This window comes from Colias croceus, chromosome 7, assembly GCF_905220415.1.
Source record: "Colias croceus chromosome 7, ilColCroc2.1".
NCBI classification, from domain to species: Eukaryota; Metazoa; Arthropoda; class Insecta; order Lepidoptera; family Pieridae; genus Colias; species Colias croceus.
Window position 1 is genome coordinate 11873681 of NC_059543.1, and position 66754 is coordinate 11940434.

The 66754-nt window shown below is 36.9% G+C and overlaps 4 protein-coding genes and 2 long non-coding RNA genes across 7 annotated transcripts; 2 read left to right on the top strand and 4 right to left on the bottom strand.

Moving 5' to 3' along the window:
- Positions 1-814: 814 nt before the first annotated feature.
- Positions 815-2625, top strand: LOC123693314. Of its 2 annotated transcripts, none has more exons than XM_045638354.1 (2): positions 815-2086; positions 2513-2625. In XM_045638354.1, exon 1 carries the CDS (start codon positions 1215-1217, stop codon positions 2040-2042), a length of 828 nt encoding a protein of 275 aa, XP_045494310.1. In that variant the 5' UTR covers positions 815-1214; the 3' UTR covers positions 2043-2086; positions 2513-2625. The 2 variants fall into 2 exon arrangements, with proteins under 2 accessions (XP_045494310.1, XP_045494311.1); XM_045638355.1 differs by having other exon boundaries at positions 815-2081.
- Positions 2626-33987: 31362 nt separating this feature from the next.
- LOC123693267 (protein ST7 homolog) lies at positions 33988-39158 on the bottom strand. Its single transcript, XM_045638275.1, has 6 exons — positions 38838-39158; positions 36434-36607; positions 36010-36195; positions 35508-35759; positions 34546-34653; positions 33988-34392 (listed from the first exon to the last, which is right to left on the bottom strand). Exons 1-6 carry the CDS (start codon positions 38979-38981, stop codon positions 33988-33990), a joined length of 1269 nt encoding a protein of 422 aa, XP_045494231.1. The 5' UTR covers positions 38982-39158.
- Positions 39159-40661: 1503 nt separating this feature from the next.
- LOC123693166 lies at positions 40662-41420 on the bottom strand. The gene is made up of 2 exons (XR_006751662.1): positions 41242-41420; positions 40662-41069 (listed from the first exon to the last, which is right to left on the bottom strand). It is a non-coding gene; the product is annotated as an uncharacterized LOC123693166 (long non-coding RNA).
- A 2902-nt stretch (positions 41421-44322) lies between these two features.
- LOC123693117 lies at positions 44323-44703 on the top strand. Its single transcript, XM_045638076.1, has one exon. It carries the CDS (start codon positions 44465-44467, stop codon positions 44636-44638), a length of 174 nt encoding a protein of 57 aa, XP_045494032.1. The 5' UTR covers positions 44323-44464; the 3' UTR covers positions 44639-44703.
- Positions 44704-45846: 1143 nt separating this feature from the next.
- On the bottom strand, positions 45847-52475 carry LOC123693456 (proteoglycan Cow). The gene is made up of 11 exons (XM_045638570.1): positions 52001-52475; positions 51038-51086; positions 49900-50002; positions 49483-49614; positions 48846-49134; positions 48517-48592; positions 48177-48275; positions 47816-47914; positions 47303-47596; positions 46906-47012; positions 45847-46617 (listed from the first exon to the last, which is right to left on the bottom strand). Exons 1-10 carry the CDS (start codon positions 52088-52090, stop codon positions 46930-46932), a joined length of 1314 nt encoding a protein of 437 aa, XP_045494526.1. The 5' UTR covers positions 52091-52475; the 3' UTR covers positions 45847-46617; positions 46906-46929.
- Positions 52476-53449: 974 nt separating this feature from the next.
- On the bottom strand, positions 53450-54132 carry LOC123693458. Its single transcript, XR_006751689.1, has 2 exons — positions 53857-54132; positions 53450-53482 (listed from the first exon to the last, which is right to left on the bottom strand). It is a non-coding gene; the product is annotated as an uncharacterized LOC123693458 (long non-coding RNA).
- Between the last annotated feature and the right edge of the window lie 12622 nt (positions 54133-66754).

The window sequence follows — 66754 nt, forward strand, 5'->3', positions numbered from 1 at the left end:
CTACAACAAACGCCGTGCATAATTTCTTAGGCGCATAACACCAGTTATGATGCAAACTTTTGTAATATGTTATTATGTTTCATAAGTAATTTGTTTTTATAAGATTGTGGAAATAAAGAACCCATGCTAGTATTTCAGACTATAAACGCAAATTATTTCTGTTGCTTCTTTTTTAATAAAAAAATGTTTGAAATAATAAATTAAAGAATGTTTGCAGATAAAACCCTTTTATATCATCAAAATCAAAAAACAATCATTATACCACTGATTTTGCAACTCCACCATAACTATTATGGCTAGCACATATAACTTAATTAATGACATAGACAGTACTAATTTTCATTTAAGCACTAAATACAGCAGCGCACAGAAGTGCTTGCAAGGTCTTGGCGACCCAAATACACAGCTAACGATCATATGCCAAAATATTCGCAGCATCGTTAAGAATTTTGATAATTTTACTGTTTTCCTACACCAACTGAACTTTTTACCGGATATCATTATACTTACAGAATGCCACCTTAGTGATAACATACCACCCATGAAATTACCTAATTATGAATGTCACTACTCTAATAATTATATCAATCAAAATGATGGTATCGCTGTCTTCTACAAAACTTCTCTACAGATTGTAATAGAGGAACCACCTTTTAATGACGCAAACTGTTTACTTATTTATATTGGTAAGGAATACCTTATCTGTGCTATTTACAGATCCCCATCTTTTTATGATTTAAACAATTTTACCATCTCCCTAGAAAACGTTATGCAATCATGCAAAGTAGTGTAGTGTGTGTTATTATTCACAGTAATCAAATATCGTCAATTCAGCGGTTTGTGACGCGGCGAATGGCGACACTCCTGCGAGAGCCAGTCGCCTGCCACTCGCCTATCTAAGTTAACGTGTAATAAATTATAAATTTATAAATGTAATAAAGTAGTTCAGCATATACAGTATTTTATTGGAAGACCCCAGCCTCTGTACACTAAACTGGTGACCCCGACGAAGAACTCTCGAAGAAAGTTTGTAGTGAAGGGAATCGGCGTAATTAGTGACATTGGCTGTGGGGTAAGTTTTGTTCGAGATCAAATTCCACGCGGCACGGCGACAGGAAGTTAGCGTGACGCAATCGAAGAGCGCGCGTGGCACGTGGCGACTACAGCGGCAGGCGGCTCACAAGCTCATCGGCTAGTAACTCATCGGCTTAATAATGAATAAAGCAGCAGCTTCAGACACGCAGATCAAGGAAGAGGCGTCAGGCGCGGCGTTGGCATCGATAAGCGTGTCCACCAAGCTACCAGAATTTTGGACAGACTTGCCAAGGTTATGGTTCGCACAGTTCGAGTCTGTGATGGCCCCACAGAAGCAGGGGGAAGAGACCAAATTCAACCTGGTCATATCGAAACTCGGAAAAGAGGCCATTCAGCAGGTCAGCGACCTCGTGATGTCACCACCCGCCCAGGACAGGTATACGGCGCTTAAGGAGAGGCTGCTGCAGGTTTATGAAGAGAGTGCCGAAAGACAAATGCAGAAGTTGGTGTCGGAGCTGGAATTGGGTTCGCAAAGACCCTCCCAGTTTTTAAGGCGCATGAAGGATCTGGGTCGCAGCGCACAAATTGCGGACAACACACTCAAGAGCCTGTGGTTGTCGAAAATGCCGTCATCAGTTCGAGCAGTCATGGCGGTTTGTGAAGATCAGTCTCTGGACAAGCTGGCGGCCATGGCAGACAAGATTACCGAATACACCAACGTCGGGGATGTGGCAGCCGTGTCATGCAAGAAGGAAACAGATGAGCAGCCGGACGAGAAGATGAGCAGATTGGAGCTGGAGGTTGCAGCGCTCCGCGCCGAACTGAGGGGTCGCGAGCGCTCTAGGAGCAACGACAGACGGACCGACTTCAGGAGAAGATCGACATCGCGGCCGAGAAGAGCACCTGGAGACCCGGACTGGCTGTGCCGTTTTCACTTTCGGTACAGATCGAGAGCTAACCGCTGCGAGCAACCCTGCGCGTGGCGAGCCAAGCAGTCGGGAAACTAGACGGAGTACATGCGGGCGCGGTGGACGGATGTACTCAAGGTCAGGTAACCAAAAGCCATCGTTTATTAATTAGAGATAATTTAACGAAATATAGTTTTTTGATCGATACAGGCGCTAACATTTCCGTCATTCCAAAGTGGTGTGTTAGAAAGCCTATCGAAAAAGTCGATCTAAAGTTGTATGCTGCAAATGACAGCGAAATTAAATGTTATGGAATATGTAATTTAGAGTTATCGTTGGGCCTAAGACGGTCATTTAAATGGCCTTTTGTCGTATGTGATGTAAAACAGCCAATAATAGGTGCCGATTTTTTGAAGAATTTTAAATTAAATGTAGATTTGTATAATAATAAGTTAATCGATTCAGTTACCAGTTTAAATGTCTGTGGAATTAAAAGTACACATTTTTTCGGCACTATTAAAAGTATAAATAGCAACCATCCTTACGCGGATTTACTGGAACAATTTCAGGACATCACGCGCCCGCCAGCCTTCAAGGATGTCCCAGAGCATTCCGTGTATCATCACATCGAGACTACTGGACCACCTGTGCACGCGCGTGCCAGGAGGTTACCGGCCGACAGGTACGATAGGGTTAAAAAGGAATTCCAATTGATGCAAGAGCTAGGCATATGTAGACCTTCAAATAGTGAGTGGGCCAGTCCTTTACATATTGTACCTAAAAAGGATGGTGGTATCCGACCCTGTGGGGACTACAGGATGTTAAACGCAATTACAAAGCCAGATCGTTATCCGATACCTAGGGTACAAGATTTTACGTATGGGTTACATAATAAGAATTTTTTTTCAAAGTTAGATATTTGTAGAGCGTATCATTTTATAGGTATTAATCCAGACGACATTAAAAAAACAGCCATTATTACGCCGTTTGGGCTTTTCGAATTTCCAAGAATGACGTTTGGCCTGCGTAACGCGGCACAAACATTTCAAAGATTTATCAATAATACAGTTTTATCAGGCATAGAACAATTGAATTATGGCAGCGACTGTACAGGGGGCAAAGGTCAGTCAGTCGTGTTCGGTTACATAGATGACGTCATCATAGGATCGGATAACCCCGATATACATAGAGAACATTTACGATTAATATTTGAGAGGTTGAGTAAATATAAAATGTCTATTAATTTAAGTAAATGTGTTTTTGGACAGTCCTCTATAGAATTTTTAGGCTATTTAGTTTCAGAAAAGGGCATAAGTCCGATGCCGGAAAAAGTTAAAGCTATCGAGTCATATCCGAAACCGGAGACAGTAGAACAATTACGTAGATTTTTGGGCATGTTAAATTTCTACAGAAATCATATTCCTAACGCTGCTCGAGTTCAGGGAGTTTTAGATAGGTATTTACACGGGACTAAAAAACGAGATAAGACGCGTATAGATTGGACAGACGAGGCGAATAGTGCATTTGAAGTGTGTAAAGAAAATTTAAAAAATGCCGTTACTATTGCGCATCCAATATCTAGTGCCAAATTAGGGTTAATGACCGACGCGTCAGATTTTAGTATAGGGGCAGTGTTAAATCAGTGGGAAGGAAATTCTTGGAAACCTTTAGGATATTTTTCAAAAAGATTATCGGAATCGCAAAAGAAGTACTCCACATATGACAAGGAGCTTCTAGCGATTTATTCAGGAATAGTTTACTTTAGGGATTTAATCGAAGGCAGAAATTTAACAGTTTACACGGACCATAAACCTCTCACTTTTGCTTTAAGTAAATTAAGTTCTAATAAAGAGTTACCTAGGCGAGCGCGTCAATTGTTGTATATTAGCGAATTTACAAGCGACATACAACATATTCAAGGCACTGAAAATCAAGTGGCCGACGCTTTATCGAGAATCGAGAGTATCGTATGTCCTAGTTCGAGTGAATACGTGGAGGTTGCGAGAGCACAAGCGACAGACGCTGAGCTCGCAGATTTGATGAAAACAAATGATAAATTGCAATGGAAACAGTTAGCGCTCGATAATAATGACAATATTAAAATATATTGTGAAACATCAGCTCAGAATATTAGGCCGTATATACCAGCACAGTTTAGGAAAAGTATTTTTAATAAATTTCATGACGTTTCCCATCCCGGAGTTAGAGCATCGCGTGCGTTAGTTAGTAAAAAAGTTTTTTGGCCAGGCATGAATAAGGACGTGGGGACCTGGACCAGGACGTGCGTTAGGTGTCAGAAAAGTAAGGTTATTAGGCACACTGTTTCAAAACTTAGCGATTTTAACAATAGCGAGCGTTTTGAACATTTGCACGTGGATCTGATAGGACCTTTACCGGAAACCGAGCACGGTTTCCGTTATTGCGTCACTATGATCGATAGGTTAACGCGGTGGCCTGAGATTTGCCCTGTGAAGGACATGACTGCGGAGTCGGTAGCTAGAGCAGTTTATGAAGGATGGATTTGTCGTTTCGGTTGTCCTAAAGTTATTACCACCGATCAAGGTAGACAGTTTGAAAGCGAATTGTTTACAGATTTAATGAAATTATTAGGTATTCAAAAAACGAGAACTACCCCGTACCACCCGCAGTGTAATGGTAAGTTAGAAAGGTGGCATAGGTCCTTGAAGTCGGCTCTGGTGGCTAGATTGAACAATAATCTAGCATGGTTAGTAGAACTACCTACGGTCATGTTAGGATTGAGAGCAGCTTGTCAAGCAGACACTGATAATATCAGCGCGGCGGAATTTGCTCTGGGTCATTGTTTAAGGTTGCCGGGAGAATTTTGTTCGGATAAAAGTACGAAAATTGATAATCCACATTCGTTTATAAGTAAGTTAAGAGACACTTTGAATAAAATTAAGCCCATAAAAAGGGCATGTAAAAATAGTAATAGTACGTTTGTGCATGCTGATCTAAATTCCTGTTCACATGTTTTTCTAAGAGTGGACGCGGTACGGAGACCGCTAACGCCTCCGTACAGCGGACCATATAAAGTTTTAGAAAGAAATAGTAAAGTTTTTAAAATATTAATTGATAATAGAGAATGTAATGTGTCGATTGATAGACTTAAGCCTGCGTATATTTTAGAAGAAAATGAAGTTAGACATGACAGTAGATTAGATCAGCATAGTGAGGCTAGTGTGTGCACGCCTTTAAAGAAATCACGTAGTGGCAGAATAATTAAAAGACCTGTAAGATTTTTGGACTGTAATTAGGTTAATGGTGCATTGGCATTTTTGTTAGAAGTAGGCACGCGAAGGTTGCGTAATGTCATCTCAGCACATATTAATGTTATAAGTAAATGTTAGGAATATTTGTATTCATTTTATTTCAAATCTCGGCTCAACCAGTTAATTATATATAATATTTTTTTTTTTATTTTTGATATTTGTCAGTTATGTAAATCATTTTTTTTTTTAGAAGGGGGTGTATGTAGTGTGTGTTATTATTCACAGTAATCAAATATCGTCAATTCAGCGGTTTGTGACGCGGCGAATGGCGACACTCCTGCGAGAGCCAGTCGCCTGCCACTCGCCTATCTAAGTTAACGTGTAATAAATTATAAATTTATAAATGTAATAAAGTAGTTCAGCATATACAGTATTTTATTGGAAGACCCCAGCCTCTGTACACTAAAGTAGCAAACTGTGTCATAACAGGAGACATAAATATTAACATCGCCACGGACACAAAAGACAAACGTGCTTCCGATTATCTGGACCTTACTGGACACTATGGTTACTATCCAGGCCATACATATCCCACCCATGATCGTATATGTCTGGATCATGTCATGATTAAATCCAAAAAATCTGCCAAAATTGTGATATGTGAGTCAGGAATCACAGACCATGACACAGTCCTCATAGGGTTTGGCAAAAATTGTTCTAATGAGTGCTTACCGCATAAAAACCAACTGAAAACTAAAATCGACTACCCGAGCTTATCTAAAACTGTTTCAGAAACGGACTGGAGCTTTATATATACACACACAGATATAAATCAAGCATTAAGTAACTTCACGAATAAACTCAGTAACATTATTCAAAATTTCACAACAAAGGAAACTATACGCAACTCAAAAAACATTAAAAAGCCTTGGATATCTAAAGGATTAATAAAATGTATACGCAAGAGAGAGCAGTGGTGGCTCAGTGGTGAGACCTCGGACTTTGAATCGATAAGTCCGGGGTTCGAGACCAGGCGAGCGCGCAGGAAATAAATTGATTTTTCAATTTATCTGCGCATGTTGTAACATCACCACTGCTCGAACGGTGAAGGAAAACATCGTGAGGAAACCAACATGTTGAAGAATTAAAAAAGTTCGGCGACATGTGTCATCCGCCAACACGCACTTGGCCAGCGTGGTGGATTATGGCCTGTACCCTCATAGGAGGCCCGTGTCCCAGCAGTGGGAACGTATATATGGGCTGATGATGATGATGATGATGATACGCAAGAGAGATGAACTACACATTGAAGCAAGAAAGAAGGAGAATAAAAACGACTTAAACATACAGAATCAATATAAAAAGTATAGAAACTATTGTAACAATCTTATAAAAAACCTGAAAAACGAATATGAAGGAAACCAGCTACGTGACGCAAACGGTGACAGCAAAAAGACCTGGAAGGCAGTAAAGAGCATATGTAACATTAAAAACAAGACCTCTAATTTTTTATTTTTATTTATTTCTTTATTTATATCAGGCAGCATTGCCCATATATTGTTAGTAGTAGGTACTTATTCTAGTGTTAGTAAAACTACATATACTTATTTTTAGATTTTAGAGTTATTAGCCATTTTTTATTGATAAAATTATGTACATTATTGAGAACTTTTAAAATACTATTATCATTTTTATTAATTCTATCCCTAATTGAAAAGATTTTTTTCCTTAATATAGCATAAAAATCATCTACTCTGTATAATACAAACATATGAGATGCACTACAAAAACGTGGCAATCCCATGAACATCCTGAATGCATTATTGTATTGTACTCTAAATGTGTTCATTGTTTTTCGTGTATGCTTCACCCACAAGCTACTTGTATAAAACGACTGACAATAGGTTGTGAACAATAGCTTTTTGACATTCCTACTACATTTTTTAAATCTTCTTATTATCATGTTTGCCCTAACTGATAGATTTCTTCTCTCCCTCTCTATATCCTCGTCATCACTCAGAGTGCTGGTAACGAAATGTCCCAAATATTTAAATTTACTTACATTAACCAACTCTGTTTCATTAAGATATATCGGAGGGACGCTGTCAGGACCCCGCCCCGACCGAAACACCAAAACATTGCTTTTTTTTTCATTATAAAGTAACCCATGCTCACTTGCATATTTCTGACAGATTCCCACCAACACTCTGAGTATAATAAATAGCACAGCACTGTTAGTTACATCTACCGACCCCGACGCAAATTTAAATAACATTATCAGCTTCTTGCGGGTGTGGGTGAGCATCTTGCTGAAAAAACACTACGCCTGTTAAATAAATCCAAAGCTGAGCTGGCTGGCATGCTTGATCCGCAGAATGACAATAATATGTCGGGTAAATCCTTTTTTGCAACGGCAACCGATGAGACTGAAGTGAAAAAGCTAATAAGCAATCTTAAGGAATGTTCAGCACCAGAGTGGGACGGAATCACCAACAAAATACTTAAGCTAACTAAAGATCATGTAGATTCACCCATTGCTTTTTTGTGTAACCTTAGCATCTCCACCGGAATGGTCCCACTTTCAATGAAAACGGCCGATGTATGTCCAATTTTCAAGTCAGGCGATAACACAATTCCCTCAAATTACCGTCCAATATCACTTCTTACTTCGGTTTCCAAAATTCTAGAAAAAATTATGAATACCAGGCTTCTAATATATCTCGAAAATAATCGATTAATATCAGACAACCAGTATGGTTTCCGTAGTCAAAGATCAACAGAAAATGCAGTAACAAATCTTATCGATTTTGTCACCTCTAAATTGGACGATGGATATAAATGTATTGGAGTGTTCCTAGATTTAGCGAAAGCTTTTGATACAGTGTCTAGACGAATTCTTTTAAAAAAGTTGGAATCTTTCGGCATCAGAGGCACTCCTTTAGCGTGGTTTCAATCCTATCTCACTGAACGTAGGCAAAGAACTTGTATAGGTCAACAGCACAGTAGCTATGACACAATCAACTTTGGCGTACCACAAGGCAGTGTGCTAGCACCGACCCTCTTCATTCTCTACATAAATAGTCTCTGTTCCTTACAGCTACCCAAATCAAAATTCTTCACTTATGCCGATGACACTGCCATCGTCTTCTACGACAAAACCTGGCAAAATGCGTACGAGGTTGCAAATACTGGTATAAAGCAAGTCTCTAATTGGCTGAATCTCAATCTCCTAACGCTTAACGCAGAAAAAACAGAGGTCATCAATTTCAGCGTTAACAAAAGCAACTCATGCAAACAGCGTCACGCCATTAAATTCCACTATGGCAACTGCTCACAAAATAACATAATATGCGACTGTCCCGCATTCGAAGAAGTTCAAAATATTCGTTATCTTGGAGTCTATGTAGATAACCATCTCAACTGTAAAAAAACAAATTGATTATGTCTCTGGTCGCCTACGTAAGCTAATATATATATTTAAAAGAATGGGCCAAGTCGCTTCGGACAAACTGCCTAAAATGATCTACTCTCATTATGCGAATCCATAATCAACTACTGCATTGTAGTATGGGGTGCTGCACATAAAACACACTTAATGAGAGTAGAGCGTTCCCAACGAGCCATACTAAAGGTATCATAATATATGAAACCCCGTCGCTACCCAACGGATATCCTCTACCGAGAGACCGGTTGTATGCAAGTACGACAACTTTACATTATGGCGGTCGCTCTTCGGTTTCACAAAACTGCACCATCAAATATGTATGTCACTTCTCGTTCCCAAAGATGTAGAAAATGGAATAGACCTAAAACTAAACTAAATTTTGGCAAAAAATCATATCTATACATAGGTCCTTTTATTTACGAAAAACTAAATTTAGCAACTAACCCCTGACCAAGAGGCAATGCAAAAAACATGTAAAAAATTTCCTTTGTTGTTTGGACTACGAACACACGGAAAACTTCCTCAGACCATAGTATTTTCTAGGGTTTGATTTTACGCGAGTATTATACATTTAGAAATTAAAGACTTTTTAACGGATTTTAAACGCGATTTAATCATTATATTATTTTCCCGACGTTTCGAACACTTTACAGCGACCGTGGTCACGGGGAGACTGAAGACTGACTGACTTCCTCAGACCATTAAAATAATTCTACAAACTCACTCAAGACATCCATCCTATCTCATTCACTCGCAGAAATTTATTCAACTAGCATATTGTATGTATTTTCGTAGTCAAGCATTTACCTCTGTATAAACTGTGTAAATAGACGTGAGCTGGAAGAGACTATTCTCCACAACACAGGGAATCCTAGTGTGGAGATTAGTGCATTGTATTATCTACCAAATGTTTATGTAACAATAAAGATTTTTCTTTTTTTTTGTATATGTTACAGGAAATGTATGTAATCCGTCATTGTATACAATTCCTAGGAAATGTATACAATTCCTAAAATCGTACGGAAATGTGTGAAATAAATTATTTTATACACATTTCCTAGGAAATCTATACATTTCCTAAATAGCTATCGGAAATGTAAAACATTTAAGATATTGATATGTCGCAGGCAAGGGTTGGACTAAAGCAAAGGGGGCGCAGGATTTAAAAAATTTTTGATGGAGTTGGTGTCATTATAACACCTATTTATTATTGTTTTATCGTAAAGATTACGCTTATATAAGCATGTTTTATAGGAACAACTTTTCTCTAAAATCAAAAATAGCCGAGATATTCGCCCTCAAAGTTAGGTTAGGTTTAGGTTATGTTAGCCGTTAGGTTAGGTTAGGTTAGGTTTGTTAAAAAAAACTACACAGAAATAGGAGCCCCGCGAAGCGGGGCTCCGTCGACGAAGATCGAACGATCGAAGATAATAATATGAACATAATATTATTACAATTTTACGGTATGACTGTTACCCGATTGTATCAATAATAATAATGATGTAATGTAATAATGATGTAATGTAATGTAATGTAACCATTATTTTTATTGTCTTTCTTTTATATCGAATTTATAAATATGAATTTATTGTAATACGCTTTAGATAACTTTAAGCTGTATCCCATTGTAGTATTGTAATTGTACACATTTTGTTGGGTTGCGATCTGCTCGTAAAATTGATGTGGCGCCTTTGGACCCGGCAAGTTCGTGGCCTGTTGAGTGTATTTAATTTGAATAAATAAATAAAATAAGAGCTATAATAAAAAAAAATAACAACGTGTTTTATTACAGAAAGCATTTACTTTACACATTTCCTAATACGATATAGGAATTGTATACAATTCCTAGGAAGATTATACATTTCCTAGGATATGCATGCATTAAATAGTTTTTTAAACAATATTTTATACATTTCCTAAATGGTATCGGAATTGTACACATTTCCTAGGAATTGTATACAATTCCTTGATTTCATACATTTCCGGTAACATATATAATAAATTCCTACTGTTTATAATGTCTCTTTTACTAAAATTAGAAACAAAATAATGTGAACAATAATAACATTAAAGTAGCAGAAAATACAACACGACAACAAACTAAAATCCGCAACATAATCCAACTATCTCATACAAAGGATTTTCTCCTCGTACATTAAAATTTAAACACGCAATGAAAATGTTAGTACAGGACATAACAGTTGAAGGCAACAGTTTAAACAAAAGTATAGTTTTGAATACCTTTTCCCTCGCGAGTAAGGGCCGCAGCCGGCAATAAACACTCGATAAACAAACCCACACACACACACACACACACACACCTGCTTCATATTTACCACTGTAACACCAATTTCAGGAATGGGCTATGACACTATGTGTACTTACTTTCTTAATTAATTTATAAAATGAATATGACTCTAATAGAACAATAAGGATGATAAAACTTTTTTAAGAACATTTTATCAAATTTATCCAACTATTATAGAAGCATAGATAATACCAACGAGACCAAAGGTTGCACCCTGCCCCCAACGCCCCACCGCCCCTGCCTGGCCCACGCAGGAGCCGTCAGAGCGACGCGGACGTGGCTTACACCCGCCAATTGTATTGTGTTGCTTGTCTAGTTAATGTTAACTGCATTAGGCCTGCCACGGGTACACAAAACTTTTGGGTAGGGATCTCGTTTCATTGCGGAATATGGGTTTTAGAAATATAGACAAGTTAAAGTGTTAGACACCTTATTACTTTGGGAGATAGATACTTTCATGTTATTATTGTGAATAACTGCATTTTACTTTATTAGGTACGTTATATTCTTTTCACATCATCATATCATCAAAATCATCATAGAAATTCCTTTCGTAATGTGAAAAACGTCAAAATGTGTTGGAAACATTAAATTTCGCCACAATAAACCAGGCAAGAGATGAACAAGTAAAATCCGCCTTATGTACTGTATCTATCCATGTACTGTATAAAGTATTATCCATTTATTGTAAATATTTTGAGCTTGGTGTGGCACAAAACTGTTAAACAAATAAATAAAAATTGCATTCTCTTTTAAGTACATGCATACATGACTCAATGTAAAAAAGGGTATCTTATCTGTTATAAGCGTATTATAAACTGTGAACGGGAGCTTTAAAAAAAACCTTTTTAAAATAAATATTTGTTGTTACAAATAAAAAAAATTACTTACCTATACCTGTATTCAAAAATAAATATACAAGTATGATAACAACTTGTGACTCTACTGAAGGTAGTGTCAGCTGATGTACGAGCGCAGAGGTCACGCGCCACGCTGCGAGCGCCAGGAATTTATATTGGCTCCCGTCACACACCCGATACATTACACCTACGCTGTACATTTATAAGACTGTTGACTGACTTGCACGCATCCACATCAGATATATTAAAGTATGAAAAAAATATCAACTAGTGTTTACGTATTCATACAAATAACTTTGTAACAAATGAAAGTTTTTCAAACTCATTGTCGGATTTTGTTTCTATCAAAACTCTTTCTATACATAATAGCTGATTTACACAGGGTCAGTAGAAGATTTTAACTGTTTACATAGACTTCAAGCCTCTGTACTGACTTCAAATCTGTTTACACAAGGTTTTTTTTCGGGTCAGCACTGATTTGCCTCGAATTTGTAGTCAGTTACAGTCACTGACCCTGTGTAAATCAGCACTTATATACATACCAAAGTAATAATTAATAGGTATTTATTTGAACACAAATCGAGATGGATATAGCCAATAATTACTTATTAATGTGCATGTTAACGGAAATGTATGTAATCCGTCATTGTATACAATTCCTAGGAATTGTATGTAATTCCTAAAATCGCACGGAAATGTGTGAAATAAATTATTTTATACACATTGCCTAGAAAATCTATACATTTCCTAAATAGCAACCGGAAATGTAAAACATCTAAGATATTGGAAGGTACGCGGGTCGATGGGGGGAGGGCTGAAAATTCGTAATCAGAATTTTTGGTTTGGATAAGGGGGTGGGTTAGGTTAGGTTCGTGTTTTTTAAAACTAGATAGAAATAGGAGCCCCCGAAGTGGGGCTCCGTCGGCTCTAGGCCTCTTTTTGTAGAATTTGGAAAAAGACGAATTTCGACGATTTTCGTAATATTATAAGGGGTTATTAAATTAATTGAGAAATCACAATAATTAAAGTATAAAGAGATCATTCCATTAGATACATGCAACCGAACCTTTGTGATGAGCATTGAGCATTATACTAATGAGCGCAGGATAATCTATACTTGCACATTACGATACAATACGTCGAAACACTCGCAAACCACCGATTGTTCAGTCGTTATCAGACTAAAATCACATTCAATCCCTGTTTTAATCATATTATTATAATTTACATCTACTACATATTGACGTCACTAACTCTGTAAAATACAAGCAAACGCTATAAAATTAAAATACAGTTTAATGTTTTAGCGTTTCATGACTATAATGAGATGTGACAACGATGACGTCCACGATGAACTACAGCTGCTATCGTCAGCTAAAATCATATTTAAGCGGCGCAGCGTTTAAATTCGATGCAATTCAATAAGTACAGTTTCAACCCTGGTTTGTCCAACATTAACGATGCTAAAGATACAAATTAGATGAATGAATTGCTAAAATTTATGTTTATGCTTATTACCCTTCAGGGTTAACAAGACTCAATTCGTGCGGAACCACACTCTCCGCAGACTAATGAATTAAGATTTATTCAATCAGATAGAGTTGAAACTCAAGATAGATCTATTATTATTAATCAAGATTATACGCTACAAAGCACTATCCAATATTGACTAGTAGTAAATATTACACAATTTACTCCTGGTTGAGTAAGATAACGCTTCTTGTGTCACAACGTGACGCGCGCGTGCCGATGGCCACAGAGCGTCACGCGTGTTGACTCTGCGGCTAACATAATTAAACAATCCGTCTTACATCTTGAATTATGTATTTAACAAACGGCTTGATTACGTCTGCATATGTCGCTCGTTACTCTCGGATAACATTACGTTCAAACTTTGAATCTTATGCTTTCTAGACTAGACTCGACTCTGTCAAGTTATATAGTATTTAGTTTTACTGTCTAATCTTCAGAAACAGTTATGGAGTAAGGGAGACAGGAAAATTTTAGACAGACAAACGCTAATCAAGTAGAATTTGATAAAATTATATACACTTGAAAATTGTGACACAACATTCAAATATATTTTCTATAGGTAACTGATAACAAATACAGTGCTTCCGCTAGTACTTCTATATAATTAAGAATGAATTGAGACAATTGTATCGTAAAAGCTCCCCCAGGGCACCGCACACATGCTGCGGCTCCATTAGTTAGCTATGGCACAATTATAATTCGATCCCGACCTGATCACGCGGCAGCCGACAGCCGCTCTGGGAAATCAGTGTCTGACACTGCGATGAGATCTACTGAAACGATTTATAATCCAAGCGACGCCTGCTAAAATTCGGAACATTCCAGATCAGCTAAAACTTTCTGACAACTTTTTGACAGTCTCAGATTTACAATTAACAAAGTTTTTTGTCACTGCATGAAAATGGATAAAAATAGCTTACAATGTATTTATTTGTACATTATTTGTTAATATTTACGTACATTACATTTATTTAATAGAAATTGTATATAGGACGTTGATCGGGTATATCATCATAGTTAATACATTAATGTTCAAACGTTTTCCTATAACGTGTTGGGCGGCCGTTGCTCTGCCCTCTGCTATCATATTTTCAGTTAACACGTTCTTAAATTAATTTCAATATGGTTATAAATTTACATATTACCGTTGCAATTATCTAAATAATGGGGTGAAATTTTTAATCAATATCGGATCATCATTTTGTTTGATTAATTATGATTTTTTAGGAACCCACATAACCTTAAATTGTGAAAAGGGAGCAGATAATATTTACGAAATTAAAAATCAAAACACAGTGGAAGAGAAGATATTCCCTCAACATATGAAATTCCGTTGACTATAACAAATATAGAAGGATGTCAAAGACCGGATTTCGCAGGAAATTGTAGAACCTAAATGTAATAATTTCTTAGGCTACATTTTTTTTACCATAATATATTATTTCCTCTATTTCTAGGATAAAAAAACATATCTAGAAATCTGTGATTTCTTTAGAGAGTGTAGATATAAGATGACATTTGTAGTGTGGGCCTGACGTTGGTCGTGCACTAAAGTGTACAGTGTAGAGTAGAGCCGCCCTTTCGCGCCGACAGCTAAATAGGCTAACGCCGCCGCACGCCACTTAAACATGTTTCTTGACATTATACAGATAAAATATAACGATAACCTATTTCACGGTTATTTATTACGTAATGATACATTAGTTTATAAAGATTGTATTGTATCACTTGATAAATTGTCAGTACTTATTGTACAATGTGAGCCGTGAGGCGTGAGTAAATAAGCTGATGATTTTTTCTTTGGGTAGTTTATTGAATTTATATAGATGGTGATGAAGAAGCGCTTAAAACATATACATATTTCCAATTTATTGTAAGATAAATTTATTGAAATGAGAAGATATTGCTCGTTCACATGATAACCACTTTACAAAATTTGCTGAAGATTTGTTAACAGTATCCTGACACATATCCACGTAAATCGGCGACGCGAATAGGATTTTGAACATGCTAACATTACAGTATGATATATTAAGAACATTAATAAAACTTAAACTTGCATCTAATTAAATATTTATCATGATTTTGTACGGATAAAACTCACAAAGATTTCACTGAGTTTTATCGAGTGGACTTCACAAAAATCGTATCATTCCTATATTTGATCGTGAATGTGTATCGCACGGCTCCGGGTTTAATCTCCGTTTGATTAAAACACGGCTCACGTACGTGGCTCGACCTGCGCTAGCGGGGCTTGACGAACTTTCCAGGTGAATTTTTTGAATATTATTTCATCGCTAATAGAAATCTTGACTTGTATAAATCTTGATAGTTCATGATACATCGCCCATTTTTGCAAGTGACTACTATCAAGCTAATTTTCCGTTTGTAGCTTTATTTTGATGAGACGCCCAATAATTTCATGTACGAAAGTCTCGATTGTGGTAGCTAACAGAGATAACAAGGATAAAATTTTTGATTTGATGGTTCTCAAATATTTATTACTAACTGAATGAATTTTTTTTTTTTTTGTTCAATCTCAAGATAATTACCTAAATTATTCGAAAAAATATTTGTCCTACAAAATCAATGGTTTGTTCAAAGAGTCCCCCTTTCCAAAGTGTATCGATAACGAGGTCATCATAAATGATTACTAACAAGCTGATTTTTTTGTTTTCACTTAGTTAATGTTTATATAATTCAACAGACATATTGTCCTACAAATTGCGTAATAAATATTTGAGAACCATCAAATCAAAAAATTTTATCCTTGTTATCTCTGTTAGCTACCACAATCGAGAGTTTCGTACACGAAATTATTCGGTGTCTCATCAAACTAAAGCTACTCACGGAAAATCAGCTTGATAGTAGTCACTTGCAAAATTGGGCGATGTATCCTGAACTATGATTTGCGCCAATAAAACGGTCATACATTACTCGTCAAGTTCTTTCTCTTCTCTAAACAAAATAGAATGTAATTTAAAAACTAGAATTTAAAAAGTATTAAGTTAGTAGATTAGTCCATTACTATTATTTCCCAGAAATATAATAGAATAAGAAATAGATCTACATTTAATATAAGAAAAGATAGTGAATAAGTTGGGATGGATGGTCCTTAAACAAAAACCGTCCGCCATCGCAGATATTGGCTTCCTATTAATAATATAAGAGGGTCACTCGGGAACATATGATGATTTGTGAACGAGGAAAAGGTTTAATATTTGACACGTGGCTCGACACGCGGCTTCGGACGGATAAGGAAAAACCACACTTATGGCTGTTTTTTCGTTTAAATGAGTTCAGCATTATGAATGTTATGTTTTTTTTTTATTGTATCTTTTTTATAATTATTCAGCAATTTAAAAATGTGTCTGTGTGAAAACACTACGCCTCAGACTGTTCACAATATTTGCTACAAAATTGTTGGGATAGGTCAATCGGTATAATCTGTCGGTCATTTGCCGCACGACTGCGTCTCATTACGGATTAACGGCCGCCCGCCTAAAAGTATATAAATTATTTTACAAAACCAATGTACAAAATAATATGCAATAGGTACATTTTAGAGCGAGGTAAACAATCTAGTTTTTCACTAACATTTAGTGATTATAATTTACGGGTAAGCGTCACCCTTATATTATAAGCAAGTTGTGAGAGTTTCTTTAACTCTCACGTCTGCAAGTAGTTCTTTTAATATTATTTCAGTTATATTTTCTGGTAACTTATTCATCAATAAATAATTTAAGTGTTTTTATGATGGTGTAGCTAATGTTTCTTGTACGCATTTGGAATGAGAATAAAACAGGTTCCATATTGTAACAGTGTCAGTACAACAATTAATGTAGTTAGGTAAATCATAATTTAAACATTATTGAATTAATGGCATCCGTTGTGGGGAGAATTCGCGTAGTTTGTCAGAAGAATTCAAAGGATTTTCAATATTATCAGCAGTGAATATTCAAAAAGTACAACCGTCTCATAGATTTTCCGAAGAAATTTCTAGAAATTTTCCAGGACATTTCAGAATACCTGGTTACCCATAACATACATCTAGCATTACTTATCTGTAGCTAGACATCCACGCTACTATGAAGAACTATGATGAATTTATAAAGAATAGAAAAAATTCGATCACGAGGCGGGACTCGAACCCGCATCCTTCGCGCCATTCCGGGGCGGATGCCTCACCAACTCAGCCACTCGTGACCCGCCCGAGCGATCGAATTCATTCTATTCTTTCAGTTTTATGTGTCTGAAGGGACACACCGCGCGCCATCTATTGAAATGATTAACAACCATTCATATTGGTTGAAATGGAAATCTATTGAAATGATTAACAACCATTCATATTGGTTGAAATGGTTGTTAATCATCTCAATAGATGGCGCGCGGTGTGTCCCTTCAGACACATAAAACTGAAAGAATAGAATAAATTCGATCGCTCGGGCGGGTCACGAGTGGCTGAGTTGGTGAGGCATCCGCCCCGGAATGGCGCGAAGGATGCGGGTTCGAGTCCCGCCTCGTGATCGAATTTTTTCTATTCTTTATAAATTTATATTTATAAAGCATTTGAATGCCATAAAACCAAAAATATAAATTGAACTATGATGAGTTGAAATTATTTTGGCTAACAAATACGTAAGAAAAATGTAAAATGTATATATTAATTAATTTAACGAGAAACGATACGTTACTTTGTTACAAAACTCTTTTATGCAGGGCAGAACGTCCCATAATCGTAACTGTCGCCTCGTAAGTACGTAACATCCGTTCATACAGGAGTCCATGCAATTAAATGCACGTACAAGCTTCGAGCCATTTCTCGAGAAATAAATGAGGACGAATAAATTCTACGCGTTAAATTGAACAAAACTGTTCGGAACATTTATCTGTAACATCATTACATTACGCTAACCGGAGATGGAAGATATCTGCTGGAATAATTTCCGGGGGGAGGAGCAGGTGGTTCGAGTCATCGATATGGCCTGTATAACTAAGCACCAATCAGCTTCATGAATCGGCGACATTTGATCTAAGTTGTGCAATTCATTTCAAAACTGTAATAGAGAGCAGTTTGTGAACTACACTTAAATCTGTAGAATAAATTTTAATAAAATATTCGTTAAAATTCTTAACCACGCATTTATAAGTTCGATTGAGTAAATACTATATGATTCGTGCGACAATTTCCGCGAGAGAAAACGCCTGAAAGCGCCGCGGTAGCGCCGCGGAGGGCTGCGGAGGGCGGGCCGCCGATACGAGCGCTTAGCAACTCCCGCGGGACGCTGATTTGCACAGATATCTTTTCCGAAACGTTACACGGAGTCTTTACGCTTAAGTATATTGTGTTTAACTCCATTCTAATATATTACAGAGTTCTTATCGCGCACTCGGAAAATTCAGAGTAAAATGGAAAAGCTTTCGAAATTATTATTGCATTTATACCAAATTTTGCATAATGTTCTACTGCGAGAAGTTTCTACCTGTAAAATGTGATGCGATAATAATGTGTATAAAGTACCTACAGTTTTTATTAAGAACTAAATACTTTTTAGTTTTAAAGTGAAACTTTTATAACATCGTCTCAAACTTTTTGGTCTGTGTAGCGCATGTCGCGTGTATCGCGTAGGTATACCTACTCGGCAGCCAACCGTCACGCGACATGCGCTACACAAAGCAGTGTTCGGAACCGTTCGAACAGTTTCACTTTTACCGTGGTTTCATAAAACCACACAACATTTTTTTTGAATTTATATTTTTTGGTTTTTATGGCATTCAAATGCTTTATAAATATAAATTTATAAAGGATAGAAAAAATTCGATCACGAGGCGGGACTTGAACCCGCATCCTTCGCGCCATTCCGGGGCGGATGCCTAACCAACTCAGCCACTCGTGACCCGCCTGAGCAATCGAATTTATTCTATCCTTTCAGTTTTATGTGTCTTAAGGGACACACCGCGCGCCATCTATTGAGATGATTTAACAACCATTTCAACCAATATGAAGCACTTTTCAGTGAATACAATATTGTAACGATGGAACACGACCTTTTCTTGAATTTATATTTTTTGGTTTTTATGGCATTCAAATGCTTTATAAATATAAATTTATAAAGGATAGAAAAAATTCGATCACGAGGCGGGACTTGAACCCGCATCCTTCGCGCCATTCCGGGGCGGATGCCTAACCAACTCAGCCACTCGTGACCCGCCTGAGCAATCGAATTTATTCTATCCTTTCAGTTTTATGTGTCTTAAGGGACACACCGCGCGCCATCTATTGAGATGATTTAACAACCATTTCAACCAATATGAACCACTTTTCAGTGAATACAATATTGTAACGATGGAACACGACCTTTTCTTGAATTTATATTTTTTGGTTTTTATGGCATTCAAATGCTTTATAAATATAAATTTATAAAGGATAGAAAAAATTCGATCACGAGGCGGGACTTGAACCCGCATCCTTCGCGCCATTCCGGGGCGGATGCCTAACCAACTCAGCCACTCGTGACCCGCCTGAGCAATCGAATTTATTCTATCCTTTCAGTTTTATGTGTCTTAAGGGACACACCGCGCGCCATCTATTGAGATGATTTAACAACCATTTCAACCAATATGAAGCACTTTTCAGTGAATACAATATTGTAACGATGGAACACGACCTTTTCTTGAATTTATATTTTTTGGTTTTTATGGCATTCAAATGCTTTATAAATATAAATTTATAAAGGATAGAAAAAATTCGATCACGAGGCGGGACTTGAACCCGCATCCTTCGCGCCATTCCGGGGCGGATGCCTAACCAACTCAGCCACTCGTGACCCGCCTGAGCAATCGAATTTATTCTATCCTTTCAGTTTTATGTGTCTTAAGGGACACACCGCGCGCCATCTATTGAGATGATTTAACAACCATTTCAACCAATATGAAGCACTTTTCAGTGAATACAATATTGTAACGATGGAACACGACCTTTTCTTGAATTTATATTTTTTGGTTTTTATGGCATTCAAATGCTTTATAAATATAAATTTATAAAGGATAGAAAAAAATTCGATCACGAGGCGGGACTTGAACCCGCATCCTTCGCGCCATTCCGGGGCGGATGCCTAACCAACTCAGCCACTCGTGACCCGCCTGAGCAATCGAATTTATTCTATCCTTTCAGTTTTATGTGTCTTAAGGGACACACCGCGCGCCATCTATTGAGATGATTTAACAACCATTTCAACCAATATGAAGCACTTTTCAGTGAATACAATATTGTAACGATGGAACACGACCTTTTCTTGAATTTATATTTTTTGGTTTTTATGGCATTCAAATGCTTTATAAATATAAATTTATAAAGGATAGAAAAAATTCGATCACGAGGCGGGACTTGAACCCGCATCCTTCGCGCCATTCCGGGGCGGATGCCTAACCAACTCAGCCACTCGTGACCCGCCTGAGCAATCGAATTTATTCTATCCTTTCAGTTTTATGTGTCTTAAGGGACACACCGCGCGCCATCTATTGAGATGATTTAACAACCATTTCAACCAATATGAAGCACTTTTCAGTGAATACAATATTGTAACGATGGAACACGACCTTTTCTTGAATTTATATTTTTTGGTTTTTATGGCATTCAAATGCTTTATAAATATAAATTTATAAAAACCAAAAAATATAAATTCAAGAAAAGGTCGTGTTCCATCGTTACAATATTGTATTCACTGAAAAGTGCTTCATATTGGTTGAAATGGTTGTTAAATCATCTCAATAGATGGCGCGCGGTGTGTCCCTTAAGACACATAAAACTGAAAGGATAGAATAAATTCGATTGCTCAGGCGGGTCACGAGTGGCTGAGTTGGTTAGGCATCCGCCCCGGAATGGCGCGAAGGATGCGGGTTCAAGTCCCGCCTCGTGATCGAATTTTTTCTATTCTTTATAAATTTATATTTATAAAGCATTTGAATGCCATAAAAACCAAAAAATATAAATTCAAGAAAAGGTCGTGTTCCATCGTTACAATATTGTATTCACTGAAAAGTGCTTCATATTGGTTGAAATGGTTGTTAAATCATCTCAATAGATGGCGCGCGGTGTGTCCCTTAAGACACATAAAACTGAAAGGATAGAATAAATTCGATTGCTCAGGCGGGTCACGAGTGGCTGAGTTGGTTAGGCATCCGCCCCGGAATGGCGCGAAGGATGCGGGTTCAAGTCCCGCCTCGTGATCGAATTTTTTCTATTCTTTATAAATTTATATTTATAAAGCATTTGAATGCCATAAAAACCAAAAAATATAAATTCAAGAAAAGGTCGTGTTCCATCGTTACAATATTGTATTCACTGAAAAGTGCTTCATATTGGTTGAAATGGTTGTTAAATCATCTCAATAGATGGCGCGCGGTGTGTCCCTTAAGACACATAAAACTGAAAGGATAGAATAAATTCGATTGCTCAGGCGGGTCACGAGTGGCTGAGTTGGTTAGGCATCCGCCCCGGAATGGCGCGAAGGATGCGGGTTCAAGTCCCGCCTCGTGATCGAATTTTTTCTATCCTTTATAAATTTATATTTATAAAGCATTTGAATGCCATAAAAACCAAAAAATATAAATTCAAGAAAAGGTCGTGTTCCATCGTTACAATATTGTATTCACTGAAAAGTGCTTCATATTGGTTGAAATGGTTGTTAAATCATCTCAATAGATGGCGCGCGGTGTGTCCCTTAAGACACATAAAACTGAAAGGATAGAATAAATTCGATTGCTCAGGCGGGTCACGAGTGGCTGAGTTGGTTAGGCATCCGCCCCGGAATGGCGCGAAGGATGCGGGTTCAAGTCCCGCCTCGTGATCGAATTTTTTCTATCCTTTATAAATTTATATTTATAAAGCATTTGAATGCCATAAAAACCAAAAAATATAAATTCAAGAAAAGGTCGTGTTCCATCGTTACAATATTGTATTCACTGAAAAGTGCTTCATATTGGTTGAAATGGTTGTTAAATCATCTCAATAGATGGCGCGCGGTGTGTCCCTTAAGACACATAAAACTGAAAGGATAGAATAAATTCGATTGCTCAGGCGGGTCACGAGTGGCTGAGTTGGTTAGGCATCCGCCCCGGAATGGCGCGAAGGATGCGGGTTCAAGTCCCGCCTCGTGATCGAATTTTTTCTATCCTTTATAAATTTATAACATTTTTTTTAATAAAATTTTTGAGGTAATTTGTATTAAATGTAATGTCATAATGGTGATCGAGGAGGAGCTGCAATAATTCGTCGGAAAGCAGGAAGGTCGGCAGTTCGCAGCTAGCAGCCCGCAGCCCGCCCGCTGGCGCGGCGCCAAACTGCGCAAACTTATCGCACATTACACTTGATTATTATGCTCTCGCAATTATTGTACTTGAGCTCGAACTCATTGGGATTATCTCTGTAGTCATAATGTGTATTCTTGAAATACGGAGGTTTATTTCAAAGATAATTAGCAAAAACTCAATTATAGTGTATTATAATTGCAAAGTGAGCGTGGATATACTTATTTCATTGACAAAAAGAATATAAATAAATATAACTTCATGAAGTTTATTTCGGGCTATAAATAAATGAACATTATACCATATAAAAATAATAGATTCATAAGTAACTGAATTAGGTACGTGACTGAAATACTTACACTATACAAGTATACAGTTGTGTCTCGTACAGATGGAGCAAAAATTATTTGATGATAATGTAGGTAAGTCTGCATTGTAACCCCATTTAAGTCACACTTAAGTCTCCATTATAATATTGTAATAGTCTTCGTGGAAAGGATCCCGCATAATTACCGCGTAATAAGCGAGCTTATGGACCCCTACAATCCTTACATTTAAATTTTTCAGTCGCAAGATAGAAAGAGCCTTTCAGAAAATGTAATGTTTCAAGCACGCTCTACTTTGCAGAACTGCAGAACTTATAGCTGTGGTATACCCGGCCTTAAAATATATCTAAGAATTTTTAATAACAATAAACCACACAATAAACATAATTTAACCATAAAACTTACCCGGGCTGGTTTCGCAACGAGCTGCAGTGGACATAGAGGTGCCGGGGAGGATGCGGCGCGTGAGCACGGCGACGTGACTAGTGGCACAGGGGCTGAGGCGGGGTGCGGGGCGGGGGGCGAGGCGGGGCTGTGCGGGCCCGCGGACGCGCTGCGCGGCGCCGGGGTGCGGCACCGCCGGGCTCCCTCATCTGTACACAATTTTAAACAACTTTAATTTTTTAATATTACTGTATTATTATTATGTTTCTCATTTCCATAATACTCGGGTACCACCAGAAGGACGGTACCCGGATCTTTGGAAGGCTTACGTGGGGACACGGATCCAACACGCAGAGGCCCTTTCGAGAATTTTAATGTGTTGTGGGACACCAGCCGTAGCCTGCCCATGACTGCACTATAGAGATATAGGTAAACCAGAATCTGATGGCAATTAGGGAAATCAAAATTTTGAGTGTGCAACCCTAGGGAAAATGGACTGAACGATCTTGATACTGCTTATTTTTTAGTTTGTTCTCAATATCATTAGTCACATTACATAAGTGGACAATACTGTACTTAATAATGAGATATCCACGTAATATTATGTAGGTACATACTTACATGTATAATATACATATTACTTTTACACAGGTAATACATATTATTATTTACACATACCTATATTTGTATGTTCATTATCATTATGCCATGTGAAAATATCGATGTTATATCGATAGAAAACTAGACTGCTTATAATTTTTTATAAAATAAAATAAAAGTAAAATAAAACTATGTTTATTTTCGTAAGTATTAATAGATACACACATTATAAAATTGACTTGGACAGTTTGGACTTGACGAATAGCCGTATTGGAAACTCCTGTAATAAGTTTTCATAAAATTATATTTCAATCAACAAACAATATTATAGTTACCTACATATAATATTTTTAATTAAAAGTATCAAAGCGGGTAAGTCCAATTTACCAATAAAATCTTCTAAATTGAAAATTGTGATGTGTTTGACCCTTCTTCATCAAATATTTTTCTATACACATTATAAACAACACCTCTTGCTTGTGATCACAGCGGCTTTTTCGACATTTTCGAAGATTTTTTAGACAAAATCCTAAAAATTATTTATCAACTGCAAAAAAGACAAATAATTTGACAACCAATTTGATAGTTGTCAAATAAGTTGCCACATGAAAATCTTTTATTTCTTAAATATAAATATGCCATCAGATTCTGGTAGACCTATACAGTCCTAGGCAGTCCGCGGCCGATGTAGGACTATTGCAGGGTATGGAAATTTAATAATTGGGCTATGGATTGGGATGCTAAATGGGCTGGTATTGGGGACTATGGGAGACTATGGCACCTGCCTTTCTACTAAAATCAAGTAAAAATATGTTGGCAGGTGGTGACTCGCCCTCTCACTGTATGGGCCCCCGAAATAAGTCGCTGCAATAGTGCGACAAGGGGGCAACATATTGTGAGCAGCTAAGGGTGGAGAGGCGTCCCTGGACTTTAAACTACGATCACGCGCTCCCTGAGGGTCCAGCATCACGTGCCCACTCGCCACTTACGCTTCGCATCCACCCTTCGAGCTAAAAGCTCTCGCGACTCCACTCTGGCCGGCCGGTTAAGGCAAGCCAGAGGTGGGGGTCCTGTCCTCGTCAGGCTTCACTCCGACCGGCCGGTGAAGGCAAGCCGGAGATGAAGACAGGGGCCTCCCCCGGGAGCGCTCGGTTCCCGCGGGGTCGCTACTCCCCGACACCCCGCCACAAGGTGTCCTGCGGGTTGACTGACTGCACGGGTGGAATATCTATTGTCACATAGACAATAGATATCCCAACCGTGGGCGATGGGGTCGTCACATCCCTACGCCATTATTATTATTATTATTATTTTATAAAATTTTTTGAATGGGATAACTTACATATAAGTAAAACATAAACTAGTAGCTGTAGGTACAATTAATTGCAATATTTGAACAATGTCTCCTATGCTAGGAAATGTCCTGTGTTACAGGAGACATTTATACAGGAGACATTTATGTATTGAGCTAATAGCTTTCCGTCTGTGGCTTCATCCAGGTTTTCCAAGAAAAGAATCCCGTATCCCGTTCCTGTGGGATTTCCGGGATAAAACCTATCCTATGTGTTTGACCAAGTTACTCTCTGTGTGTGCCAAATTTCATTGTAATCGATTCTGTACTATTTGCGTGTACTATTCTGATAAGAATTTTCCCTATTGTTGACGAGCTTACCGTGAGTAGACCGGGAGTGGGGCGGTTCGGGGGTGCGCGCGCGGCGCTCCGGCGGCGTCAGCGCCAGCAGCTGGCGGTACAGCTCCAGCTCGTGGTAGAACTCCGGCGAGGGCCCGCGCTCGGGCGTGGCGCCGGCCCCCGCGCCCTGCGCCCCCGCGCCCCGCGCCCCCGCACCGCCCGCCACCTCCGCCGTCAGACCGTTCAGCACGAGGCGGCGCCCCGCCATACCGCCGCGAGCGTCGCATCCGGCCGTCACTGCGCGCGCGCCGCTACCCGCTCATTCACACACTTTACACACATTACGCCCTACAGTCTACAGTCTACACTATAATACACCAGTTACTTTGAAATTTTTAGAAAAAAACTTTATTATTTCTTCAGGATTGTCCATCAAAAATATAAAACTTTTGCGTTGTTTTCACTAGTTTGTACAAAAGTTTGTCTATTAGCTGCGCCTACGACATCGAATAGAATACATTACCTATGTTTTTTTTTTTTTTATTTAATATATACTTACCTATTTTATATTAATTCTACCTATTTCTAGTTCTACCATTTTCAACAATCAGACACAGTAGGGCTACGCTGAAAATGGAACAACGAGCTCTACCAGCAAATGGCTCAAAGGTTTCTGCTTACAAATAAAACAGTTAAAAATTTTACACTTTGTTTTATTACGATGCCATACTAAATACTTTTTACTTTTAAGTTTCTATATTAAGTTTAAATGCATACAATATAAGTTAAGATAATAAAAAAAACTGGAAAGATGTACTTTGCTTGAGTCGACATGATCACCGAGGTAATAATATTATACCCTACATAATATTATTATGTATAGGTATGTACCTGTAGGTACATAATAATATTATGGAGGTAGGTGTAAGGTTTAATTAACTTTTAACTGTATTGTGAAATATTCAAAAAACCTTATTTAAAAGTAGTTAGTTAGTAGTTTTACACAATGTAATTCTCTATTGAACCGTCCGCGTCACTAATACAAGATATTAGTTGGTAACTCTACGTGGAATTGACTCTACTTCATATAAAACTACAAAGAACAAAGTTATTTTTGTTTATAAAGCAATTGAAATGTAAATTTATCGTGGAATTAAATTGGTAATTGAAAGTTGGCAATAATTTAAAAAAGTAATAGTTCAGGATACATCGCCCATTTTTGCAAGTGACTACTATCAAGCTAATTTTCCGTTTGTAGCTTTATTTTGATGAGACGCCCAATAATTTCGTGTACGAAAGTCTCGATTGTGGTAGCTAACAGAGATAACAAGGATAAAAATTTTTGATTTGATGGTTCTCAAATATTTATTACTAACTGAATTTTTTTTTTTGTTCAATCTCAAGATAATTACCTAAATTATTCGAAAAAATATTTGTCCTTCAAAATCTATGGTTTGTTCAAAGAGTCCCCCTTTCCAAAGTGTATCGATAACGAGGTCATCATAAATGATTACTAACAAGCAGATTTTTTTGTTTTCACTTAGTTAATGTTTATATAATTCAATTTTTTTTTATATAAAAAAAAATCAACAGACTTATTGTCCTACAAATTGCGTAATAAATATTTGAGAACCATCAAATCAAAAAATTTTATCCTTGTTATCTCTGTTAGCTACCACAATCGAGAGTTTCGTACACGAAATTATTCGGTGTCTCATCAAAATAAAGCTACAAACGGAAAATCAGCTTGATAGTAGTCACTTGCAAAAATGGGCGATGTATCCTGAACTATAAATGCAGGATGAGTGAGATAGAGCACTGTTTCATTGAAATGGAAAAATATTCCAAGATTGATTGTACTTATTATACTGAATAATGAGGATCATTGCTTATAATATAAATGCAAATATTACGAATTTATTTAATAAGCTTTGTTTAGAAAAGGAAACTTACGGATGATAATAATAATCAATTGTTAAACACGTCGTAGGTACACAACAAATACGCTGCCAGCAGCATAAATCTTCTGTGGTGGGGTGGTATATACAGGGATTAATCTTATTCCAGCTTAGATTTATATTTTTACGAGGCTTCTAACTCACTCAAGATCTGGCCAAGCGCGGATCCAGGGGGGGGGTCATGGGGTCATGACCCCCCCCCTGGGCTAGGTCCACGACCTAACTGGACCACTAATTTAATATTAACTTTTTTAAATTAACAAATGAATATTGTTTAACATGATGTTTTTACTAACTTTTGAAACATAAAGGTAATATAGAACAATGAAATCAAAAGAGAATATAACAATAAAACTGGCCAAGTGCGTGTCGCGCGACCGAGGGCTCCACACAAAGTAACAAACCTACTTTTTACTATGCTGGAACGTGGCTGGAACTATAAAATGTATGTTTTAGCAATTTTTCCTTAATCTGTACTATAAGATATTGGCTTTAACCAAATTTCAAGTGTGTTCTCTCTCTGTGTTTACGGAAAGTACAATGTAGGTTTTGATTCCCTTGCGAATGAAGAAATTTGCAATAATTTGCAGCATAAAAGGCTCTTTTGATTGTGTTGGCTTATTGATTTTTTCAAAGCTTGAAGGGAACATAGATTTGAGTATTCGATAGAAATTTCACCTCCAGGATCCACGCATTCCTGCGAAAAAGGGTCTTGACAGACAGACAAAATTTAAAATTTATAAAGATACGAGCTTCCGCCCACGACTTTGTACGTGCATCCCCGTTTTTCCCCGATCCCGCAAGAATTTCGGGAAATCCTTTCTTAGGGGACGCCTACGTTATGACATCTACCTGCATGCCAAATTTCAGCCCGATACGTCCAGTGGTTTGGGCTGTGCGTTGATAGATCACTATATCAGTCACCTTTGAGTTTTATATATTATATAAGATTATGTAATTAAAAAATATTATTTTTTTGCAATTATTCCTCTATCTGTGCTATGTTGCTTTGTACCGAATTTCAAGATTCTGAGTTTACGGGAAGTACCTGTGTACCTGTCGGTTTTGAGTTTTGAATACTTTGCGAATGTCGAAATTTGAGTCTGTATCTTCTGATTTCGTTGACTTAGAAGTTTGATTTTATTACAGCTTAAAGGTATTATAGACCTGAGTTTTTGATGTGAATATTAATGAAATATATGTAAGAGTTCATGAGTAAAGGGGTTGTAAGTTTGAAATTACTAGAAATATTTTTATATTTTTATGTAATGTAATTAAAAATGTATATTTTTCGTAATTATTCCTATATCTGTACTATAAGACGTTACTTTGTACCAAATTTCAAGACTCTGTGTCCATGGAAAGTACCTACCCTGTAGGTTTTGATTTTCTTGCGAATGTCGAAATTTGCTAAAATTTTCAATATTTACGGCTGTATCTTTTGATTGCGATGTTTAGACAACTGATGATAAGTTTGATTTTTTCACAGCATAAAGGGACCTATTCCTATATCTGTATTATAAGACGTTACTTTTTACTCAATTTCAAGACTTTGTCTTAATGGTTTTGATTCCCTTGCGAATGTCGAAATTTGCGATAATTTGCAGTATAAACGGCTGCATCTTTTGATTGCGTTGGCTTATTCGTTTGATTTTTTTACAGCATCAAGGGACCGTAGATTTGAGTACTCATAAGAACTAAATTCTCAAAAAAACTTCGAACTAAAACTACTAGCACATGCATTGAAAAAGATACAGTCATTAATAGATAGGGAAGCGAAGAGGGGAATTTTCTGCAATACTCGAGCGTGGCAGTTTAAGATATGAGAGATACCTTAGACCTAATAGAACAAACTTTTTCACTATTTAGCTCTATATGTAGTGACGCGCGCCTAGGATAGACGATCAGATTAGTAAAAAAAAATCGATAGTCTGAAATACTCGAGCGCGTCAGATTAAGATATTGGGGGTTGATTTTAGTGTTTTAAGACTAAATTTAATTAATCTGACCATAAGTCCTTGACGCCGCCGAGTTATAGGGTCGCGAACTTGTAAAAAAAAAACGTTAACCCGGCATTCTCGAGCGCGATTTTTTTTATTTTTATTTTGAAGAATATAATCTAAAACTTACTAAAAACACAAAATCTGCCGGTTTCCGCATGACCGGAAGTCCGGAGGAGCCATTTCGTCTTCCGAAAAACGCGTTGCAGCATATAAATCGCGAACTTTACTTTTTCAAAAAAAAAGTTTAAATAAACAAAAAAGGTAATTTTATTTTACAAAAAAAGGTCTCTTTTCATTTTTGTCCAAAGTTTAATTTTTTTTTACTTGAAGCATCATAAAAACTGAAACTCCCGGTTTTTTGAGTATATCTCGAAAACTGAGGGTGGTAAGAAAAATTGATATGAAATAACGATGTTTAAAAAAAAGAAACCCACAAACCTTTTTCGGTCAGATTAAGAGAACCCACCAACATTTTTATCAGATTAAGAAAATATGCTTTCAGGATACCTAGATAAACCTCCCCTATGAAAATCTGACGCGCTCGAGTATTTCAAAAGGACTTTTTTTTTCTGCATTTTCAAAAATTCATCGTAACTTATCGTCATGCCGTAATCGTCAGTTTTTTTAAGGGGAGCTTTCTTGGGGCCTAATTAACACCCCTTCCGAAAATCTGACGCGCTCGAGTAAATTTTATTTTGTGAATTTTTGACGAATTTATATGCCTAGCCCCACCACGCAAACCGGCAGATTAGTATACCGTTGTTATCAGAGGCACTTGGGGCATACGTAGTATGAATATCTGACGCGCTCGAGAATGCCCAAGTCACTGTTTTTTTTTACATTTTTGAAAATCCGTACACGCCAAACCCACCGCTAAAATGGTTTTTACCATAGAAGCTTTTCTTTTCGAAATTATTTTCTCTTTCGATTTTGATAAGTCTCGACGACGCCGTTGAATTACGCCATTTAGCTACCTCGCCTCCCTATCTATAACATTTATGCTGAAAATTTACGACATTCGCAAGTGTCGCCAGGAATCAAAACCTACAGGGTATTTGTACGAAGTAACGTCTTGTAACACAGATACTGGAAAAATTGCAAAAAACATAAATTTAAAGTCAAAACATATAAAAATGTTTGTACGGAACTCTTGATACGCGAATCCGACTCGTACTTGGCCGGTTTTTTTTTCTTTTTTAATCTACTATCTACGTATCAATGAAATTTATCAAAATATAGCGTTTGTAACTTGACCACGACTATGTGACCCCCCCCTGGCACCAAAGCTGGATCCGCCCTTGGATCTGGCTTTCATTAGCAATACAAAAGATTGGAAATAAACGCGAGGAGTCGGGCTGAGCTAACCGCATGCAATTAGGGATAAAAAAGATTTTCAGTTTGTTCATTCATATAGGTTTGTATATTACGCTAAAATAAATATTCTTGAATGAATATATTAAGAACTAGCTTTCCACCCGCGGCATCGCCCGCGCAGTCAAAGAAAAACCCGCATAGCTCCCGTTCCCGTGGGATTTCCGGGATAAAACCTATCCTATGTCCTTTCTCGGGTATCAAAATATCTCTGTACCAAATTTCATGCAAATTGGTTAAGTAGTTAAGGCGTTATTGAGTAACAGACAGACAGAGTTACTTTCGCATTTATAATATTAGTATGGATTATTATTTATAACCAAGGTATTTATTTTTGTATTAATTATAAATTTATATTATGTCTGTTTGATCAATTCGACACGTATATTCGAAATTGCGTTGGTTTATTCGAAAACCGATTAATCTGTAAATAATAATATCTAATCTCTGCAATTAATGAAAAATTAATGGTAGGTATATTATTTATAATTTTATTGATACCTTTATGTCGCCAATGAGCAAAAAAGGAGAGTCAATATTATTTTTTATTTTGTTAGTAAGAAAAAAAAATAACCAAGACGTACCTACCTACAGAGCTTATGACAAAGAATAATAATAATTTATTTCGTAAATCGTACCTGTATATTTATTATATTGTTAATAAATTATACCTAATTTATGGTAAATAGGTACGCCTAAATTCAATTTTTCAAATGAGTTCTATCTCTTAGGTAAGTAATACAAAAAATTTTTTAACAATAATTCATACATGTAGTTAACTAAGTTCAATATCGAAACGAAAGCGACACTGCACAAAATTGAACCGCAACTTCGTGTGAAGTTTACAAAAGTTTACCGCGGCGAACTGGAAACTAGTACGGGGAACGTTCGCTCCCGTCAGAGCCCGGCGCCTGACTGAAACCTCAATGCGTCCTACAGGCACTTCATACTGAATACTGGAACATTACTACGTAGATATATATTGCACATATACCTACCAAAATACAAATTGCAGGAGACATTGGTGAAGCCTGTTGCTCGATAGGTATTACAATTTACAATGGCTGATAAGATGACTCGTAACAGTGTATACGTATACACTGCATAATATAAGTATTAAGTAAGTAATATTAAGCTTACATCTCTTGAGCAGAGAGAGAGAGAGATCAATGTGTAATCGGTGTTCTTTGACTCACTTTTATCTAGTTTGGGAGTCATAGACTTCAATATCTCAAAATGTTAAATCATTTGTCAATAAAGATTTATTTTTAACTAGTTATCGGATATAACACTCCAATTAATATTGTCGAATGCCTAGCGCGTTCATCGAATGATGACAGTTGCTGAGGAAACAGTTGCTTGCACTTATTTCTGTGCAAGATAAGTGCGTTCCAAAAATGTCTCCTATACATTTTTTCCACAAAGCAAAACGTGAACAAAATATGAGTGTGAATAAAAAATTAAACTATGTATAGTACATATAGGGTGAATAAAGGTTCAAAAGAAAGAAAAAGGAAAAAACAAAAATATAGCCAATAAAATTCGAAGGTTCCGCACATTTTACACCAAATATTCATCTTGTAGTTTATAACGTTGTTAATTATTTATTAATCATCTGCCTACCTTTCCTCTTATAATTTTATGGTTTCATTTTCATTTTTTAAATATCAACAATTTTAATGGTTGACTCAAAATATTATCCCACCACTCTCCCAAATGGAACTCCATTTGGGAGAGTAGTGGGATAATATTTTGAGTCAAACAATAGTGTGTGAATAGAGAATAGTTATTCTCAGTTATTTAGGACACTGGTTAATAAAACTACCCTTATCAGGCTTACGTTTAATTTATTTCTAAGATACATCATTTCCACACAGAGAATAAATAAAAAAAAATCAGACTTTCAACATACAAATACAGAGATCACAATTCACAACTAGATCAAATCATAAATAAGAATTTATTAATTACTAATGTCATACATCAGATTGTTAAGTAAAAAAAAGATAAAATATAATAATAAATCAATCGATTCTTAACATGTTCGATATTTCAAATACTGATACATTAATGTATTTCTTTTAAAATATATCACATATTTTTTTACATAGTATTATAAAAAATAATAAAATAAAAAATATTGACAAAAGGACCTCGTCCGGGTCATATTCTGATAAAAAATAAATATGTGTAGACTTCATTGCTAATGCAAAACACGGCAATATTATTTCGGAATATCTTATGCTACCTACGTATAATGCAGATTAATACTCCAATTTGTAAACATTAAATATTATAGAATACAATATTATTTTGGCCAATATTCAATAAACACGATCAATAAAATCCATAAACAATGCGAATGCGTATGTTGTGCACATTTGTATTACATATTGGTGCGGGAGGGTCACTACTTAGTACATAATACGACATGCATAAAATAACTTGACATATCTAACAGTCCTCGCAATCGTTTTAAATCCAATGTTATTAAAATATTATCAAACGTACCTAACACATTTTAATCATTCACACGCACACACATACATACACACAAACACACCCAAACGCACTCACCCACACACACAACTCACCACTCTTTAATAAGTTACTGTTTTAAATATACATATATATAATATACATATATAATAATTGTAAAACTCGTAATTGGCGTATTGTATCATAGATGTAAGTAGATTAAGTCAAACTGTAAGCTGTGTAGTTTTCGAATAAATAAATAAATAAATAAATAACTAAAGACACACGTCCACGCACCACGCAGGATAGCACGTGAATGTGTTGGAGACAAACGCGCGTACGTGCGTTCGTGCGATGAGACGCAACATGCTGCGTTATCCGTGGTTATGTGATGTGAGTAATCGCTTAAGGTACAGTTCGATTCGAATTTAATGGCGGTTCGGAAGTTTGCTGGAAGTGCGCGTAGGTACCCGTCTTTCAACGTCCCACTCATATAATATTATGTATGTAATGGTTTTCTGCGCATCGGACCGTAAGTTGTTTCGAGCCGCCAATAAGTTTGAATCGTATAGTACCTTAAGCGATCACTCACATGTAGGTGTCTCGCGTTCAGTAGACGGGCAGCAGGGCGGGGAGGGCGGGCAGGGCGGGGAGCGCGGGCAGGGCGGGCAGGGGCAGCGCGGCGAGCGCCGTGAGCGCCGTGAGCGCGGCGAGCGCGGCGGCCAGCGGCAGCAGCGGCGCGCGGCGGGCGGCGGGCGCGGGCGCGTGGTGCGGCGCCAGCAGCTCGCGGTCGGCGCGCGGCGCGGGCGCGGGCGGCGCGCTGCCGGCCCAGCCCGCGGCCAGCAGGCGGCGCGCCCCCTCGTTGTGCCGCCAGTGCCGCAGGTGCCAGAACGCGTAGGCGAGCGCCTCGCTGTCGCCGCGCCGCACCACGTGCTCGGGCGGCAGGCTCAGCGCGCGCAGCTCCAGCAGGTACGCCGGCACGTACGGGTTGAACTCGATGGCCGCGTGGATCGCCTGCGACGCGAGACGACGAGTCTTAGATGAGGGAGTCGTTTGATTTTCACAAAATTGTTTCCAATGTTATGTTTAAATTAGTTTAGTGTACGTTATAGGTGCTGAATAAGAACGATTGGCAGGTGTGTACAGGGTGCGGGGTGTGGGGGTCACCTCCAGCGCGCGGTGCTCGGGCGCGACGCGGGCACGCAGCAGCGCGGCGGTGTAGAGCGCACACGCCGACTGCGGCACGCCCATGTCCTCGCAGCGCGCCAGCACCGCCTGAACCGTTACGTTTATTTATTTATAATGCTTTATTGTACCAAAAATTACAAGTAAACCTTTTATAAATTAATAAATAAATAAATAAATAAATATTATAGGACATTATTACACAAATCGACCTAGTCCCACAGTAAGCTCAATTAAGGCTTGTGTTGTGGGTACTAGGCGACGATAAATATAATATTTAATAAATACATATATAGATAATAACACCCAGACCCAAGAACAAATAATTGAGTTCATCACACAAATATTTGCCCTGACCGGGGATCGAACCCGGGACCGTCGGCTCAGTAGGCAGTTACTTTACCACTGCGCCAACCGCGTCGTCGAATATAATAACATACAAATATTTAAAAAAAATGATTATTATAAGAGCCTTTCTTAGTCAATTTATTAAAATCTATAATAAAACACCAATATTAAAATGACTATGATATTATTAATTACTAGCTTTCCACCCGCGGCTTCGCCCGCGCAGTCAAAGAAAAACCCCCATAGTTCCCGTTCCCGTGGGATTTCCTATCCTATGTCCCGGGGTAAAAATCTTCTCGGGCATCAAAATATTTCTATACTAAATTTCATGCAAATTGGTTCAGTAGTTAAGGCGTGATTGAGTAACAGACAAACAGACAGAGTTACTTTCGCATTTATAATATTACTAGCGGTCCGCCCCGGCTTCGCCCGTGGTACGTTTTTACGTTTTCTCTCCATAAGAACCATCCTCGTACTTCAAGAAATGTAATAAAAAAAGAATTAACGAAATCGGTTCAGTTGTTCTCGAGTTATGCGCTTACCAACACATTTTGCGATTCATTTCTATATTATAGATTGTACAATAAATAGTGAACCTGCACGTCGGCGTAGGCGCGCTGCTCGAGCAGCACCTCGATGAGGTTGTCGTGTATCTGCAGCGCGTGCAGCGCGGGCGGCGCGTCGCGGCTCAGCTCGCGGAACAGGCGCGCGGCGTCGCGCAGCCGGCCCAGGCGCCGCGCGCACATGGCCGCGCGCCGCTTCACGTGCGCCAGCACGGCCGCCTCGCGCCGCGCCGCCGCCCCGCCCGCCGACAGCGCGCGCCACGCGCGCCGCAGCACGCGCTCCGCCTGACAAAACACGCCCAAAACGACCAGTATATTTCTTGAAATTAATATTTTTGGTTTCAAAACTTTCGACAAAAACAATAGAAAAAATTCGACGAGGCGGGATTCGAACTCGCGTTTTTCGTCAATCCGGGACGACGCCTCGACCGACTAGGCCACCCGTGATCCCGTCAGAGCGATCGAATTTATTAAACTCTCAGATTTATGTGATTAATGATGATTACAATACGGCGGCGGCGGCGAGCGCGCTCACCTCGGCGACGGTGGGCGCGTCCTCCTCGGCGAGCAGCAGCAGCGCGGCGGCGCAGTCGGGGCGCTGCGCCAGCGCCGCGCGCGCGCACGCCACGCGCGCCGCCGGCTCGCGCTCGCGCCACGCGCGCGACAGCGCCTCGTCCGCGCCCGAGCACCCGCCGCTGCCGCCGAACCACGCCTGGTGCTCCTGCGACGTCGCACACTCAGACTCGTTAATCGTTTTGTCAAAGTTTTCTATTACAAAATTCCGCCTTACGCTTTGAAAAGTTGCGATAGAGATTAATGAAGTTCTTTTTTATTAATTATGTCTCGCTTCAGGTCTTTGCAATCAGCAGCAGGTGAAATCTTTATTACAAAACACTAATATACAGGCTGTCCCAAGTAGTGATATACTTAAACTGGGAGGTAGAATAGGTATAATATACCTGTGCAGAAAGGTTCATATCATAATATGTGAGTGGAGCGCGTCGCGCGGCGGTCCAGAGGCGCGCGTACTCGGCGCCGCGCAGCAGCGACATGGGGTTGCGCCACACCTTGCACTCGCCTTCCGCGTCGCCCCGCGCGCCGCCCGACCACGAGCCCAAGGTCGTCAGCGACATCTGTTCCAATTCCATTGGGATATTCAAAGTCAGTTAGTCAGGTTAAATGCCACATACTGTAGCAAAAGTTAGAATCATTATAAAAATTTCATATTTTTAGTGTGTGTGTTTTAGGGTTGTTGAGGTGTTAGTGCTTATGAGGAAGAGGAGGAGGAAGAGGAATTTTCACACGCAAATTTAGGGGATGCGGATGAGGATGAGGATATTTTTTTGAGGAAGAGGATGCGGATGAGGAAGCGGAAGAGGAAGTGGATGAGGACGAGGATGATAGAAAATTATAATCAAAATTAAAAACCTTTAAAATTAAAAATTAAAACAAGACACGAAAACACTCTCCTGTCTGTACAATGTACATATTGATATTTTTACTACGTGAAATATGCCAATATTGCCCCCAAAAAAATCGTCATACTTTGGCATAATATGGCTTTACACTTAGTAATTATTATTTGGTGTAAAATGGGTAATATGTCTGACAACATTGCCTTTTGTGTGTGTCGCTTAGTTAAATCAGCATCTTGTTGTATCTCGTCGAATATCATGTGTGATTTCGCGGGCGAAAAATGGTGAAAATTTAAGTGATGGTGAAGACTCTACTCGACTAGGTTTTGTTCGTATGTAATGTTTGAAAATATCTCGACAAAAGCTAATCAATTTAGGACACTTCTTTACTGGGATAGATTAGGTTTTGTTGAGTAATATGTATAAACAAAAGCTCATCTATTAGAGTCCGACTCGTGACTCAAATAGTATACATATAATACCGTGAAATATGCCAACATTGCCCACATGCTATCTTTGCCCGAAGATCAAATCATAAGAAAATTTTTAAATTGCAAAATACCTTCATACTTTGGCAACATTAATAGTATTTGGTGTAAAACAGGTTATATGTCTGACAACACTGCCTATTGTTTGTGTCGCTAACTTAAATTAGCAACTTGCTGTAACTCGTCGAATATCATGTGTGATTTCGCGGGCAAAAAATGGTGAAAATTCAAGTGATAGTTTGTGCACGATGGCTAAAACACAGGATATTTTTACTCTTAATATGTTATACAATAACTTTTGAAGAGTATTTTAATTAATGCTATTATTACCACGGAAGGTTGTTTTAAACAAAAGTTGAATGGTGGGCAAAATTACCCAATACTGTAGCGATCTCTATTTGACAACATAGCCCACCATCAAAAAAAGCTTAGGGTTTGCTACAACAATATATGCACACGATCTAAGAAAAACATATGCTTAGATAATATATTAACGTTTCCATGGAACATTTTTGCGAAAATTGAAATTATTCTAAAAAAGTGGGCAATGTTGGCATATTTCACGGTATAGGCTTTGTAAATTCGCCGCCCGATCGGATCGACCCCATCGCGCTGCAGCGAGTGCGTTGCCGTAGATACAGCATCCTCATAAATTTCCTCTAAATTTTGAGGAAGCGATAGCGGAAGAGGAATTTTTTCTTTTAATTTTTGAGGATGCGGTAACGGTTGAGGAACCCAAAATATTGCGGAACTTCCGCATTATGAGGAAGCGGAAGAGGAATCCTCAACAACCCTAGTGTGTTTTAGTAGTTTTTTTTTTTAGTTTTTAAACTTTTATGTTTAGACATAAGTAATATACATAAATGTTATTCCAAAACAAAACAGTGCCGATGTCACTTGTGAACTTTTGCAGATCATCAGCAAACATTAAAATCTGTCTGTTGGTCACGATAAACTCAAAAAACTACTGCATTGTTTTCATTCTGTTTTCACTAATGTGTGGTTCATGAGGTAGGTATTAGTCTATAATTTATTAAGTTTTAGAGCATGCGGACCAAGTTGCGGCCAGCAAGCTTGTACCTATATCATAGTTTACTAAACCTGCAAGAAGCAATGGTCTAGTGAACCGTGCGGCAGATCAAAAGACATCTACAAACTGAGATCCATTTCATATACATGAAGGAAACCATTTCAGTAACAATGGGACTATGGCAACATAGCTTTCCAATAAGAATGTTATGCCCAACCTTATCAAAAGACCTACTTACTCAATTACTTTCCGAAAGCCTCTATTTATCTGATAGGTAAACCACAAACTCAAAAAATTATTATACCCTAGAAAATGTACGAATAAAATATAGTTCAAATTTGAAAGAGCAAAATACCATCAAAATAAATTAAATAGGTACTACTACGACTTCCATAACTGGTCCCAAATATTATGAATTCTGTGCATGTACCTGTTCAATGAACGACGTCCCGTATTTTCTGAAATACCACCACTCGAAAATCAGAATTAAACCTGATATTAGTGATGATGTGCCGGTTAGAGCTACATAAAATTTGGGTGTTAGAGCACCCAAAAACGTCGAAGAATCCCACATTACGCAGTTGCCTGGTTAGAATTGAAGCAAACAACTAAAGTAAATAAATTATAAGCGAAATATAAATTAAATAATTCAATAACTTCTTATTTTCATCCTAAATTGCGAGCTTGTTGTCTGAATTGTTAACAAAAACAAATCAATACAAAGCTCCGTGTTGCTGTCACTGTAGTTGGATTTCTATTTTCTTGATTCTTCACTCTTGTCATCTTGACAATTAATGACGTGTGTCAAATCCTCAGAGCAATAAACCTATAGAGTACTTGTATCGAGCGTATACAATTTACATATATTTGTTTCTCTCTATCTAAAGAAAACGTCGTATGAAAGAATGAGACAGCTATAGACAACAAGCTACGTTTCAACATAGTCATGGCACCATTTTTACTATTATTCTAGGTAGCAACGTTGACAAGTGAGCATTTTAGTATAGTTGGTTCTTTGATATGCTGTTCCTCTTGCTATTTCGGTTACAGTCCGGGCTGTCTGGCTGGCCGCAGTGGTTGCGTTTATTAGTGCGCATCTTATCTGCACAGGAAAATATCCTTAATTTAAAGTCATTTTTTAACGCGTAATTTTTAATCGTTTGCCTTTAGATAGATCCATTAGACATACATTTTTTATTGCAAGACGTGTTTTTCGTTGTTAAATAGGTGCCAGACGCAATTTTTATTTCAAAATAATTAAAATATCATCGAAATAAGTGAAATTCCATCAACATGACTCCCAGTGAAGGATAAGTAATCACTGTGTTACTTATACTAGATATAATATTCATTTTACTATTTACAGTTTTTTTGCAACAATCTACCATATCGCCTCCTTTTTCCCAACGAACCTCAAATAGGACGTTAATGTAAACTTGATAAAAACCAAATATCATCAAGAAATTAAAGACTTCTTAACGGATTTTAAATGCGATTTATTCATTGTATTATTTTCCCAAGTCTTTAATTTCAAAATGTATAATACTCGCGTAAAATCAAACACTAGAAAATACAAATATCATCAAATTCATATTTATACCCAAAAGTGTAATAAATATAAAACCATCTATTAAAAATATTAGTTTACTAATTATTCAATATAAGTATTAAAAAAGGATGATATAATATAAATAATAAAGTTATTACTTACCTTTTAAGCGGACTCATGTTGATGTAATTTCACTTATTTCGATGACATTTTAGTTATTTTGAAATAAAAATTGCGTATGGCACCTATTTTACAACGAAAAAAACGTCTTGCAATAAAAAAATTATGTCTGATGGATCTATCTAAAGGCAAAAGATTAAAAATTACGCGTTAAAAAATGACTTTAAATTAGGGATATTTTCCTGTGCAGATAAGATGCGCACTAATAAACGCAACCACTGCGGCCAGCCAGACAGCCCGGACTCTAACCGAAATAGCAAGAGAAACAGTATATTATCAAAAACCCAACTATACTAAAATGACTTTTTTTTAAACGTTGCTAGCTCCCGTACTATATAGGTACGTATTTAGTCTCAGTTATACATCCTTCCTCTATGGTATTTATAGTCTGGCTATCGAAAGATGAGACTGGAAAAAGGCGGCAAATTCAAAAAATCAACATATGGCAACTTAGGTTATAGTTGGAAATATAGTTTTAATACTTTTATTTATTATTTTCTCTTACGAACAAAAAAAAAAACAACAAACTCTTCATCTTTATAATATTGTTATATGTAATATACTTAGAACAGTTAAGTGATACAGATAGACAAAAAAGAACACCGAATGAAAGCAAGAAAAAACACAATAAAAATACAATTAAAGTTTGTTTAATCAATATAATCATATCAAATGTAAAAATTCAACCGCGAGTGAATAGTAAGAATCACTATCACTATCTCTGACTCTTATTATGAACCCTTCCATTTCTGCAGTTATTACATTTCGTTTTTTATACTATCTTCAACACGAATAACATGGTCCGGTCATAGAAGAAATCTCGTCAAGATACTGATTTTGTGTCTTTAAACATTTTGAACGAAACAGATCATTCAATTTTTTTATTGTTGCTTGAATAGATTATAACTGGACTATTGGTATCATCCATGTTACCTGCAAAATAATAAATATTAAACAATGCAATCAAAATGAATAGTATCAAAATATCAAAGTCACACTTAACAATGCATTGAGATATTTCACGTAAACACTCTTATTTTTCTTTGAAAACTACATCTCTTTCAACTTGTTTCTTTTCAAATTTACTAATCATAATAAAAAGAACCTTTTTTAAGTCGCATTTCAATGTTTTCGTCTCGTTTTCAATTAGAAATCACTAAAATCGCGGAAATCATTTTCACTTTGACACATCAACAACTCAGGTTTTAATGACAATTACGTAATTATAAGTGTTGCCATATAAATTTTCGAAATAAAAACCCAGTCTCATCTTTCGTTAGCCAAACTCTAGATAGATAGAAGGTGATAGTGATGGATGTGCTTTAATCGATAAAATCGTGAATGTATTTTGCATTTACGGTTTCGTGAAATAATAAATAAAAAAAACAAAACTAATAATTAATTTCAGTTGAATACATTATTTGTTTAATCCTACGTATATAATAAATGCGAAATTATGCGAGAATGGATGTTACTCTTTCACTGCGGAACCGATTACAATGAAATTTTGTACACACACACATAGGATAGGTTTTATCCCGGAAATCCCACGTGAACGGGAACTGTGCAGGATTTTCTTTAAAAACGCGAGTGGAAAGCTAGTATAATAAAAAAGAAATTTTAAAACTTGAAATGTAACTAATTTAAAATAAAGATGGAAATGATGATAAAGTTAAAGGAGTGAGGAGAAAGGCACAGTCAGCATGAAGGAATCATACAGCATTTTAATTTTAACAAGTTAATAAAAGGACAGTCTTAATGAAAACGTTTTCCTAACATCCTACTAATAAAGGGAAAGTTTGTGAGGATGTTTGTTAGATTGTTGTAGGATGTTTGTTACTCTTTCACCCGAATACTACTAAACCGATTACAATGAAATTTGGAAAAATTACTTTTGATCCCGTACATCCAACAGGAATGGGAACTATGCGGGTTTTTCTTTGAAAACGCATGTATATATTAAGTAGGTATGTATTTCAATAGTAGTTTCTCATCTATATGAGAACTGTCATTTAATCAACCGTTTAATTCTTACATAGTTACACATTTAAAGTAACTTAGGTGTAAAAAAATTCAAAATAAAAATTCACTTTCTTTAATCAAATGTATTTATTATCTACAGGAACAAAAAAAAACGTAAGCGTAAGATTGCACAATTCTTCTAGAGTATCCATCTTGATAACACGCAGGCTCGATATGCAGTGAACACAATATAGCAAATTGTGGCGGCGTCCAATCTACTCATGTCTCATGTTTTATACCCATTTTTTATTTAGCTCTGGAAATCTAAAACAAAATGAATTTATTAAAACAACAAACTAAAACTAAAACACATAAGTCAAATAAAACAATCACGTGGTATTTTTTATTTTCCTGCGGTAATAAATTTACATCTATTATTTGCAACAACAACTACATATAAATCTGATATAAGAAACAAAATAAATAAATCAACGTTAATATGAAATAGATTTTTTGTCATAAATCGATAATATACCCTAGATGTGTTACAACACTACGGTGGTAAACAAAATGCCAAACGTGATATTACTGTGACATTTTTTTAAAATTATTTCATTATTTTGTATTCCACAACCCCATAAAGTGGGTAAATGTTACAGTTACAACATAAAATTACAAAAAAGCGTTTGATAAAACCTTCAAATAGGTTTAAAACATAAATATTTATCAATTTGCTGAAAATCACTTACCGATGGAAAGATATTTTTACATTGTTTTTATCCAAAACTCCCATTCGACTAGTGATAGCCGGTAGCTAAACATACAATAGTTATTTTAGCACACTGACAAATAAAAAGAAACACTGTACACTTTATGCTGGCGTTTGATTATTTTGTCGTGTGCGTGTGTAGCGACGTAATCTCAAAATGCGTTTGTGTTAACACTATTTGTATGTGTTAACTCGTTCCCCCCGCAGAAAATTACAGACATTTTGGCTATGAGAGAATAGGCATGACGACAGTATCCATAAATGATCATAGAGAGGCACTATTGTTTATGTACACATAGGTAAACCAGAATCTGATGGCAATTAGGGAAATCAAAATTTTGAGTGTGCAACCCTAGAGAAAATGGACTGAACGATCTTGATACTGCTTATTTTTTAGTTTGTTCTCAATATCATTAGTCACATTACATAAGTGGACAATACTGTACTTAATAATGAGATATCTACTTAATATTATGTAGGTACATACTTACATGTATAATATACAATATACATATTACTTTTACACAGGTAATACATATTATTATTTACACATACCTATATTTGTATGTTCATTATCATTATGCCATGTGAAAATATCGATGTTATATCGATAGAAAACTAGACTGCTTATAATTTTTTATAAAATAAAATAAAAGTAAAATAAAACTATGTTTATTTTCGTAAGTATTAACAGATACACACATTATAAAATTGACTTGGACAGCTTGGACTTGACGAATAGCCGTATTGGAAACTCCTGTAATAAGTTTTCATAAAATTATATTCCAATCAACAAACAATATTATAGTTACCTACATATAATATTTTTTAATTAAAAGTATCAAAGCGGGTAAGTCCAATTTACCAATAAAATCTTCTAAATTGAAAATTGTGATGTGTTTGACCCTTCTTCATCAAATATTTTTCTATACACATTATAAACAACACCTCTTGCTTGTGATCACAGCGGCTTTTTCGACATTTTCGAAGATTTTTTAGACAAAATCAATTATTTATCAACTGCAAAAAAGACAAATAATTTGACAACCAATTTGATAGTTGTCAAATAAGTTGCCACATGAAAATCTTTTATTTCTTAAATATAAATATGCCATCAGATTCTGGTATAGGTCTACCTACTTGTTTTATTTTATTGATAATCTCATTAATCTTAATGTTTTTAAGATTTTTAAGTCACTATACTTAATTAATTTATTATATATTTTCCCTTAAAAACACTATTAGAAGCACCTAAAAGTATAGTTCTTAACTGAATTTAATATAATAATTTAGTACCTATGTACTAAATTCTTATTAAAAAAACGATAACTTTTTTGTTTAGGTCTATTTTTCATCATAATTATTATCAAATCATAATAATGACTTAGTTAGTATGTTAATATAATAATATGAACACAGGTTATGAACATAGGACATCACTATTTACGTCACATTGTGATTTGTGCGTCACTTGGTCACATTGACTCACGAATTTGTGAATCTGTCATTAGCCTTTACGTAATTTAAAATTGCGTTATCTAGACGGAGCGATTCGTGTAAAGTTTAACACGAAAAGGGTGCTTACTTTAAAGTAAAAATGATCCCCTTGGGCAGAAAACAGGCTCAAGTGTTGGCCAGCTTTGTACCTTCAATGGTGGCTTTTGGAGGAGCCGCGTTCACGGGAATGCTGTATGCTACAGACTGGAAGGTGTTCACTGCCTACATCCCCTTCTATAGCGGCAAATACGAAGGCCAGAAGACGGAAGAATAAAGTGTTTGTGTTATAGTTGTATTTAATGTCTTAGTCACCATGTAATTATTATAAGTTCAAACGAATTGGCTGTGTTTAATTTAACCTTTTCTTTGTACTTTACCCTTGGCTGTGTCATAGCTTAGTTACCTAGTGCATAATATTATATGCACTGATGAACAAATACTTATAGAAATGTACCTACTGTTTTATAAATAGATTCACTCTCAAATTTGTGACCTATTTTAGACTCATTGACTGTAGTTTTCTAATAGTTATGTAAATAAAACTAGCATTCAAATATTAAGTATATTTTATCTTTTAACACCTCTAGACTAGTAAATAAAACACAATATATCATATATAAATAAGCTGTTCAACATTTAAGGTAAAAAAGTGTCATTGAACACTCATCCACCCATCAATTTTCAGCCAAATCAGTTGAGACTATAGATGAATCAATATTTTATTATTTTCTTTGCTTCTATCTTAATTTAACTCAACATTGCAAAGAAAATAATTTGATGAAACGAAACAATTAATATTAAACACTAGGACCGCCTACATTAAGTTGCTTATATTATATTCTAAACTTTATGTTTAACGGTGACCTCTGCCAGATGAACTGCACGAGTCAGAAGCATTGTCTAATTTAGTTTGATTAACAAAACCATCCATATTTATTTATTACTAGTGGTCTGCCTCGGCTTCGCCCGTGGTACATTTTTACGTTTTCTCTCCATAAGAACCATCCTCGTACTTCAAGAAATGTAATAAAAAAAGAATTAACGAAATCGGTTCAGTTGTTCTCGAGTTATGCGCTTACCAACACATTTTGCGATTCATTTTTATATTATAGACTAGCGGTCCGCCCCGGCTTCGCCCGTGGTACATATTTACGTTTTCTCTACATAAGAACCATCCTCGTACTTCAAGGAATATAATAAAAAAAGAATTATCGAAATTGGTTCAGCCATTCTCGAGTTATGCGATTACCAACCCATTTTGCGATTCATTTTTATATATAAGATTATATTATTTATTTGGAGTTTTCTAAGGTCTACTACGGTGAACATTGCTTTTATTATTTATTATTTATTGAAAGCATTCATAAGGGACAAGTTTTCAAATGTATTTTGATTACCAATAGGCTTATTGCACCATACCTGGGAGTTGGGACAATCTTTATATTATGCAAGCAAAAGAAGGGTATGAAGGAAACAATAATAACCATTTTTTTACTTATTTATTTCAAATACACTGTGGAGAATTAAAAAAGTGCAAATAACTGTTTAATTTATAGTGGTCACTTGAATGGATTCTTACAAAATACAGGCTATTACGAAATGTTAAATACATATTATTAAATAATATGGATTACAGGAATACAATGATCAATATTCTTCTAATTAAAATCATTTCAATTTATATTCTTATTTAAGTGCTCATGTAAATTCAACTAAATACAATACTAATCCTAATTCATTTAACATCTAATAATATCAAATTTTATTAAGAACTTTGTATATTATTTTATTCCTTTATATTTTGTAATTAATTTTATGTTTGGACTTGAATCCCCTTGTTTGGGCTATATCATGTAACTATGATTGAAAATATTAAGAATTTAAAATGTAAAAAACTTTTTCTTTCAAAAATTTAAGCAAAAATCAAACAACATACCTAATTATTAAATGAATATATAGAACTCGGGAGTAGATCGTATTTATGAAAAAACGAAATTCTTTAAAACTCTAGCTTTTTAAAATGTATATTTACTAATTATTAGGCCTAAAACTTCGAATAATAACGGCAGATGGTATGAAAATATAACTTCAAATTCAAGGACTACAAGTCTAAATTAAATTATGCTATAATTTCTATCAACTACCAACATTAAAATAACATGAATTAATAACTTGTCATATTGGAACGAGTATGGGGTTGTTCAGAAGACACTAAGGACGCAAACTCATTACGGCCGCTTGTTTATAAATTATCTGAAAACAAAATAATATTTTTATGAATAAAACACACAGACAATGAAATTCTAATGTTTGTTTAATTCCTAGGAATACTCATTAAGTTCAATTTATAGTTTCTTTCTGCTTAAATTAATTAGATTATTAACTTTTGCCTAAATATTATTTTAGGCGCAGAAGAATCAGAGGTTGAAATTCAGTTCAGGCGTAGTTTATAGGTCATCATGATAAGGTACATCGCATCTTAATGTACCTAAACGTATTTTTTTCATCGTATTAATAAGAACTTAAATTGGTTTGACGTACTTTAGGCGAGCGCGGTGCGACAAATTAGAACCGCAGGTCGAGGTCGCGGTCGCCGCTGCCGCCCGCGTCCTCGTCGTCCGCCGGCACGCCTTCGTCTTCCGTCTCACCTGCATGCCATAATACGAATCTAAGCCTCCTTTCTATCAATTAAAAAGTCATTATATTGATTTTTTTAAAACAAACTACACAGATTATCGATCGAAATCCCATTCGAATGTAAAATTTTTTTTACGATTTATACTTTGTTTTTTGTGAATAGGGAAGCGCTGGAACACAATCTCGCCTGATGTTAGGCTAAGACGTTCACTATAGATAACTGCGATACTACGGCTTCTGTATCGATATTATATTAAAGGTATATTATATCGAGCGACATCAGCGCCAAAGCGTCAAATACCGGGGCAGGGCGGCGCGCCCTTGGTCCGGGAGCCGGGGCGCTCGACGCCGTGCGGGTCGACGCACCAGCACACGGCCAGCGCGGCGTGGCACTGGCGCGGGCGGTAGAAGCCGCGCGCGTCGCACGCCGGCACGTACGCGCCGCGCGCCCCCCGGCTGGCGCGGGCCAGCGCCGCGCACGGCCGCGCCGCGCGCCCCAGGCACGCGCACCACGCGCCGCGCGACACGCCCCCCGCGCCCCCCGCGCCGCACGACCGCAGGAACGGCCGCAGGCAGCGCTCGCGCTCGTCGTGACCTGCTTGGGACGATTATTACTTTCATTTTTTATACAATATAGATGACTGATATGTTTGTACTGCATTTAAAATGAGTACATCGAGACCCAGCTCGATCTTATATTTAAAGAAAATTAAAGTCGTTAAATAGTATTCGAAACGGCCGCGGCGTCGCTCTTTTTGAAAAAACGTCGGTTAGCGTTACGATCGCAGAAACAATAAGCGTTGAAGGAACTCACTGAGCGCGTAGAGGTCGCCGGGCTGCAGGAGGCCGTCGCGCGCCGTGTCCAGGTGCTCGAACATCCACCTCACCTCCGGCTTGCAGTCCGCCCCGAAGCCTACACGCGACGCCCAAATTGTAATTTGACAAAACAACTCGTTAAACGCACAATTCCATACCAAACAAATGTGATAAGGCGGATAATTGTTACGTTCTAAGCCTACTAAAGGATTTGTGTGGTTTTATACCACCATGACTTTACAAAAGATACCTAAACAGATTTTTATTTGTACATTTTGTAGTACTGATTGTTAAAGTAGCAACATATTCTGCATGCTCGTGTGATTTAACATGAAATAGTAATGAAGGGCGAGACGGACCGTGCGGCGGCGGCGGCACCCCGCCCGCCTCCTCCATGAGCACGGAGAACCAGTCCAGCAAGCGGTTCGCCATCTTGTCCAGCGCGCACCCCTCCACCTCTGTAACCACACACATCACAATTCATACTAAGTTTAGTGCCAGTAACGCAGCAAAGATAAATATTTCGTCCAGTTTAATACTTGGATACTTTTAATCGATTAAAAAAGGAGGAGGTTCTCAATTTTTTTTTTTTTTTTAGTCGTAGCGTGCTCCTTGTTATATTTGTTTGTAAATTATATTATGAAAAATGATTTTTTTCTGCTATTGAATAAGCGAAGCTAAGTCAAATTCATGGTTTACCTTGGTTAGGCCGACGGTAGGACCTCTCCGGCAATACCTCGTTGATGTGCGTCTCCAGTCGTCGACGCCTTCCATCCTGGAAAAATAATACGTTGCGTTATAACTTAACGGTTACGAAAAAGTAAATAAAATAATAATATTATGTAGGTAGTTACTATATTACTGGCGAAATTTAAACACGTTTTAAAAATTTAATACCCTGGTACAGATATTAGTTCAGCAAAAATATAATGTATGAATTACTATACCTAATATTGGCGTATTGCGAACTTCTATAAAACTATGTTACATATTATCATGCGCCCTTTGTAGGGCACGTCCAGTGATACCTCATCGAAGCGTGCCCTTGCTCGGTGCGGCCTGTAGAGGCGCAGCGCGCGGTGCGGGTGCGGCGGGGCGGGGGGCGCGGGCGGGGCGGGCGGGGCGTGGGGCGCGGGGGGCGCGGGCGGCGCGGGGGCGGCCGGCTCGCACGGGCAGAAGCCGGCGCAGGCGAGGCGCACTGGCGGCCGCGGCCGGTGCACGCAGTTGTGCAGGTCGAGCCGGCACAGCGACGAGTACGTGCGGTTGTCCGACCCGCACAGGAACATGGCGCGCGACGCGCCCGCGCATCCCACGCATCTGCCGAACGATACGTTGTTCTCGTTGAGAATAATTTTACAAGTAATAAACTAAATTATTCCGTAAAATGACTAGCTGCCACCCATGTGTCACTAACGGCGCCCCATCGCTCGATCGTATCGCGATGGGGCGCCGAAAGATCGTAACACAAAATTATTAGTTTCGTTGCGCATTATTTTTATTTTCCGTTCCTAATAGCCCAAGACCCTTGCATGGTGAAAAGATAAATCTTCATATAAATATTCTACCTGATGTTGTAAATATTTTTGTTCAAAATCGTATGTCCAATTTACAGCATATACACTACTATATTATACATTATGTAGGATTTATCTTTATCTTTCTCACCTGTCAGTATCAAGGGAGGAGGCGGGTGCAGGGGGTACCGGGGGCGCGGGGGGGGCAGGCGACTCGTAGAACACGTCCTCGTCGTCCGCGCCGCGCTCCCACGGACTGCTCGCTACCGTCACTATTATGTCCCTGAAGCGTACACCCACTCATTAGAACACTAGTTACTTATGCTCTTTTGACATATTTATATACATGAAACAACAATATCGTATCATCAATTTCCCATAAGGAGGTTTCGATTAAAGAAGTTCGGCGTAACCTTTACGTTACTTTTCATTCTTCCTTGATGATTGATCAAATAAAATCTTCCCAAGGTTTTCAAGAAATATAAAGACCGAATAATATATTACATAGATATTATAGGTACAATGGTATATAACATAGAGTTACACATAAAACATGAGTTATACCCACCCTCGTCGCAGAACGTCCTTTTTGTTGGCGCAAAGTGCGGTGAAGGAATCCCGCAGTAAACACACCTCGCGCTTTTTGCACACAAGCGCGTGGCAAAGTTCATCTGCAATCATTTGATCATGTTAACTCAGAGCGAGTCCCTCCCTGGCCCGACTTCTCGTTAACCGACTTAAAAAATGCCGTATAATTCATTTGTAGATATGTACTTACTTATATCTTTTTTGGGTTTGTAGTTTGTAATAGAGGTAAGTATCTAGTTAAGGTATTTCGATTTTGATAATTAGATATTATTGGAATGCTTGTGTCTTCTGGAGGAGACAACTTAAATTTTGTCCAGATAAGTTAAGTTAACAATCGGAAGGCTGTTTAATTTTTTTATTAAAAGAACAATCATCTTGTAAATTTAATGAATAGAAAAAGAAAGCGTAAATCCTGGGCTAAGCCGGGCACATAATATTATAATGTATTACCAAAAGAGTAGAAGAAATTCAATTCTAATGCTGAAATGGAATCTTGTTACTTTTTCGCAAAAATATATCAAATGGATGATAAGGAAAATATCTGGTAGGTACTTGGTTAAACATATTGCATGCACAGACTAATAAATCACTTTTTTATTGATAACTAGCTTCCGCCCGCGACTCCGTCCGCGCGGATGTCTTTCTTTGCGTGGATGGTTTATTTCTCCATTTTGAGTAACTCGGACAATGACATCTTATAAATATCTATTGGACCCAAATACGGCTAGGTCTATAATAATACGCAACGTGTGTTCGCGGTACCTACTACAGAACAACGTCTATGGATAACTGAAAAATTGAGATTAATTTTTTTTCTACGTATTTTTCCAGGATAAAAAGTATCCTATTTTACGCCCAGGATAATAAGGTATAATTATACCAAGTTTCATCGAAATCGAACCGGTAGTTTTCACGTGATGTCTTCACATACAGACAGACAGACAGACAGACAGACAGACAAAAATTTTTTTAATCACATATTTGGGTTTGGTATCGATCCAGTAACACCCCCTGCTAGTTATTTTTTCAATATTTTCAATGTACAGAATTGACCCTTCTACAGATTTATTATATATGTATAGATATGTGCTTGTACATATAATATTGTAGATACTCACTTTGCGGATCGTAGATGTATCGGCGAGAGCGCCGCGTCGTCTGTGCCTCCTGGAACATGCATCACAAACATTACTTTGTGTAATTTTATTGCATTACAAATGAAATGAAACGTTTTAAAAATTCCCGTATGGGGATCGATTTTTTTTTTTCTATTCAATATTTCTACCAAGAATAAGGGCGATTATTCTTTAATTAGATGGCAGGAATTAACTTATATTTCAACCCACTTCGAGGCGGTTGAATAGAGGATATGAACAATAGAAATCTCGAGTCCTTGCAGTAGAATGTCATCATAATTATAAACAATAGATACTACAGGTATGACATGATTCTCAAAGCCTAATAAAGGATCGGAGAAATTGCTAATTTTTATATAGGTATATTGATCGGCCGTAGGAAGGCCGTAGGTATATTGTGTACTTACTCAATAATAAGTCATAATCAGAAATCTGAGTCATCGTTTTATTGCAACAGAATACATTTTTAATGCATGAATATCTTTACACTAGTCTATCCGAAATCTTTATCAACTGAAGAGACTAGGTAGGTATACAAAAAAAGTAATTACGTAATTGCAAATTCATACATTTGCAGCTAGACTTTGAAAAGGGTCAAGGTTATGCCGTTTCTTTTGATCTATAGTACCAGTTACCACTGCAGGCAGTCAGGCACCAAATGCTTTGAAAACTTCGAGTCACTCTGCTTTTGTATTCGTAATGTACGGTCTACTAAGTACTCGAGAGACTAGGTTAAGGAACTGAAATAATGCAGTCATATAGGCCTCAGGGCACGAACGAGAATCGTTAAGGTTCTCGTCGAAAGGCTTTCACCGCTCTCATTTCAGATTTTAATTTGGGGACTCGATGACAGTTTTCGGTGACAGATAGATATCATTAAAAAACACTCAAGGGATACGCGTTTTCGTCTGAATCCTATCAAGTCTGGTAGGGATGAGGAAGTACCGGCGCATCATCGAACTCGAAGTCGTGTTCGGGCCTGGCGGCGGCCGCGGCGGCGAGCGCCAGCAGGGCCAGCACGGCGGGAGCGCGCATCGTGTCTAGCGGTGTTCTTCGCGCCGCAGTGTCCACGCCACTGCCGCGCCGCCGCCCGCGCCCGCCGTCCCAGCCTCTACTGCTCTACTATACGCAATTTACACAACCTTCATGCCCGTTTCCAATCAACCTCTCGGAGGCGAGTCGTTTGTACTACTACCTACCCTACCGTTACATATTATGCTTATAAACCGACTTCAAAAAAAGGAGTTTTATCTAAACTGTTTGGACCATAATTAGGTACTATAATAATTATGATCTATTAAATAGGTAGGGTAAGATGGTCGACAATGAACCACCTAAATTTTCAAGAGCTGTAAATGTACTCCTCGAGGCCCTAACCACATACTTTTTAAGAATTTATATTTTTTGGTTTTTATGGCATTCAAATGCTTTATAAATATAAATTTATAAAGAATAGAAAAAATTCCCGCCTCGTGATCGAATTTTTTCTATTCTTTATAAATTTAAACATACTTTTTAGTTATATTTGTAGATAATATATCTGGTTACATTATGTAGTACTTACTTTATTTTTGTTACAGTACAATAGCCACTGATGTTTTTATTTTTTTTTTATTTTTTGAGAAATGATTCACTGTGTACACTCAATGGTACTCAATGAACCGGGGGTTGGTACACAGTGAATCGTGTGTGCAAACAATGAACCATGTCAATAATTAAAACATTATCTTCTTAATATATATAAATCTCGTGTCACAATGTTTGTCCTCAATGGACTCCTAAACCACTTAACCGATTATAATAAAATTCGCACACCATGTGCAGTTCGATCCAACTTGAGAGATAGGATAGTTTAAACATGTAGGTACCACGGGCGAAGCCGGGGCGGACCACTAGTATTGATATAATTATAAAAAAATGTTAAATAAAACTCTCAAATTTATTTAAAGTACCTATTTGTTTGTAGTAACAATCAAATAGCTTCTTTTCTAAAAGAGTTTCCGAAAAAATCATAAACATAGTTTCATCAAGATTATAAACTGTGATTATAAACCCTCGTGCCGTCACCAAATTGAGGAAATCTTCCATAAACTTCTTAAAGATTGTCAAAAAATGATTTGACTTTCGTTGGATTGAATGATGTGGCTCGTGCTTCAGCTTTTTAAGACTTTAGACTTGTTTCTTGTTCCTCCGTGAATATTTATTTACGCTATAATTTGGTTCCATCGAAGCAGACTTGTCTGTCTTGAATTTTATCACATAATATCTTCTCAGTGTTGGATATGGTATGTTGCTATCTCTTGCAGCCTTTCTTAAGCTCATACCGTTGAGATGTAAATCGACAGCAGCCTTCATTGCTTCAGGTAGGTGGGATCCTTTTTTCCTAGCAGATCTCTAGCAGATCTATCTTATTTTGATCGGCCCATCCTGAAATTTTTATTTTTTGAGTGCTTGTAATAACCAAGTAGGTACTTACAAAAAAGGAAATTTTCTGGCTAAGTAGATTGAGTATTAAGGCACTCTAAAGGTGGTACGCAATGAAACAAGGGTAGGTAGTACTCATTGAACCAGGGATGGTACTCAATGAATCACTGGTTCATTGTGTACTCTCTCAAGGTGGTTCATTTTGTACCACCCTATGCTTACAAACTTTAAGGTTATATAGCTATTAGCTACATGCATAAACACGAGGTGTTTAACGAAACTATCTTATATAAACCGCAAAAAAGCAACGAAATCATCAATACCATTGATATTTAGCTACTGTATTAACAAATAAAATGAGACGAAATTTTACTTACGTTATTTTTATACAATTTTCGGCTCGAAAACACCAAACACGGGCTCGCACGGCCTCCCGCGCCGCTAGCTCACTGTCGACTGGGGAAGGCGGGAGGGGCCTCAAAGGCGCTTACCTAATGCAGTTTGCACCAAATGGCAACGTCACATTTCTGAATTATTTACATGGTTCACTCTGTACTGCTGGTTCATTGTTGACCACTCGACCCTACATACATATAAAAATACTAGCTTTCCGCCCGCGGCTTCGCCCGCGTTTTCAAAGAAAAACCCGCATAGTTCCCGTTCCCGAGGGATTTCCGGGATAAAACCTATCCTATCTCTCAAGTTGGATCGAACTGCACACGGTGTGCGAATTTTATTATAATCGGTTAAGTGGTTTAGGAGTCCATTGAGGACAAACATTGTGACACGAGATTTATATATATTAAGATGGCGTGACTAGGTAATTAAATGCCTGCCAGCAAAACCGTAAAAATATAGGTAGGTATGAATTATAAACTTTATTAACGAACTAGCTTCCGCCCGCGACTCCGTCCGCGCGGATGTCGGTCATTGCGTGGATGGTTTATTTCTCCATTTTGAGTAACTCGGACAATGACATCTTATAAATATCTATTGGACCCAAATACGGCTAGGTCTATAATAATACGCAACGTGTGTTCGCGGTACCTTCTACAGAACAACGTCTATGGATAACTGAAAAATTGAGATTAATTTTTTTTCTACGTATTTTTCCAGGATAAAAAGTATCCTATTTTACGCCCAGGATAATAAGGTATAATTATACCAAGTTTCACCGAAATCGAACCGGTAGTTTTCACGTGATGTCTTCACATACAGACAGACAGACAGACAGACAGACAGACAAAAATTTTTTTAATCACATATTTGGGTTTGGTATCGATCCAGTAACACCCCCTGCTAGTTATTTTTTCAATATTTTCAATGTACAGAATTGACCCTTCTACAGATTTATTATATACAGTATATATAGACTCGATTAATTATTATTAATTTTCATTTTTCAAATGTAGGGTAGCAAGATCGAAAATCAATTCTTTCGAATGTCACCGTACCGTAGTCCGTATACCTGAACGTCCTCACACACGTCAGGCAACCTGCGCAGGAATACCTGGGGCCTTAGCCAAACGGCAAAACGCTAAGGAATAGAATACGCTATCGATAGAAATTGACATAAGCGTATGATGTTTTGCATAAGGATTTGGTCACCCTACCAACGACAACGACGACTACGAACAAAATTTTCATCCAGTCGCAATTAAATAAAATTGTGCAAAACACAATTAAAAATGAAATTTAAGAATTTCCTGTCGTATTGGTGTTTGGAAAAAAAAATTTTGAGATCAATGGATAAACAAACAGGTTTTTCATAGAAACGGTGGCTCCTAGAAAAAAATGTATTTAACCTTTTTTATAGATAATTAGATTATATACAATTTTGGTTCAGGTGATTGTATGATAAACTTACCGTCTCAGCGAAAATCGCAAAAAACCCTATTTCTTTTTATTAATTGACCTCGAATTTTTTTATTCCTGAGTACCAGAATGACGGGAGATTTTAATATTGATTTTGAACAAATTTCGGCACGATTGGAACTTTGGTCGTGGTCGTCTGCGTCGTTGGTAGTGTGATCGAACCATTACCAAAATGTCATGAGCTTATGTCAATAATTAGCGTTAGCAGTTTCTATTCCATGGCGTTACGTACGTTTGTCTAAGGCCCCTGTACGGTAGACAGTGTAGCGTGTATGGCCTACATTAGAATCATGTAAATTAAAAGGTGTACAAAATACAAATCAATTTCATTATCTAGTGTACAATTAGAAAATAAACAAAAATAAAGTAAGTATCTAAACTTGTTGTTCACATTTCAGACACTTGAAACTTGCCGCATCTGAATCATTAATCTTTGTCGCGAAGGTTCGACCGGTATATCCCGTATCCACACTCCCAATCCTGCATCCCCCGCGCCGCGGCCGGCCCGCCAGCCTCTCGCGAGTCGCAATAGGCGCGCGGCGAACGCGAACCTCCGCCACCGACCTCACTAGGGACGTTCTACGACGAACCAGCTTTTGTTTATAGGTACATGCAATCAAATTTCAAAATATGCACAGTGTACACTTAAAAGCTGAATCATTTATCTTGGCTGAATGCAATTTTTTATTTTAGTAAAAGCAATTGTTTGAATATAATAATATGAACGAACAATTTGAGATTTTTTTTGTCAGATTAAAAATGTCAATTTTTCAAGTATGGATGCTGTTTTTTTTTTTGGTTGGTATTGGTAATACTTAGGCCATTTAAACTGGCTTCAAAAAGAATAATATTGTGTACATATACATAAGTAATATATTTGTTGCAAGCAGCCCATCACTAGTGTTTACGGGCGCAGAGGTGCGGGGCGCGGGGTCGCGGGGCCGCGGCCGGGAGACGCGGCGGCGCGCCCCGCCGGCGCCCGCAGGCCGCTCGCGATCGATGCCTCATTCTGCGGGTTGTACTGTACATTGTACAATGTTATACACCTGATGCATTAACGCTTTGTTCATAATATGTAATGATACCCTAAATTTTAATTTAAAATGCTTAACTATTGAAACAAAATAATGACACCAATGTTTAATTACCGTAGTGTCCTTACAAAAGTCAACTAACTAGTTAGTTAGTTACCTAGTAAAACACACACAAGTAAAAACACTTGTGTCAGAATAGCCGAAGGTAGTTGTAGTGGTGACCGGTAGCTTCACAGTTGAGTGTTGACGGCTGCGATCACGCTGCGATCGAACACCAACGCAACGCAATGAAAATATTATAACCATATAGGTAATATTATGTAGGTACAATATCATCTATAAAATCTGTGCCTCCAGTGAATAATGGAGTAAGACGAGTTATTCCCTTTGGTTTTTATTGCACCATTGGATTCAGCTCGTCAAAATACACAACATATCAAAAGGACATATCTCTAGCTGCATCCTAACCCATTTTTTCGAATGACCCAAACGGTATAAGTAGGGTGTGATTAACGGTATAAGTTACCTTATCCATCATTTTAGGCAATCGCAAAGGAACTATTCGTCTCGAGTCAAAATAACCCACGAACACAAGGACGTATGTGTAGTTATACTTTTTGAATAAAGACATAACTAATTTTGTTCCATCCGTGCTAACACTATTTTAGTATATAAACGCATTTGTGTCATTTTTCTAACATGAGCATAAAGGAACAATTCTTAGTGTCATTGGTTCAAGTGACGACATGAGACAGTTTCGCATTAATGCCGTGTTGCTATTGGTCTATTTGAATACTGCACGGAAACAACAGACACTATTTCTTTTTGCTTTATAATATTTTTCAATCGTTTTTTCAATAAATATGCAACAATAAATCTTTATATTTTAAAAAAAAAGGTATTTATCAGTCAACTTGGGATACTAATAATATTTCTATGGAAATTAACTATTTTTTGCAATAGATAAAAATACAGTTTTAATTAACACATTAAGTGCATTTAATGATATTATACTCTTTGTTTATATAAATACAGAACGATAATTGAATTATCTAAAAAAGCCAACAAAAATGTTAAACTTTTCTTCTTATACCTAATTGGGTAAGTTTTATAAAAAATAACTACTTAGTTTTTTTTTAATTTAATCTAACCAATAATACTATAATTATAGACGCATAGAAAAAAAATTATAACCAGTCTTGACAATTATGAATATTGTGTTCTCTCTCATATAGCGTTTTAGCCTTTTTTATAGGAAAAAATCCGCAGTATCGATACTATTTTGGTCCTGCATAATCGTTAACATATTATGGATACTCTGGTACCACATATTTTGAAAAAATTGGGATATTGTCACGTAGAGTCTCTTCAAGTCGTATTTACATCCAACTCCAAGGCACCTTCAAATCTGTGCTTAATTTTTTCATAAAATCTTTGCGGCTCATTGTTTTTTCTTTATTTATCTATATTATTTTGATATTATAAGATATAGAAATTGTTAAAATTTCATATCATGCCGTAAAATATCGCCACAGACCACCTATAACTTTCCCTGTAAGGTAACTGAACATACAGGAATATGGTTTTCGAGCTTCTCTTATCTCTATATAGTGCTTGTATCCTCAATGTATAACCACCATGACATATTCGTTTATAACCACCAGACAACATCTCAGCCACCCAATCCTCTTTCTTGGAGTCCAAATCCAGCGGAGGACAACAGTCATTTACTAAAATTGAAGGTTTTTCGTCCTAGTGTTAAAGTTTTCTGTATCCTATTTTATACTCAATATATAGTATATAATACTATATCATGTAAAACGTGACATGGAAAAAAAAATATTCAAATAAATCACAAAATATTTTTTTTAAGCAATCTTAAAAGTTACGAAAAGCCCAATTATACGTCAAAATGACGTACAACATCCTCTTTACTACAAAATGGCGGAATTTACCGGGAAGAGCCATTGAGATAATATTAATATGGAGCAGACACCACGAACAAAATCTGTGCGCCAAGCGCGGCGGCGCGGGGCGCGCGAATGACGGCTAGACAGTCATAGATTATGCGATGTCACTGACTCACCGCTATAGAGGCGACACTTTGTTTCATTCTGTCTATTTTATTGGGTGCCACTCCTTACATGCACGTTGACTTGAAATTTTCTTTGTACTTACTTAATATTTATTTTAGGTATAAACTGACTTTACTACGCGGGGCTAACAATATCTGGCATATAATATAGGATGATGTAAATAGTGACGTCATATGGAATAATTTAATTTTTTTCGTGTTTTAGGTTCAGTCAGGGCTATGGGAAGTTTTATTCCTTACAAATTGAGCCTTTTTTAGAAAAAAAATAATTTTTCCCTTTCTTCACGGCCCAAACATGGAAACCTTGAATAGAAAAAATATTAATTACTTATCTCTGAACTAGCGGTCCGCCCCGGCTTCGCCCGTGGCACATATTTCGCAATAAAAAGTAGCCTATGTTCTTTCTCAGGGTCAAGATTGTCTGTGCCAAAGGAGAATGCCCATGAAAGTATGGACCACAGTACAGTGTTGCGTCAATGCCAGAGTGGTTTTGGAGGGTTCTTCGATATTCAAAAGATTTCTACCAATTGATTTTTTTGTGATAAAAACAGGGGTTTTCAAGATATTGAGAAAAATGTGAAATAACCTCAAAACTTAAATAACCCCGATTTAGTTAGGTTTATGTGTGATTTAGGTAACATTTTATCGTCCAAAGGTTATTTTTCGATTAACATATTTAATCTATGCGTAGAGCTTATGCTTTCAGACAAAGTCTATCTGTTCATCGGCTAGTGTAGGTAGGCACCAGAAATCTTCCGGGACGGATTTCAAGAAAACCTAAATATATACATAAAAAATGCCAATTGAGTTTTTATTCGGTTTACATGTTGTTGTTTGAATCATTTTTTCACTACATATTCGAAGAAAGAAACAAATAAGAAATAACTGGTTTCCTACCAAGCTATGTCATAATAATATTTTTTTTATATAAACATATTTATATTATTTTACTTCACTATCTTTGTTAAAACAACCTACAGTGTATAAACAATACCATAAAGAGTGATTTTATGTTAATTGATTTTTTTTGTAATTCAATGAAAACAATAATCGATATTAATACATTTAGCTATTTACCATAGTAAATGTAATAAGTTACCGCTTGGTTACCGTGGTAACCGGTAATGGACACTAATTCTATAATAACGGATCTAAACAATTACATGTCTTAATAGATTTTACAAAACATTCCCTGTTCAAAATATATTTTCCGATGGTAAGAAGGCCTCTAAATTGCCGAGATTTTTTTTAATAGTATTGTTGTCTTGATGCATGAGAAAAACCAGTACCAAAAATGGGCATTTTCCTTTCATCAAAATCGGTCCAGTAGTTTATGAGCCTATTAATTACAATCAAACAAACAAACAAAGTTTTCCTCTTTATAATATTAGTGCAGATAAATAAATAATAATTCAATTATACGTTCAAGTCAGTAGCTTATACAATATCAATTAAAAACTTGATTAAAATCAATTAACAAAAAAAAATTGGTGATTGAGTAATTGATTTTAATATTTCATGATTTCACCTTTTTTCAATTAACAACCAGTCTATGCTTTTCTAAATATGTAAAATTATTATTTTATACTATAAAAATATACGCCAGCAAATATTACTAACAACACTTATTTCATGCCCAATGTCATATCTTAAATTTTTAATCTATGACAAAATGTCGCCCGCCAAAAATTTTGCTCTAACTAAGTTTTAAAAATTATGATCTAGTTACTTACTGATGAAAAGTTATTCCTTTGCACTTTTCCGTATTTTTTGTATTATTTGTGCAATATCTGAACACACACGTAGGCATATTTGATGCGTTTCATTTTAAAACAAATAAAAAATGAGCGTGACGTTCGCGCCAATGAGCGAGCAAGCGACTGAGTGCAGTTACGCCACATGACGTATGTTGAGTGGAACATAAGTGATGTAGGCGGTATCGTCTCCATATTAATATTAACTCAATGGGAAGAGCCAACTATGTAGGTACTGCTAGGTCTCGACGGCTAATGAGTTGTTTCTGGATTTCGAAGTGATTCGATGGTAAATATAGAAAGACAAAGATATTTCGCCGCGGTGTACATCAAATTTACGTAGATTGGACTTCTAAGTTTAAATGCATAAACACCTAAATGTTGTTTTGTTTTTATTATATCTAATAACAATTAAAAATCCGTTGATTTCATTCGTTTTTCAAGCTACATGCATGGTTGTTCCACTAAAAGGCCTCAATTGAGTCATAAAGTACACAAATTTCAAGCATGATAAGTCGCATTATTTCTATGAAACCAAAACTGGCAATAATATAAGTCGTGTTATGCGACTATGAACATAGTGCATTAGGGCATAAGTCGTTATATTGCAAAGAGCAAAAAAAAAATTATGTGAATACATTGAGTTATTCCATGAAGTACTCGTTCATAAGGCCACAACTACAGAAAAACACGAAAAAAGTATATTTATGGGGTTGTTACAATATCTGTTTATATGTAAAACTAAAGTCTAACATCATATCTTACCCATACAAGCTTAAAAATTTGAAGTTACAAAGATTTAGTGTTGATATATAGTTTTTTGTCTCTCCTGAAAAGTGCTGTTTTTGAGTTATTCCCTTATTCACTGGAGGCACAGAAATATAAAAACAGGTCAAGTGTGAGTCGTAGGTACTCGCGAGGGTTACATACAAACCTATTTTTTAATTGTATATTTTTTCACAATTTTTCCTTTATCTGCGTTATTATAAGACGTTGATTCGTAAATACAAAATTCTAAGAACTGGCGAGCAGCAGCCGTGTGTATATTTACACGAACCATTTCCAGCTACTTTTCACCCCCTTATAACTCGAAAACTATTTAAGTTAAATAAACCAAATTTGGTACATATCAAGAGGACCTCAAGATAAACAAGAACCTTAAATTTCATAAATACAGATTAAACAGTTGCGTAGATATTAATATCCAAAATCGCAATTTTTAAGACTGACTGACTTATAGATATATATACAAAACCTAACCCACTTCCAGATGACCTAGAAAGTTCAAATTTTGTAATCAACTAGGTAATAGTGAGTGTACAAAGGAAAAAAAATCAGAAAATATTTATTTATTTGTATTTAATTTTTTTTTTCAATGACATTAATTTTGTTTACAGTATGGAAAAATAGAAAAGTTTAAAAAAATAGAAAATAGTATGTTCACCTTACTAGTCTTAAAAAATAGATCAAAACTAATCAGTGGCCGAAAAAAATTTTGAAATCCATCAATAAATAACTGAGATAATATATAGATTATTGAAGTTTACATATTTTAGGACGAAACATGTAGATTCGAAGCGCTCACACTCACTCGCGCTAGTATCGCTAGGGCGGATTACTTCGATTGCATGATTTCTTTATTCAAAACTGTTATTAAACGTAAAATAAAAGAAAATTGTAATAAAAATATTGCTCATACAGTTAAAAATAATATACAATTTTACATATTCACATTTATTTATTCTTTACTAGCTTCCGCCCGCGACTCCGTCCGCGCGGATGTCGGTATTTGCGTGGATGGTTTATTTCTCCATTTTGAGTAACTCGGACAATGACATCTTATAAATATCTATTGGACCCAAATACGGCTAGGTCTATAATAATACGCAACGTGTGTTCGCGGTACCTACTACAGAACAACGTCTATGGATAACTGAAAAATTGAGATTAATTTTTTTTCTACGTATTTTTCCAGGATAAAAAGTATCCTATTTTACGCCCAGGATAATAAGGTATAATTATACCAAGTTTCATCGAAATCGAACCGGTAGTTTTCACGTGATGTCTTCACATACAGACAGACAGACAGACAGACAGACAGACAAAAATTTTTTTAATCACATAAGTATTTGGGTTTGGTATCGATCCAATAACACCCCCTGCTAGTTATTTTTTCAATATTTTCAATGTACAGAATCGACCCTTCTACAGATTTATTATAATATATGTAACTATAGATAAGGTATAGATTTATGAGTGTTTAGTTTAGTTTTAATTTCAGTGTAATGGAAGAAGGCTTCGTCGAAGGTCGAAATGATTTAATTTGCGTAATATTAATATAAGTAAACATCTTAAGGCGCGTTTAGAGTAAAATTTCGAGATCGCGTCATGGCAATACCGCAACGTCATGGAGTAAGGCGACGATTCTTCTACAACGATCTTTGCATCTTGGTAATAGTGTGTGTACAAATTCACGCTGGATTAAATTAAAATCAAAAAGTATCCTTATTATTATCATTCGAAAATTCACACGTTCAAATATCAGCTATTTTCAAAAATTTAGGTAAAGGCGGGTTACTTCGGGCTAGTGGGGTATTTCGTGTGTTTTCCTTTTCGATTCTAAATTAAGAAATTCTGACAAGATATTTTAAAACTAAACTTTATTGTGTGTTCTTTAAACATTACCCTACCAAAAAAACAAAATACCTAATTTTTCACGGCAAAACGGAACGCAACAAAACACACGAAACGACAGTCGGCCTCAAACAGCTGTGATAGCCGCGCGTGCTTACTAAGAGCGTAAGGTCGTACACGAAACTTTATAAGACCCCTACAAGATACAGGTAAGTCTATTTATCAAGATATTAAGTTAATTCTGTTCTGTATTTTGTTGCTATTGGTCTTATATCAAGTTCGGGTAGTTTAATAGCATAGATTTCCTAAAATTAGCGAAATTTCGACTGCCGAATTAGCCAGCAGATTATTATTCCTTAGTAGGCTACTTCGTGTTATTCCCGAATAAGCAGTATTTTACTGATTAGTTTATAACGCGTTTGTTGTTCAGATAAACGTTTTATAATAAAACTAACCTAAAAATTAAATAGTAGAATAGTTAATTGTTCGTCAAGGGGAAATTCGGTATATAATTTTGTGAACAGAATACAGATTTATTACAATATGACATTGAAGTTTCCCTTAACTTGGACTTTCCAGGCAAATTCGTCTCACTGAACATTTATGCAAAAACGCTTTTTTTTGCTTTGTATTTTTAGTAAGTTAAAGTTGTTTGGTGTATAAGGTACTCATTAGTGTATTGATTTGCAGTTAATAAGTTCGCAAATATGTAAAATCGACTAACACGAAATAACCTACACAGTTTTTGGGCGTTGCTGGTAAATTCGTGGGTGCTAAATTAAGTTTGTTTGTTTTTATTTTGAGCAGGTATTAACTTAAGTATAACTCCCGGCATCTAACTTTAGCGCTGACCGATTAGGAGAGGGGATGCGCAGAACGTAGGGAAAAGAGTAGTGACTTTTGACATCCCCCACCTAATCGGTCAGCACTAAAGTTAGATGCCGGGAATTGTAAGTAGGTATTGACACTTCTGCAGATCTAGGTAGATACTTACACGAGACCAGGCACGTGCACTGCTAGATCATGGAGCATAGTATTTTTTTTAGTCAGGAGACCTAAGGGAACGAATATCCTGAAATGTGTTTGTTTTTAATTACTTCTCAATGAAAATGGTCTTAATAAAGGATAAACTATTTGGGCGTTATGGGCATTTCGCTTATTCTGTTTACACTTTGTACTGGCTAGGGCAGTTTTTGACATGGGATTTACTTTTAAAGAGCGGTTTAAAATTATCTACGTTACCCACTTGCTAAAAAACTTTTTAGTTAATATAAGATAATATTATAGGATACTTCTTAAAATTATCGTTTCATTTCAGAAACATGCAATATGGCAAAGGTGTACAAGAAATATTATACAGATGAAGAGTTGCAAAATGCTTTGCTTAAAACTATAAGCGGTGAATTAACTGCCTATAAAGCTTCCAAGCTGTATAAAGTTCCATATCAAACGTTACTAGATAAATTGAAGAATAAGCATACCAATCCTGCTGGACATGCAACAGTTCTCACAAAAGATGAAGAAGAATTAATAGTGAAATGGGTCCTCCATATGGCAGATATTGGGTTCCCAGTATCGAAGGAACAGCTGCTTCTATCGGTAGGGAAGCTCGTCCGGGAATTAAATAGAGCAAATCCGTTCAAAGACGGCATTCCCGGACGAGACTGGTATGAAAGATTCCTGAAAAGGAACCCAACTATCTCAATGCGAATGAGCCAGGCCCTCACTAACGCCAGAGTAGGTGCCACGGAGGAGCCATCCATACTAATATTATAAATGCGAAAGTAACTCTGTCTGTCTGTCTGTCTGTTACTCAATCACGCCTAAACTACTGAACCAATTTTCATGAAATTTGGTATGGAGATATTTTGATACCCGAGAAAGGACATAGGCTACTTTTTATCCCGGGAAAATGACGCAATCCCGGAAATCCCACGGGAACGGGAACTATGCGGTTTCGTTGGTTTTTCTTTGAATGCGCGGGCGAAGCCGCGGGCGGAAAGCTAGTATTAATATAAGTTTTAACCCTAAATAAAACTAAATGCTACTTAATATAATACTACCACAGCAGAGTTAGTAATTAGTAATCCATATTGTGATTGTATGTTACCTACCAATATTAATAAAACATATTTATTATTATTTCTCTTAATTTCATTTTAAGCCCCTTATTTAAGTTAATTAAAATAAAGATTTTTCACAATCTACAATAAACGTTTATAATACTATCACGAAATAGCCAACACGAATTCACGAATTTAGACGCAAGGCAAAATTTTAACACGAAATAGCACGCAAATGAAGGGTGGACAAGAAAATTCATTAAAAAAAAACCAATGGCTTTTTGATCGTAAAAATAACACGATTCTTTTCTCAAAGAACTATACGTTCTTAAATAAAAGCTTTCGTTCCGATACCGAACCCTGAAAAATTACAAATCCACCTGAAACTTGCAAGACCCTTAACATGCCGAAAATACCCACGCTTACGTTTGGTGTGCTTTCTGTTTAGTCTGTGTAAGTTTGTATCCACTTGAGCATGCTCAGGCGAATGAGCGACTCATTTGGCCGAGCCGCTCAAGTGGATACAAGGCTTTAGGCTGGTTGCAGAGCTTGACCGACCATCAGTGCGGCGTATTTCCAAACTATACATAGCCAGAACGCAACCATAGGAAACTGCTCGTGTATACTTTGTAATGCTGTTTTTAAGTTTGTTATTACAAAATATACACGAATTTTGCGTACTGATCGTGTATACTTTGTAACGCGGATGCTTTCTTCTTCGGTCGAAACTATACACGATCAGTACGCAAAATATAATTAAATATACCTACTACACCACTTACGCTTGAGCGAAATAATAAAAAGGCGTAGGCAATCAAAGACTTGTACAACTATATCTATCTACTTTTATTCTTCTTGATTGATTCAGTAAAATAGGGAATAAAAATATTATTAGGTGAGCTTAGAAAAATAAATAGGTAACAGATATAAGGGTACCTATGGGTTAGGTTAGGTTCGTGTTTTTTCTAACTACACAAAAGAAGCGGGGCTCCGACGCCTCGCAACCATCTTCTTCTAGACTTATTAGATTCTTACATTTTAGCACTATTGTCAATTGTAAGTCGTGCAGCATAGTCGGGAACGAAGACACAAGCATCCTCGATACAAAAAATATACGATCAGTACGCAACATTACATACACAATACACATGCATTTTAATAATATATTTCAAAACAGCAATACAATAATTTAAGGGCGAGCAATGGAAAGACGCCGCGCTTACTCCGAAACATACACGATTAGTCCGCATGCGGACTGGCGCTGTATATTTTGGAGCGCTATTCTTACTTACTTCACTACAAAGTATACGCGAGTATTTGCGTACTGCTGTTGTATAGATTGGAAGAACTTTGTAAAAAAGTTATTTACAAACTATACGTGATTAGTTTCACACCGTTGCGTACTGGCCTTGTATAGTTTGGAAAGACGCATCAGTGCGTACGTCAGTCGCGCTTGTCATATGTATGGAAATTCATAAAACCGTTCATAGCTAGACCGACCATACGCACGCGTATTAGTGTCATCTTCATACATTTTGTTTTAGATTTCAAAAGAAGCCGCCGGCGCGTGTATCATAACCATGTACTTCCGAAAAGCGGCAAATTTCTTTGAGAAGTAAGTACAAAACCTTTGATGCCGCATGCCCGCATTATCAAAGTGCCGATGGTTAAAAGTTTAAAACATAACTATGCATGCACTCAGTTTGATTTTAATAGATATTTTTTTATTCGCTATGTTTATGGTATTAGTCGTAATGCGCATAGGTCCAGTTTTTCATATTCTTTGATACAGTTTTTTGCGTTCCTAAGCGTTACCTACC

What these genes read in the sequence shown, in the direction of transcription:
- LOC123693314 (XM_045638354.1), top strand. Translation starts at nt 1,215, where the DNA reads ATGAATAAAGCAGCAGCTTCAGACACGCAGATCAAGGAAGAGGCGTCA.
- LOC123693267 (XM_045638275.1), bottom strand. Translation starts at nt 38,981, where the DNA reads ATGTGGGATTCTTCGACGTTTTTGGGTGCTCTAACACCCAAATTTTAT. An exon ending in GCGCCTACGCCGACGTGCAG is followed by an intron (nt 34,654 to 35,507) that starts GTTCACTATTTA and finishes GTAACGGTTCAG; the next exon opens with GCGGTGCTGGCGCGCTGCGA. An exon ending in CCGAGCACCGCGCGCTGGAG is followed by an intron (nt 34,393 to 34,545) that starts GTGACCCCCACA and finishes CTCGCGTCGCAG; the next exon opens with GCGATCCACGCGGCCATCGA.
- LOC123693117 (XM_045638076.1), top strand. Translation starts at nt 44,465, where the DNA reads ATGATCCCCTTGGGCAGAAAACAGGCTCAAGTGTTGGCCAGCTTTGTA.
- LOC123693456 (XM_045638570.1), bottom strand. Translation starts at nt 52,090, where the DNA reads ATGCGCGCTCCCGCCGTGCTGGCCCTGCTGGCGCTCGCCGCCGCGGCC. An exon ending in CTACCGTCGGCCTAACCAAG is followed by an intron (nt 48,276 to 48,516) that starts GTAAACCATGAA and finishes GTGTGGTTACAG; the next exon opens with AGGTGGAGGGGTGCGCGCTG. An exon ending in GGTGCCGCCGCCGCCGCACG is followed by an intron (nt 47,915 to 48,176) that starts GTCCGTCTCGCC and finishes CGTCGCGTGTAG; the next exon opens with GCTTCGGGGCGGACTGCAAG.